The following is a 72089-nucleotide window of genomic DNA, read 5'->3' as shown; positions in this document are numbered from 1 at the left end:
TCAATAAATAACAAAGAAGACCTTTGACCGGCACTTTTCTAATTTTGTTTTCTGAGACTTGGTGAGTTCCCTGGAACACCGGGGACACATATTCATGTATAAAAGACTTACAAAAGTGCATTTTGCATGATAGGTCACCTTTAAATGTGTTATTGATTTTGAAGAATTGTTTGATTGTCACTGAGCGCAAGTTCTTTCAGGAAGACTGGGAAGGCTTCTCAATTATCTAATTTCCCCTCCTCGACTCCTCGGTCCTCTGGTAGTGACCCGGAAATGGATTTCAGCACGTCATGTCGAAGGACATCTCATTTCTCTAAATGCACATTGAGGACCGAGCATCGAGGAGGCTCTCTGGAGGAGCTATAATCGAGAATACACTGATGGGTCCTCCACGGTCCTCCACAGCTTCTCCGCGGATGCATTTCCGGCAACAGTGATGTTTCAAAGAGTCGTGACGCACGGCCGGACTTATCTCAGCCAATGACAGCTCTGCATGCATCCCCTGGATATTATTTTATTAACTGCTTTCATCGCGACGCGATGTTTACAGTGAGAACAGCTGTGAGGTCCTTGCAGAAAGCAGAGCAGTGTGCAGGGCCGTCCCTCCCTACAGGCCAATCATGCAGACTGCGTGGGGCCTCACCTTGCGGAGGGGGCCTCATCTTGCGGAGGGCCGAAAATGCGGCGCAATTAGTGTGGCGTGACACGGTTTCGGCTCCACTAGCGCTTCCCCCCCCCCCCCCGTTGACACTCGCAAAACAGGGGGCCTCATCATATAACTTTGCGTGGGGCCTCATGTTGGCCAGGGACGGCCCTGGCAGTGTGTATAATATATCACTCAGTTATAACGGCCCGTCCACACAGCGGCGTGCGTTGACGCTTGCCGGCGGGCGTGTCTGACACTCGACCAACAACCAATTACATGAATCTCCCGCCTCAGACACACAAGCACGCGGTTTGATTGGCTAGAGCTTGTACTGGCATATGATTCGATTGGCTGACGCCTCCGTCGAGGCGTCAAAAGTTGAACATTGCTCAACTTTGAAGCGAGCAATGCCAGCAACGCTCCACGTCGCTTCCCAAAATGCAGTTCGGCTAAAAGTGACGTCACCCCATTCAAAGTGAATGGGCAGAAGCGTTGGAAGCTTCAACGCACGCCGCTTTGTGGACGGGCCGTAACAGGCCTACATTACTCTCTGTATTTGTATGCTGTAGTTTAGTAGATATCTACAAACAAAGAGTCGATATTTTTCTAAGACCATTTAGTGCTTCACATAATAAATACACAACGGCTGTATCCTGATATATTATGCTTTAGGAGCTGTAGTGTGTGTGTGGTACAGTGTGTAGGTGTGTGTGGTACACTGTGTAGATGTGTGTTGTACAGTGTGTAGGTGTGTGTGGTACAGTGTGTAGGTGTGTGTTGTACAGTGTGTAGGTGTGTGTGGTACAGTGTGTAGGTGTGTGTTGTACAGTGTGTAGGTGCATGTTGTACAGTGTGTAGGTGTGTGTGTTACAGTGTGTAGGTGTGTGTTGTACAGTGTGTAGGTGTGTGTTGTACAGTGTGTAGGTGTGTGTTGTACAGTGTGTAGGTGTGTGTTGTACAGTGTGTATGGCGTGTGTACAAGTGTGTAGGTGTTGTTTGTACAGTGTGATAGGTGGTGATGGTGGTACAGTGTGTAGGTGTGTCGTGTGGTACCGTGTGGTAGGGTGTGGGGTGGTACAGGTGTGTAGGTGTGGGTTGTGTTGTACAAGTGGCGTAGCAAATGCGGCGGACAGACAGGTCTCAGTTTGGTTTGGTGTCCCTCCTGCCTTTACCTTTTAAATACTTGGTTAAATACAACTTTTGGCCCCTCAATTTCAATTCTCCCCATTTCAATCAGCGACCAAGAAGAGAGGGGGGGGAATATAATCCCAGTCTCTGATTGTGTTAACGTATATTATGAGAGATGCTCTCATACTTAGTTTGAATTCTGAAATTGTATATATTTATATAATTATACCTGTGTGATATGTCATTCTGCAATTCGCCAGGCCAGAGGAGAGTCAGCCAATATTCTGGGAGAGAGAGAATTCTCTCACTCCTAGAAAAGAGGGCCTATATATATTGTACCCCAACCTAATTGGTAACACCGCAAGCAGAGTCAGGGCCGGCTTGCCTATTCCAAGTACTTCCTCCTCGTTCCCAAACGGGGAGGTGGAACGGAAATTCGGCCAATAACTTTGATATTAGGGCTCTGAACAAATATCTAAAAAGATATAAGTTCAGAATGCTCACTCACACATCTCTGCTGCGGCTCGTGCGACAAGATGACTGGTTTACATCAGTCGACCTGAAAGATGCGTATTTTCACATCCCAGTATATTACCCACACAGGAAATATCTGAGATTCGCATTTCAGGAGAACTGTTATGAATACAGAGTACTCCCCTTCGGTCTGTCTCTCAGTCCAAGGGTGTTTGTACGATGTACGGAAAGCCGCGATAACCCCGTTAAGACAACAGGGTATTCGCCTGGCGACCTACCTGGACGACTGGCTGCTTCTCGCACAGGCGGAGCAGGAGGCTGTTATGCAGACAAATGTCCTCGTAAAGCACCTGCTCAACCTGGGTTTCATAATAAACACAGAGAAGAGCATGTTGTGGCCCCGCGCAGACTATACTCTTCCTGGGTTTACGCCTGAACTCGGTGCCCTTTTCAGCTCGCTTGTCAGCGGAAAGAGTGAAAGCTTTCAGAGCTTGTCTCGCTCTTTTCCAGCTGCGCAAACATGAGAGTGATGGTTACTGTGAAATGCGTAATGGCACTGCGCCACTGGCTGCACCCGACTTTTCTAGTACGAGGTGTGGCCTATGGGTGCTGTCCTTTCACGGAAAGTGGTCACCACGGACGCATGTCTGACAGGTTGGGGAGGTATTTATGAAGGTCCGGCCTCCCGGTGAGGGGTCTCTGGAGCAGAGACTCCAGCGGGCGCACATAAATTACCTGGAGCTTTTAGCGGTTGTTTTCCACCTAAAACGCTTTCTGCCTTTCCTCAGGGGGACATACGTCCTCTGAGGACAGACAATACGACCACAATATCGTATATTAACCGCCAAGGGGGTTTGCGTTCTTCCAGTTACACACACTGGCGCGCAACTGATCCTATGGAGCGTATAGACGTCTCCTCTCTCTGAGAGCGACGCACGTACCGGGATGTGATGAACCTCGGGGCAGATCTACTGTCCAGAGGTATACCACTTTAATGCAGACTGGACTCTACATCAAGGATTGTGAGCCAGCTGTGGGTGCGTTACAGCAGAGCCGCGGTGGATCTGTTCGCATCGAAGACAACGCTCAGTGTCAGCTGTTCTTTTCGATGCGCGATCTAAATGCCACCGTTAGGCGTGGATGCACTCGCGCACGGATTGGCCCCCGGGCCTTCTGTACGCGTTCCCACCCTGGCTCTGCTACCCCCCCAACTCTGGCCAGAGTGAGAGGAGGCAACGCCACACACTTATCCTGATAGCTCCGCACTGGCCAGCTATGTACTGGCTTAGCGGAGATATAATCAGCTGCTGTGAGGGCAGCCATGGCAGCTCCCACTACGCAGGGACATACTGTCCCAAGCGGGGGGGGCGATATCTTTCACCCCACACCAGAGCGCTTGGCTCTATGGGCCTGGCCCGTGAGTGGTACAATCTGAATATGCAGTGTGAACCATGAAGCTGACCCTGGCAGCTGCCAAGCGAGCCAGTGGCCCATCATGCGCTATCTGTACAGTCTTCATGCACTCAGTTCGCCCCAGGGCAAACAGAGTGTGGTTGAAGCCCAACCCTACTTTTATCTTAAGGCGGTTGGTTCAGGTACCACATTTGACATTGAGGTATCCTCCCCGCGACTGTATTCCTCCGGGGAACAGCGGCCGGATTTGCCGTGTCCAGCCCGTGCTTTACGCACGTACAGGGACAGATCAAGGGTGCTTCGTCATAATGACCAACCCCTTGTGTCCTGGGCTAACCCTTATAAGGGCAAGCCTGTTACTAAGCAACGGCTCTCCCACTGGTTTGTGGAAGCAATTGCTTTAGGGCCCATACGAGTCAGAGTTCGCAGGCACCCTCGGGTCCGCGAGCTCTTTCGACTCAGGGTCTGGCTGCATCCTGGGCTCTGTCCAGGATGTCTCCCATCCAAGACATTGGTGCAGCGGCGAGCTGGTCCTCACCGCTCACTTTTGTCCGCCTCTTAACAGGCTGGACGTTCTGCTCCCAGTGTGACTCAAGCAGTGCTGGGCACCCTGGTTGAGTCAGAGCTCTACCTGTGAAGTTCTGGTTGGTTTGGTGATTTTCGAGATAAGATCTCGTCTGACAATACGGGAGCTACAATTTCCCATAGGGAGACATCGAACGGAGTGTTATGAATGAGAACTATAGGTTACTTACGTAACCCCAGTTCTCAGAGTAACATGAAGTGAGATGTCTCACCAGACGGCCCTCCTTGCTATGGTGAAGCGAGAAGAGGTGCTTATTTTGAATGACGCATGCGTCGTGGCGCAAGCTACTTATAGGGGGTGAATTCCCTGACGCTGACGTCAAGATCACCAGCCAATCAGGATTGGAGTAATGAGATTGATGCTTCTGTTTGCTCCGCGATGAGGCGCATCCCATAGTGAGACATCTCACTTCATGTTACTCTGAGAACTGGGGGTTACGTAAGTAACCTATAGTTTTTGACCACACACGGAGGAAAACACACGGAGAACACACACGGAGAACACACACAAACACGGGATTACAAACAAAGCAAAGGTATTGTGTAAACGGTAATATCGTGTTGGTGAATATGGAAAGAAGCAAGTATATGAAACCCAGTAAAATGAAAATAAATGGACTGTTTTCAAACTGGAAACTTTGTTTCTGACCTTTATTCGGCAGCAAACTTGTGGTGCGTCAATTACACCCACCAAGCGGATCCTCAGAGGCTTAAAAGCGTTGGCTTAGCCTCTACAGTCTCTTTAAAATGACCGCTTAGAGGAGAGGAGTTCTCATTTCTCTAACCGCCTGCTGCTTCCCCATCCTCTCTCCTCGGTTCCTCGCCTCAGTCCTCTGCTCGTATCTCCTGTGGGCAGGACTAAGTCACGAGGATAGGAGTCGAGGAGGGGAGATTAGAGAATTGAGAAGCCTTCTGGGTGTATATTCCGTGTTATGTTACGTGCCGTAGTGGTGGTGTGTGTGTGTGTGTGTGTGTGTGTGTGTGTGTGTGTGTGTGTGTGGTGTGGTGTGTGTGTGTGTGTGTGTGTGCGTGTGTGTGTGTGTGGTGTGTGTCTTTCTCTCTCTCCCTCTCATTGTCTCCATGTGCAGCCTCTCCCTCCAGGTGCAGCTTCTCCTCCAGGGTGCTCCCAATCCCCAATCAGGGCCTCTATAAAGGACCTGAGAAAGGCTGCAGTCGCTCTCTCCTTCTCCTCTGGCTGCATGGGTGGCAGCACGGCGTCGGCGTCGGCGTCGTCTCTGGCTGCTTCTCAGGTCGATTAAATGAAATCCTTGCTTCCCTCACTTGCGTCGTTTCCCCTGCGTTTAGTCCCTCCCAGTAGGGAAGCATGGAGGGACGCAAGGAAAACCACGAGAAGCAGGGAAATGAGTTTTAAAGCAATGGGACGTCCTTTTCCTCCGGAGCGTCACGTGAAGCGACGTCCGTTTGTGATGACGCTGCACAGCTGATCGTCTGACAGCAGCTCTGTCCCCGTTATTTCCACACACACCCCCGCCTCTGTTAGTACACATTTACTGACACAAACATTTGTATCATCTGTTGTAGACCCAAATAAATAAAATAAAATAAGAACTCATTCTCAAAAAAGATAAACGCCATTCTTAAAATGTATAAACGAAAAATAGTTTGATTAATATTGATTAGAGTGCACCATAGAAATAAAATAATTGAGAGAAGAAAAAGAGATATGTTATCTATCAAAACCCAGTTAGATTAACATTCATTGGATTGCACACTTTGTTTGTTTGTGTGGATATGTAGCACATTAACATTTTAATAGCACTTAATGACTGACTGAATGGAAATGACAATAAATGAAAATGTAAAACGAAAAAAGCGATCATGAAAATGTTTCCAAAAAATGAATTAAATGATTTTTGACCACTTTGTTGTTCAGATATATCACATATTTGTAACTAAATGAAACATGAATGAAACAAAACACGGTTATAAACTGAGGAGTGACTCCCGTGAGGTTCATGTATTTTCTTCACTCTGCTCTCATGTCAAGAAGCATCAGATCAGTGCATGCACTGCCTCGTCCAATCAGTGAGCGATACACAGTAAGGGGGCGGGGTGAGTATCTGAGGATTTCATCAGAGGATGGTCTGGTGGTTCCTCGCTTATCGCTCCCTCCATGATCGCTCCTCGCTCCTCGATCCTCGGTCCTCCTGCAGAAATAAGAGCCATAGGACGGTACTCCAAGATGGCGCAGGCAAATCAACTTCCGGTGAGACCGAGGACCGAGGAGCGAGGAGGAAATGAAAATAGTCGACCTGAGAAGCAGCCCCAGTGTGGGAACCTGTTACAATAGTTGTTATATGTTTCCACACGGACTCTGTTGAGGGGAACACACACCGGAGCAGGTATGGCGGATGAAGCCAGGGTGTAAATGTTATGCTACGTTCTATGTAAAGTTTAATAAAGTGGTAAGCAGCTAAAAGTGCTTCAACCGTCCATTCTTGTAATATGAGGGGCAAGAATGAAACATGGTGGCAGCGGAAATTGGAAACTTGGAAGTAAGAGAGCAGTACAAAAGAAGAAAAAGAAAACAAACTTTTGCTGTGCAGCTAACCAGCTAGCCTGTAGCTAATAACAAGCAGTGGGCTGGGGAAGACGCTCGTCGGTCGGCCATGGAAGGTTTGAAACCCCCATCAACATTGTGTTTGGACTCTGGCAATCTTGCAAAGTCATGGAAATCATGGAAAGAGGAGTTTACACTTTACTTGGAGCTTTCTTTGCCAGAGGCAGAAGAAACAATGAAGGTGAAATTGTTCTACTACCTGATTGGAGAGACTGGTAGAGAACTTTGTGAAACTCTGATGAGTGATGTGACTACAGCCAGGAGGACAGTGTAATGAATGTTCATTTTGGTCGGGTCATAAACATATTAGCTTCTAGTCAGAAACCTACATTTTAAGAGCTGTTCCTGTCTGCCTGGTATGAAGTACTTAAATGTTTGCATCAAAAAGGACATTCTAATATTAAAATGTGCATAGTGTTATATTATAATACATTCATATAAGGGCTGTCAACGTTGATCAATCAACTCAATCAAATCAACCTGAGGCTCTCTGGGGACTCCGTCCTGGGATCAGCCTGACCCAGGAAACATGTACAATTATATCAGCTTATAGGAATCAAACACATCCATGATCTATATGTATATATATACATTTGTCTAAAGACTTTCCTCATTGTCTTGAATTAAAGAGCAGTGTGCTTGAATCTAATTTGACAAGAGACTGAGGATGAAACAAGGCCTTATTTAAAATGAATTGAAGTCTATTAATATGCTACAAGCTAGAAGCACTACAGAACCTTCTCTCTGGCTGTCCAGTCTACTCTGATCAGTCGATATTACTATAGAAACAACACACTACAACTCAATACAATAAAATATAAAACCAAATCAACAAATGTACAATATAATACATGTACTCTAAACCCAGCGACATAAAAAACACTTGCAAATAAATCATAAAACGCAATTACAGGCCACAGTTGAGTGAAGTAAAGTGAATTCTGAGAAAGGGATTGTATGTGAATGTATACCTCCAGCAGAATTGTGTCTGGAAGCAGCATTGCACATGTTTCCTGGGTCAGGCTGATCCCAGGACGGAGTCCCCCAGAGAGCCTCAGGTTGATTCTTCATACTGGACTGAACCTGTCACAACAGTTCAGCTGTAAGTGGAGCACCACGGCTGATGTTGGTGTAATCTATGAAACAGTAACCACGCAACACAGTAAAGGGTTTGATTGAAAACACTGAAGCCAAAGGCTTACATGGGTATTACGTACATGTGGTTGATGGAAGATAGTTGAACTGAGACATATGCTGGTTCTCAATCTGCATACTTCTCTACTTAAGTTTTGAGTGTATAACTGTTTCGAAGTATGGCAACATGCAGTGCACTATGAGAAACCAGTGGTGTACTCATACCATTGAAACATCTTGAGTGTAGAACACTAGACACTCAAAGATCAGCGTCTTGGAAATGTTACGGACTAGCCGTATTGTGGCTGCTCCGGTCAAAACAGTACTATACAAATAAAAGTCATACATATGTTTTGTTTTTTCAATATTTCATACAGGTTTCACTAAACTGGTGTCGAAAAGAAGCCACTGTTAATTTTATAGGATTAATTGAGTAATCATGTGATGATTTGCCTCCACAAACGGTAACTTTGCAAGCTAGCCCATTGTGGGACAATTAAAGGAATTCTGATTCTGAAACACTACCCCGTCGAAATTCACACACTGCTTTCACGTTGAGCAAAAACGCAAAATATATGGAGAGCATCTGAATCGTGACATAAAGTTAAGTTAAGACTCTTAATAATGGAACTTCCCAGAACTGATAAACGTAGACAGTAGTATTTGAACAATCACTAACATATTTTTACCATCTAATGTTGATATGGCACTCATGTTACAAAAACAGTCACCTATTCCCGATCCAGCAGACAAATAGTATTCATTCAGACTTCATGTTTCTGGCCGTCTGATAAAAGTCAAATATACATTCTGTTTTTATCTCTGGTTTGGACTCTACCAACGACTGAGAGAAACATATCTGTATCTTTGGCTGCAATGCTCCACTACAGTATGTTCACCAGCTACTCTCTAAATGTGTCTGTGAAAAATTAAAAGATAAAATATACTAGTATAAAGGGAATACTTTTACGTATTAAAAGGGTAGTACTCTTTATGCAGACTTGTCCCTCTTTGAAGGATCATTTTACTATAACATCGTTCAATAATTATGATTAATGTTATATAATGTAATGTAAAATGATAGTTTAATCTACGACACTAACAAATATTTTAGTTGACCACATCATTTTATATATACATTGCTAAATTGTAAAATGCAAAGTAGCTAAAGATGTTGATGAATATAGTGAAGATATAATGCAATATTTTCCACTGAAATTAAATATAGCATAAGTTGAGTATAACTATAAAGTACCATAATATGTAAATACTTGAGTACATTAGTCGAACCTCAAAATTGTCCTGAAGGCCCCAAAAGTAGCATCCTGACTGTGTGGCAGTTGGTTGATTCTTTAAGATTGTAATAACTGAAGAGCATTCCTAAGACAAACCCACTGCAGTAGTGTGTGCCTGCTATGTCTTTGCAGTGTTCATGTTCAGGTCGCTGTGCCTGTGACTAAGCATTAACACTTGACGCCTGGATCCACTCGTTGACCCCATGAACAGCTCTGACCTCACAGAGCAAGAGTGTACGTGCGTCCACAGAGCTGCCAGTCATCAGCACTGTCAGGAGAGTGCACATGCTGACGGGACTCGTCTGTCCACTCCCCGGCACTTCTGACCAAAGCAGCATTTAGCCCTCACTGTATGTAAGTTGGTGTATATAAAATAAAAAATAGTAGCTTTTCCATGGACTTTAACAATGTGTATACTCATAACCTTTTTATTTACGCCTTTGTTGTTACACTAACTCATGCTGCAAGGAATCTGTGTGTGATCCTGGCCGACCAACTGTCCTTCTCTGCTAGCGTTTCTGAGACCACCTGCTCCTCAGACACACTCCCTACCACATCAGGAGGATACATATGGGAAGCCGTTTGAGTATCTATTCCATATTCCTAACCTTAACCCTAACTATTTTCCTCTTACTAGTTAACTAATGAGGCTCAAAATGTATACTAGTTGAACTATTGGGGAGATAGAGCCTTCGCCAGCGCATATTTTATTTCCTTTTAATACCACTGTAAAGTGAACACCTGAAAAAGCGCTTAGAAATTAAATGTATTATTAAATTCTCACGCATCACACTATTTTCTAGTGAAGCTTAAAATGTTCACTATTAATAATAATGAAGGCCAACATGCTCACAAGTACCATTAAATCCTAATGGAGAGGTGGGAAGAAGTGTGATTTGAAGCTTTTTCTTGGCTCTCCCCTTCAATATAAAAACATACCAACCAATCAAAACTCAGGAGTTTCTCATTGTCCCGTCTGCTTTATTTGCATATCGAACACTAGTTAACTAGTCAACCCTACTGATACTGACGGCAACTCAGGCTCTGGTCCAGGCTCCTGTCATCTCCATCTGTTCTTCCCCTCCCTATGTTCTCCTAACCTAACCCTAACCCACTCCTCCCCTCCCTTCACTGGCTGCTAGTAGCTGCCCAAATCTGCTTCGACATACTGGTACTGGACTACAGTGCTGTGAATGGATCAGACCCTTCCTACATCCAGGACATTTGAAAACCATACGTTCCAGCCTGCTCGTTTCTCTCTCCGTCTTCCAATCGGCTCACTATTTCTTCTCTGCGAGGTGGACCCAGGTTACCCCCCTCAACTAGAACACCTGTTTAAAATCCTGGTTCCAAAATGCTGAAACAGGTTCCCCACTGATATCAGGACAAACTCACTTTAGTATGTATCAATTAGAAATGTTTTGGAAGCGAATGCAGCCGTACTTATAATGGTTTGGCTCATTGATAGCTAATGTATTTGCAGGATTCTTGCTTTCTTGAGTTTGTAACTTCATGGTTAAATGCACATGTAAGTCACTTTGGAGAAAAGCATCAGATAGTTTCAAGCTTCAAGGTTCTTTATTAGTCATACGAACATAGCTACTGTGTAGTTATGTCGATGAAAATCTTAGGTCACAGGCTTCTCCAACAGTGAAACACAATAATACAGATAAACAGAAAAATATAGTGCAAGTAAATATTAAAAAGTAAATACAAAAAGAAAGGAATAGTTTAAAAATAGTGAAATAAGAGTCTATATGCAAGCTATTGGATTGATATATTAGATAAATAGATCAATAATTACTAAGTAGCAGATGAATGTTATGTATGTTCTTCCCACAGTTCAGGTGTTTAGCAGTCTTATTGCCTGTGGGATGAAACTGTCCCTGAGTCTGGTGGTTTTAGTCCGGATGCTGCGGTAACGCCTGCCAGACGGCAGCAGACAGAACAGTGTGTGGCTGGGGTGATGGGGGTCTTTTATAATCCTGAGGGATTTCTTCCTGAGCTGCTGGGAATAAAGGTCCTCCATGGATGGCAGCTCCGTCCTGGTGATGTTCTGTGCAGTTTTCACCACCCTCTGTAAAGCCTTACGATTGAGGGCGGTGCAGCTGCCGTACCAGGCCGTGATGCAGCCAGTCAGGATCCTCTCTATGGTGCACCTGTAGAAGGTCAGGATCCTCTCTATGGTGCACCTGTAGAAGGTCAGGATCCTCTCTGTGGTGCACCTGTAGAAGGTCAGGATCCTCTCTGTGGTGCTCCTGTAGAAGGTGAGGATCCTCTCTATGGTGCACCTGTAGAAGGTCAGGATCCTCTCTATGGTGCTCCTGTAGAAGGTGAGGATCCTCTCTATGGTGCACCTGTAGAAGGTCAGGATCCTCTCTATGGTGCTCCTGTAGAAGGTGAGGATCCTCTCTATGGTGCATCTGTAGAAGGTCAGGATACTCTCTATGGTGCATCTGTAGAAGGTCAGGACCCTCTCTATGGGGCACCTGTAGAAGTTGCAGAGTATCCTGGAGTCCATGTTGAACCTTCTCAGCCTGCGGAGGAAGAAGAGCCGCTGTCGAGCTTTCTTGGTGATGGTGGTGGTGTGAAGAGTCCATGTCAGGTCCTCAGTGATGTGGACCCCGAGGAACCTGAAGCTGCTGACTCTCCACCGTAGTCCCATTGATGGCGATGGGGGCGTGTCCCTCTCTCTGCTGCTTCCTGTAATCCACAATCAGCTCCTTGGTTTTGCTGACGTTGAGATAGAGGTTGTTATCCTGGCACCAAGATGTCAGGTTTCCGACCTCCTCTCTGTACGCTGTCTCGTCGCCGTCGGTGATCGGCCGATGACGGTCGTGTCGTCAGCAAACTTCACGATGGTGATGGAGCTGTGTGTGGCCACGCAGTCGTGTGTGAACAGGGATTTAATGTACACAATCAAAAGTGTTTTTACTGGTTCTGAATGGCAGAGCTAACAGCCTACAGTCACAGATAATGGCTTCTTCCCACTGCATCCCTGATCTGTCTCCAACATCTCTTTCTGTCGTCTGCCTTTCTTTGTCATCCCAACACCATGAATTGTACAAATGAAAATAAAAAGGCACACACAATGCAGCTTCCCCAATTCCACCACCAGAAATGAAGTAAAGACACAGTTAGCAAATCAGGCTAGGCAACATTTTGCACGGTTGTTTCAACGTATGATAGTAAATGGTAAATGGACGGTTCTTTATCCAGTCTTTACAACCCCTCAAAGCATGTCACATACATGAAGCCATCATTCACACAGAGCTATGTGCCATATTTATAAGCTAACAATCATACAACACATTCACACACCATTGACCCAACTCGGGTTTAAAAATATGGTAGTGTGATGTACACTGAACACAAATATAAATGCAACACTTTTGTTTTTGCTCCCATTTTTCATGAGATGAACTCCAAGATCTAAAACATTTTCTATATACACAAAATAACCATTTCTCTCAAATATTGTTCACAAATCTGAAAAAATTGTGATAGTGAGCACTTCTCCTTTGCCGAGATAATCCATCCCACCTCACAGGTGTGGCATATCAAGATGCTGATTAGACAGCATGATTATTGCACAGGTGTGCCTTAGGCTGGCCACAATAAAAGGCCACTCTAAAATGTTCAGTTTTATCACACAGCACAATGCCACAGATGTCGCAAGTTTTGAGGGAGCGTGCAATTGGCATGCTGACAGCAGGAATGTCCACCAGAGCTGTTGCCCGTGAATTGAATGTTCATTTCTCTACCATAAGCCGTCTCCAAAGGCGTTTCAGAGAATTTGGCAGTACATCCAACCGGCCTCACAACCGCAGACCACAGTGTAACCACACCAGCCCAGGACCTCCACATCCAGCATGTTCACCTCCAAGATCGTCTGAGACCAGCCACTTCGGATAGCTGCTGCAACAATCGGTTTGCATAACCAAAGAATTTCTGCACAAACTGTCAGAAACCGTCTCAGGGAAGCTCATCTGCATGCTCGTCGTCCTCATCGGGGTCTCGGACCTGACTCCGGTTCGTCGTCGTAACCGACTTGAGTGGGAAAATGCTCACATTCGATGGCGTCTGGCACGTTGGAGAGGTGTTCTCTTCACGGATGAATCCCGGTTTTCACTGTTCAGGGCAGATGGTAGACAGCGTGTGTGGCGTCGTGTGGGTGAGCGGTTTTCTGATGTCAATGTTGTGAATCGAGTGGCCCATGGTGGTGGTGGGGTTATGGTATGGGCAGGTGTATGTTATGGACGACGAACACAGGTGCATTTTATTGATGGCATTGTGAATGCACAGAGATACCGTGACGAGATCCTGAAGGCCCATTGTTGTGCCATTCATCCACGACCATCACCTCATGTTGCAGCATGATAATGCACGGCCCCATGTTGCAAGGATCTGTACACAATTCCTGGAGGCTGAAAACATCCCAGTTCTTGCATGGCCAGCATACTCACCGGACATGCCACCCATTGAGCATGTTTGGGATGCTCTGGATCGGCGTATACGACAGCGTGTTCCAGTTCCTGCCAATATCCAGCAACTTGGCACAGCCATTGAAGAGGAGTGGACCAACATTCCACAGGCCACAATCAACAACCTGATCAACTCTATGTGAAGGAGATGTGTTGCACTGCGTGAGGCAAATGGTGGTCACACCAGATACTGACAGGTTTTCGGACCCCCCCAATAAAGCAAAACTACACGTTTCAGAGTGGCCTTTTATTGTGGCCAGCCTAAGGCACACCTGTGCAATAATCATGCTATCTAATCAGCATCTTGATATGCCACACCTGTGAGGTGGGATGGATTATCTCGGCAAAGGAGAAGTGCTCACTATCACAGATTTTTTCAGATTTGTGAACAATATTTGAGAGAAATGGTTATTTTGGGTATATAGAAAATGTTTTAGATCTTTGAAAAAGTGTTGCATTTATATTTTTGTTCAGTGTAGTATCAACATGTATCGACAACACTGGGCTGGGATCAAACGCACAGCCCTCCGATTGAAAGACGACTACACTCGCCGCCAAAGTCGCCCTACGAATGACTATAAGAAAAGCTAAATTGTCAGTTTGGTCCGTTCAGCTTTTTAATCTTCTAGAGCTTTAGGTCGTCAGATTGGATGTTTCTTGAAGCAACACTTATGAGCATGGACTGTATTTACTGAAATCTAAAATTCTCCAGTCAAAATGTCGCTTATTGTTTCGGTGTCCTTTGACACTCAGGCAGTCATATCATTAGCTATAACTAGCTAGATCTGATCGATATGGACATAAACACGACTGAAGTCTAATCGGACAGGAGAGAGAGATCAGAGATAGAACAAAACGGAGAAAAAGAGCCCAGCCTCTCCCCACCTCTGCTGCTAAATCCACCGCGGAGAATAAACAGAAGGGCAACCATGGAAACCATGCTCGGAAGTCTTCTTCGCTGCTTTTGGTGTGTATTTTGTGGCGGAAGTACAGCGCCACTTACAGGCCCGGCATATGTACTACAGCGTCTCCAGCAGGTCGAGCGGTCTCGTGTGGAAGGACACGTTTCTGGTGCCTATTGCGTGTGGACGGAAGACTTTTTTGATAACGATTTTGGTTTGTTTGCGTTACCGTTCTCGTTTGGCTCCAGCATTATTTACTGAGCACTTGACCTTCTGCAGGTTCATTGTTTGTATCTGGTGTATTTAATAAAGTAAGTATTGCTCTTTCCTTACTCCTGCCCCCTGACATATGCTGGGATCTGATCTCGGAGCATCTTTCTCAATTTATATCCCAGTGTGTTTTTGAACAGTGAGCACTGTTTGTGAAGGTTGCTGCCGTCAGGGACTATTACTGGAGACATTTATGACCTTTCGGGTCACCATGCCTCTGCAGTTCATCTCACGCTGTGTTACTGCTTCTCAAAGTGTGTTCACACAGTGGTGGAAAATAACAGTTGATCTGCATTCCACAGGGTTCCTCTGAGATTACCAAGAACTCTTTGTCAGCACCACAACACCAAATTATGCTTTATTTAAATGTCTTGGTGGACAAAGCACATACAATATGGTATTGGTGCTTTTTTGAGTTAAAGATATGTTAAAAGTAAAACCCCTGTTGATCCATTCAAAGTTATTCAAAAGTACAAAAGTATTTGCATCAAATTACAACTTAAAGTTTCAAAAGTAAAAAGTACTTGTATGCATAATGACCCATTCAGAATCATATAATAACTACTGATTGTGATTATTGATGCATTAATGTGTCAATCATAGTTGGTAAAGGTAGAGCTAATAACTTAATATACTGCTGCTTGATACTCAATTGTGATATAGATAAAGTACCTATAACTATAGCTGTCACATAAATGTAGTGGAGTATGAAGTACAATTTTGTAAATCTAGTTTAAAAATACCATCCCAAACATTTAATATGAGTGTAATTGCCCCCTGTTGCACCTTTTACCACACCCAAAGGTAATGGTGGTGTTCTGACCAGCACATGGTCAGAAATGTAACCACTGGACCTCAGCAGAAACTAAGGAATCTATCCACTGCACCATCAGTCTGTACAAACACCCAGGGAGATCTGGCCCAGTACGGTTACTACCTTTATCAGTTTGGTGGGTGCCACTGGAGGACCGAACGTAAACTGGCTCTTGACACAGCACTAACACATTTGTTTAGAGATGAATATTTGGGGTGAGATTTAGTTCCAGTTCCAGTGTTTGGCCAGTTTTACCCAGGTTTATCTGGCTGAGTAAATCCAAGCCTGAATTGTAAAGCAAAGCCTTTACTGTCTTTAGAAGCTAAACACAACGGCATGCTCCTAAGGCTGTCACTGAATTTATTTCCAGTGGTAACTGAGTAACAAACAAATAAAGTAAATGCATTTCCATTAATGTTTCTCGCTTGAGGTGTTCAAGTATGGCAGGGGATTAGGGCCACATGTAAAAATGTACTGAGTTTTGACCAAAAAGTATTATATATATCTTTGAGGATGAATTCTGAATTGTTTTTGTGACTTTTACCTTTATTTTTTGCCCTCAAAATTCTGAATTCTGAATGTTATCTCAGAATAGAAAAACGTACTTTTAGTCAGAACTGAATATTTGCCCTAATTCTCTCCTGAATCAAAGGATATGTCAGTATCTGGATTTAATTTTATGTTGTGGTCTTGATCAATAATTTGGCCAAGCTTCTCTCTTTCTCTTTCTGTTTGATGAACGGAAATACATTTTCCACATTATACCACCTAACACAACATGCTATTTTCGCACGCTCTTTTTTTCGCGCGATTGCCAGTCACCGCGTGCACTAATGAATTCCTCATTAGCAGGAAGTGGACCGCCTCAGTATGTCTTCTTGCGCGCGCGGAGCCACATCAGGAGTCTGAGCTCCGGGTTAGTGTCAGCAGCTGTGGGGACTGCTGGAGGAGCTCTTTCTTTCTGGGGTTACTACTCTCTTTTTTCTACCAAAGCCTTCTTCATCTCTACTGTCACTTCTCAGTTCTCCTGGCAACATAAAGGGCACCTGTCGCGACTCAGGTAGGCATACCCGCTCGAATGACATATAAGTAGGCGAATTATAAAAAAAAACCCTGGTTGTTGAGGCAGAGGGAGTTCTGTTTTAAAAGAGCTGAACAGAGTGTGAGGAGCTGAGCCGGTGTAGTGTCTGTTCATGGAGACACATCTCGGTGTGTTCCGTTCAACAGCTGGATGGTGGTTTGTGGAACAGCGCGCGCTCTGAGCGGTTTCCCCTCTTTTCTGCAGGTTTCCGCGATGAGAGGACGATGGAGCCCATATTTCACGTCCGTGCTGGTGTCTTTGACCATTCTGTGGCAGACACGGTAAGTTTTATGTCAGTGAAATGTGTTTTTATGAATTACCAGGAAACTACAAGCTCTCGGCAGATTGGCGCGTGCGCGGGTCTGATGTTTCCAACAATAGGTTTATCGGGATTTTTTGTTAAGTAGAAGCGTGCTCAACTTCTAGTAATGGACTATTACCGATTTTAATGAACCGCATTGAACATAGGGATTTAGAATAATGAGTATTTGCTGCTCCGAGCGCACAGTTCATCCTTTCATGCAGAAAGCACCACAACCAGACTCCGTTCACAATTCTGTCAATTTAAGAATAATCTGCACATCGGAAAAAAACTCACTCGTTCTCCAAGCTGCTGCAGTTTCATAGGATGTGTTATGTCGTGCTGGTGAATTCGGCGCATCGATATTAAACCTAACATATTTTTATAGGAATCAATATCAACCTCAAGAGTTTTCACTAATCTTACAAATATCCTACGCATATTAATACAATAATTGGAACTCTATCAATCTGTTTAATTTTGATAGTAAAATGTAAACGTATAATGTAAAATGAATATAGGCTACCAGTCTGTAATCAATGGTGAAATAAATACAGTTTGATATTTACAAGTTGATTTATATATTTTGTAACTAATCATGTACATCTGTGAAGTAACCTTTAACCAAAGCTGTCAGATACATGTAGTGGAGTACAAGTATAAAGTAACATAAAATAAACAATACAATAAACTACAAGTAGGCCTACCTCAATATTGTAATTAAGTACAATACTTGAGTACATGTACTTACTGTCGTAAAATGACATTCCACCACTGCCCCTGCTATTGTGATAACGAACATTTACATTTTCCAAACAGAACATTTGCCAATTTTGTCAGAAATGCTCTTTCTCTGATCGTCATTACCTTTATAAAACTGTTGATCAAACAATACTTTACTACGGTAGACTTTACTAATGAATATAGTACTAATTATATCTTTATAAAATATGTAAAAAGCTGCAAGTAAACTCCATTTGTCCACACTCATTATGGCAGATAAAAAAGATTAGTCTCATTTTACATATGGAGTTATTCTTCCATAACTGCAGTGTAGTCATATTGTACATACTGATAAATACAGTAGGCCTACATGCAGCTATAAAGCAACGGAAAATGTAGTTGTTATAGAGAAGGTAACAATCTTACCAACACTGAATGGGTACAGATTATGACAACATGAGGAGAAGAAAGCAAAAATAATTCCTGTGTAAAAGGGTACGTTTATCGCTGTGTCTTAATCTACGGACTTCTATACACTTTTTTTTTGTGCATTAGTGCCAATGCAAAGTATTGCAAAATGCACTATAATTATCCGGATGGTGCACGTAGGCCTACATTAAAAAAAAGCTTCTACACCCAACAATCCCTAATTTGGGAAAGTAAAGAAAGTAAACTGACTGGCCATGATTGCAGTTGCTTTGATGTACACAGCATTTTACAAATAGATATAGGCCTACATGTGGTTTTTTCACTATTTCATAACATACCACCATTCCTGGTGTGGAAATAAGTGTTACAACTGTTAAATGTATAGGGTTATTGGGCAGTATGTATTCATCTTCTACCCTGTAAATACCCTGACCGATCGTGGTAATCTAGCAAGTCGCGAGCAAAATTAAAATGCAATTTAAAGGTAGGGTATGTACATTTGAGAAACCGGCTCGAGATCGCTAGAATTTGAAAATACACGACCGGAGAAAATCTGCCACTTCCTTACAGAGCCCCTCCTCCAACACACGAACGCGCACATGACCAATGAGGGCACGAGATAAGTTTGTGCACAGATGGAAGGCTGACAGGCAGGTAGGCCATCCAGTTATTTTAGCCGGGCCGGCTCAGATGATTGGATGTGCTTTTTACAGCGCTATGGCTTCCACAGATGACTTTTTTTAATGGATTTTTTGTCAAAGCATTTCAGATATTCATTGCTATCGGGATGTTAAGAGCATTCCATGGAATATAACAACAAGTGTATCTCGAGCCGGTTTCTCAAACTTACCTACCCCACCTTTAATACAACAAACTTGAGTCCAGATCCACATAATAATCTCTTTCAATAAAAGAACCTCAGAAGATCAGCTCACTTCAACTGATAGCATTAATGCTTGATCTTCTATACTGTTTATGACCTATGTGTGGCTCTGTCTCACATATGTACCTAGATATATGAGGCACCTGCTAATTAATTATACTTTAAGTCTAAATTCTCTTTAAATTCCCCCTGCACTCCGAATTGGAGCTCTGTCCCTTTAAAACTGTTATTTAAAAAAAAATGTTATACTTGTTTGTTATTTGAATTATTATTCGATTTTAATCCTTCCTATCCTAAATATATCCTTTACTATATCGCTACTATACCGGTCAAATCGCTTGTCTCACATAAAGGGATGCTCTCCCAGTGATTCTCAAACTTTTTTCAATAATGTACCCCCTTTGAAAAAAAAATTCAGCCATGTACCCCCCCGATCAGCGCAAAAACAATTTGTTAGGGAAGAAATGCCTATATAAAGAGGTACAGTACAGCGCTGCACCATCAGAGTCTGATTTATTAAAACAACAACCTTGTAACTGAGAAACACTTAAATGCTACATTTCAAATGTTCACTAAATCCATGGCCAACCAATTTTAACATCATGCAATAACACTAAGACGACATTAGTTGCATTGAACTGATCTTTTTAATAAGTTGTACTTACAATTTAGTGAAACATGGGCTTGTGCTTCACTGAGGATCTTTGTCATTCTGACAGGGAGGCAAACTGCAGTTATTACACTTCACGTTTTGAAATATGTGTAACTCTGTTAATATAAAACCCACACTGCTCAAACTTCCTTACTTTTCCTAAAATTGGTATTCTTATTTTTTTACATTAACATAAAAATAAATCTCACGTACCCCCTGCAGTACTCCAACGTACCCCTAGGGGTCCGCGTACCCCCATTTGAGAACCACTGCTCTATCCAATAAATGAAGGTAACAAATATGCAGCATAGCCTAAATCGTCCAAAAGCATCTAGTAACCGCACCCTCGCTGTTTCGTCTACGCGCATGTCTTCTAACGCTGCTGCGATGATGATGACGCATCGGGAGATCGGATGGAATAGATTTTCAGATTTGATCAAATTGCTGACAGACTGCAGCAGTGCAGGTTCAAGGATTAAATTGTAGGTGGAGATTACATAATTGTGTTATCTTTCACAGTTCTTAGTCGTACTTAAGTAAAGTTTATTTATGTAGCTGACGTAGATTTCAATAATCATGCAACCGTCTTATTTTGCCTTGTTTAGGTCCGGAGTAGATTCCAATTCAACACGTAACGTCAACATCACAACGTTCACCAAGATCCTGGACAGTCTGCTGGATGGATACGACAACAGACTGAGACCCGGCCTGGGAGGTGAGAGAAGGAGGAGCTTTCACATAGGAGGAGATAGGAGGTATTCATGACTTGAGACTTGACTTGAGACAGATGACTTGAAAGGACTTGACTTTTTCAAATGAAATATTTGTTTTTGTATCGTACGGAGCCCCTAAAGGGCAATGAAAAAAAAAAAAGATACTGTATCTCGTTCGCACGAGAAAGTTACCGGAGTGCCAAGTAGGAAGTGGAGCGCACAGGAGACAGCCGTTTCATTGCAGACTGTAATGTTTATGTTTGGAAATGGCAGTGCATACATTAAATTTGAGATATATTTCGAATTCGGACCCTCATTCACTTCATGAAATCGCTACAGCACACACACACCACACACCACACACACACACACACACACACACCACACACACACACACACACACACCACACACACACCACACACCACACACACAACACACACACACACACACACACACACACCACACACACACACACACACTACACACACACACACACACACACACCACACACACACACACACAACTGCCCCATTAATCCCCCTATCACTCGTTTTATGAAGGAGATGTCCGGTCACTAAGCCGCATGATGTTTGTGTGTTTGTGCTCTGCTCAGCTCCGCTCTGTGTGTGTGTTCGGTGTGTTTGTGTGTGTCCGACAACGGCATTTGATTTCAAATGACCATGAACAGTAATTTACACACATCTGGCCAACTTCATATGCATATGTGGGTGTTCCCAAATGATTAATGTGTTTAATCTTAATGTCGCACACATATCATGCACCCTGGTACATACACTATTCCGTTGTATTGGCTTTGATGCAATATTTCTTTGTGCACAGACACAGTTAGGAACACAATGAGACAGTGTCATATGGAGCCCCTTAGACAGACCATGGAGGAATGCTGTGACCCTGCTGAAGGGCAGCCAGGGCAGGAGGCTTAACGGCCCGTCTACACTACAGGCATCAAAAAGTCTTGAAGCTGGGCGTGTCTGAAGCTTGGCGATTTTTTGCGACCAACAACCAATCACATGAATCTCCCGCCCCCGACATACAAAGCAATAGCAATGTTAAAACGAAGTAAACTGGATATAAAATCCCCAAACAGGCGAAAACCTACCAGTTTCACCCACTGTCTCTGCCACCTCCCTCCATGCCTGGTTCCTCCGGTTTGTATCCCGGTAAATAGTTCTGGTCGTAAAGAACCAGGTGATTTGCTACCGTAATTTCTCGTTTGGAATATGAAGAAATGAACTGCGGTCTGGCTCTCCCAGCTTGCACGCGGTTTGATTGGCTAGCGCTTGTACTGGCGGGAATTGCAAAAACGGGATTTGATTGGCTGACGCCAGCTTCGAGCCTCAAAAGTTGAACATTGTTCAACTTTTGATGCCGATAGACGCTCGCGATGCTTGCAACGCCTTGCCATGCTACCCACAATGCAGTTCGGCGAAGTTTGAAAATATCCTACGTCACCCCATTCAAATGAATGGGCGAAGCGTTGAAAGCATTTTTTGACGCCTGTAGTGTAGACGGGCCGTAACATGTTGATGTAACATGTGTGTTGTACTCCTGTTATCACTTTAGAGCCCTTTTAGAACTTATAGGGTTATCATTTCAGCGCCCCACTCTCCATTGCTGTTTATGTTGAAAATAAAACTAACATTTTCATAACCACAATATTTTAACTGATTTAAATGCGGAAACTGGGCTATTCATCAGAATGTTCTATGACTTGACTTGTGACTTTCTTGACCTGAGTAATGACTTGACTTGCTTGACTCTGACCACAGTGACTTGGGACTTGCTTGAGACTTGTAGGTTAAGACTTGAGACTTGCTCATGACTTGCACATGTAGGACTTACTCCCACCTCTGGCTGTTAGCATTACAGTCCTGCTAGGCTAAATAACTGAGCTAACAGCTAACATTACCAGTAGGCCTACAGAGAAAGGTTTTATAGATACACATTATAATGCTTCAAGCTCCAATCAGTAAAAAAACTTGCGTGTTGGTAAATTGTAGCGTTATCCTGATGTGGTTAAACATAATTCCATTATGTGTTTTTTCTAATGTAGTTTTGGCGAGAAACTTGAGTAAATAAAGTTATTTGAAGGAGATGTTTTACACAGCATTACAAAATAGATATTGGAGAGGGAATTATGATATATTTAACTTCCTAACAAACAGTAATAAGGGAATGTATAATAAAGTCATTGGGATTTTATGTTTTTCTTTAGTTGTCTAGTAAAGTAACACATTTTGTATCGAGAATAGTTTTGTTTCACTGGTATTAGTATTATCTACTAAACTTCATGGTGTTTTTTTGGTATGAATGATAGATTCAGGTAATTCTATCATGAATCAACGGTTAAGTTAGCTAACATGCTAACTTAACCATTACAGCCACAGCTCATAGAAAACAACTGCTGTGCTGCAAAAACCTAAAAGAAATAGCAAGTAGTAAATGTGGTGGTGGAGGCATTGTGTCACATTTTGTGAATCAAGTAATACTGTATACTGCTGGTTGGGAAGCTTTTGCGGGCCAGATGTGGCCTTTGTGCCTCCAGTTGACAATCATTGCTGTGCATAGAGCCGAGATGTAGTTCCTCTGGCTGAGACTCCACTTGCTTGTTCTGTCTGAAGCGCAGCAAAGCAAGGTGAGTCTGTGGTTTCTTTGTGAAAAGTGAACATTTTACATAATTCTAAATTGAGTTGGCTACAATCTCGCAAGTATTTCTGCCTGCCTCTGCAATCAATCAGCTGTAATACGGATGTTGTTTCTGTAGTTCTTGGTTAAATCGCAGGAGTTGACTGCAAGAGTAAAATATAGGCGCAGCTGTCTGTCTGAAGGAGAGAGATGTGGTGCAGTCAGGTGTGACAGCAACTGCAATCATAGCAGAGGAGAAACAAGCAGTAAAGTTGTCACGTGGAATAAAATGCATTGTTAAGCTTGTGTATGAAAAACACTGCAGCTTTCCTAGACCAACCCAAGGCTGTGGGTGTGTTCATAACAGTCATTTTGTATTGACTTGGTTCCAAAGTATCAGTTCTCATGGCATCCTTACAGATTACATTACCGATTATTCTGAACCAACAAATGATTTTAAATGGCACCATTTTATGGTTAAATCAGTGGTTCCCAAAGTGGGGGGGCGCAGAGGCATGACAGGGGGGGCGCGAGAGACCAGGAGGAAAAATGGTTATTAAAAAAAAATAAAAAGTGTTAAAAAAAAAAAATCATAATTTCAAAAATTATTGATTCGAAAATAATATGATACAGTACTATTACATCTGGGTCTCTGTGTTTCATTAAAGCTCGGCTCTGTGTGTGTGTGTGTGTGTGTGTGTGTGTGTGTGTGTGTGTGTGTGTGTGTGTGTGTGTGGTGTGTGTGTGTGTGTGTGGTGTGTGTGTGTGTGTGTGTGTGTGTGTGTGTGTGTGTGTGTGTGTGTGTGTGTGTGTGTGTGTGTGTGTGTGTGTGTGTGTGTTGAAGGAGCCATTTTGTGTGCGTGAGCGAGCGAGAGAAAGAGAGCGCACCGGTACCGGAGATCGTTGTTGTTAGCTTCTGGTGCTAGCGAGCTACGCTAACAGATATAAGGAGTTTTTTCAACAACAAGGAGGAGGAGAGTCCTCTCCTGTCAGACCGAGAGACTCAGTGAGCTAAAGGACTCTCAGTGTTATCTCAGTGGGTCTCAAACGTTTTGGTCACCATTAATGTAAACAATTATTTCCGAGGCACACGTTTATATGATCATTATAGTTATACAAAAACAAGAGAATAAATGAAAAACAGGTATGAAATACTATATGACAGTAAAACAAGAATAAAGTTTAAAAGGGTGATTTGTAAAATATCCATAAAGAAAAAGTAAATCTGTTTACAGTTCTGATTCATATGGGTGTTGAGAGATGTATCCATAGATCTCTTCATTTTGCTCCAAGTCCACCAGATTGATGCTTTTAACTTCAATATTTAAAAATGAATCTTCCCGGGGGAGCATGCCCCCGGACCCCCCTATGTGAGGTCCACACACCACCTATAAAAATAGCACTTTACCCCTGCTTACACCTATATGCCTCGAGCCTTCATTGTAACTGTCTCCCTGTGTATTTGCGTGGGGAGTGTTGCAGTAGAACATTCCACTGTAGCGCCCGGTACATTAATGGGAAACCCTAAATGTTTGAGCACCCTCTATGAAACGTCAAGCTACCCCACAGCACCCCAAAATAAATCTCTGGCTCCGCCACTGAGCCTGACTATTTGTGTTGGGGGGCCCCGACTTTTTTTTTTCTCCAAAGGGGGGGCCTGACAGAAAAAGTTTGGGAACCACTGGGTTACATGTATAAAAGTATAGCATTCTTCAGTTATTTGTATGTAGATTAACCATGTCCTACGAGATGATATATTTTTTTACAAAAGTGCTTGTAAAATGTGACATGGCTTTGATTCACAATTAAAAAGTAGCCTACCTCATGGAAAATACCAATTTATATTGTGTACAGCCAGCCACTACAGATATATTATATTTTGTCTAAACAGTAATGTGTTCTACCTTTTAGTAAAGAAAAAGCATGCTTTTTGCAGATTACTTTCACTGAAGGGAGGATTTCTTTAAACTGAAAAATCAATAACGCTAACATATACTATTGCTTTTGATTTGTTATAGTTTCAGCTATTTATTTCTTCCTTTTGAACCTGCTTGATTATTATAATTGTTTCAATTGAGTAATAATATGAATACAAGACAGGCGAGAAAACACACAAACAGAAAAAAAAGATTGTACAATCTAAACATATTTTATATAATACTATTTAATATAGTTTTGGTTATGAATTTGTTTCTTTAGAACCAGCCTGATTATTCATCATATGCTATACGTTATCTATGTCAGTACAGTATAGTACTGTTAGGGAAACCCCCCTTGGTTCAGGGTGGTGTGTACAGTGGCCTTTATAAGAAAAACTGAAGCTTCTATCATCCTTGTTCGTCCTTGTGGAGTATTGTAAATGTACCTACCATTCACTGTTTTCTCTCTATCAGTCATACAAAACGTGCTTCTATTTTAATCAGTGTATGGGTAAAAAATAAATTACATGTTGGTGTAGAATGTATCCCGCATAGAGCTTTTGCCTTTAGTATCTGCATGTGTTTGATATATGTGGTATGGGCTGTGTTCAATCTACAGCTCAGATGACATTAAGAGTCATGCAACTGAAATGAAATGAAATATGTTTTTTCTCGTGGAGTTCATTTTTTTTTTTGTGCGATGTAGTGTAAATGATGTCAGTGTCACCAACAACACCCAAGGCAGTGCAGGACTGTCATGTTTATGCATCATTCTAGATGCCTGCATACTGTATACATCTTGAATCACTCAAAGCGTAATCTATGTTTGGTGGCTTCACATTCTGTCCAAACAAGATCAAATAGAGGGATCACATGGTTAACCTCTTTCTGTCTGCATGTTCTCACAACACTGATGTATGATTTATGGATGAACATAAGTGCACGTTTTCTATGCAATGAGTCTTTCAAGTTGTGTTCCTGTTTCCTTCTGTCACCATAGTTTAAAAAAAAGTGTTCAGGATTGTCAATAGACTGTATTTGACAGTAGGGTGAGGGTCTGACCTCAAAAGTTGGGTTTTTGTAGGTGTACGCAACAATGGAAATACGTCATAGTCAGGGGTGCACATAACTTTTTTGCCCTGGTTCTCAAAGGAGCACCTGGAGATGTTGCTTGGTGCTCATCCTTAAAATGAAATAAACCGTAACTTTTGAGGGGGTCTTAACTTTATTTGCCAGACACACGGCACTGAACACACGTGCAGAGGTGAACACAGAACACACATGCAGAGGTGAACACAGAACACACATGCAGAGGTGAACACAAGACAACATTAGCACGACCAGTAATCCTACAAGCTGTCATCACTACCCTCCTGACTGTTCTCCTCACTGTCTTCCTCTCTGTCAGACATGGTAGCTGATGATGAAGGCTGTTACGTTCCCTCTTGGCTAGGGGTATAGAAGGGAAACGACACGACGAGATTGGATTTGGTATTTGTTACCGGTGGTTTTATTCGTAACAGCACCTGAGCAAAACGTTGTACACAAACAGCTTGGCCCAACAACGGGTCAAGCTGTCACTATTTCACAAAACGGGTCTCCAAAAGAGAGTTGCCCAGTACTATACAAAGGAAAGAAAATACCTCACTTCTAAAGTGGAAACAAACAATAACAAAACGGGACTGTGGACAAACATAGCTGGTGCTGGTCTACAGGTGCTAATCACCTGGATCTACGCAACACACACACACAAACCATACACTAAACACAGAATACCACAACACACTGCTAACCAGTGTGCTCGCATAGAACCCTACAGAATACACTGCTAAGCAGTCTACAGAAGCACAGAATACACACTGCTAGTCAGTCTACAGAATCACAGAACGAAGGCTTTGTCACAATGAGAGGGTTGAGGCATCTGTCACACAATACAGAGCCTCCAGACTGATGTTCGTGCCCAGCCTTTATCCTCCTCCCCCGGATGACGTGGCAGCCGCGGGCAGGGCTTGAGTGACGTTTGTCCAATCCCCGCGAATGTTGCGAGGTCGAGCCGGCCACTGACAGCATAGGAAGGCACAGCTCATTTGCATACACACACAGTTAAAGGCACAAGGTAGCAGCGGCTGTAACAAAGGCCTACTACTTTCTCTCTGGTTGAGTCTGCGATTAGCTGCTTGCATCAACAAGTCAACAGCTGGTTTTGGGTCGAAAGTCTCTGTTGTCATCTTAGACAAGTGGATGTAATCAAATAAGCATGTGAACATAACCAATAACCTACCATAGCCAATAAGAAATGAATGTAACTTATTTTATTTGTGTTGTTCATTCATATCTTATTTTACCTTAACATTTATCTATGCATTTTTTTTATCTCTCCAGTTTTAAAGGATGGTTACTGTCCTATAGTATACATTGGAATTATTTCAAACCTGTTTATCCCAATAATTATGAAGGAGTGCCTTGGAAATATGTGTTTACATAAATTGTGACCAAACCGTTTGAACTTAGACTAAAGTGAACTATCTATTCTAAACACTCAGAGTCCTTACCTCACTGAGCTGTACTTATCAGCCTCTCAGTCTGACTGGAGAGGACTCTCCCTCCACATTATTGTAGAAACATCTTCTTCTTATATCCGTTACAGCAGCTAGCACCAGATTCTAATAACAACAGCGCCGGTACCGGTGCACCCTCTCTCTCTCACTCGCACTTTGGCTGTGAGCTGCGGGCGCCAGATAAGCCAACATCCACCATTTTCATCACTTACAGCGCCCATTGTGCAGGGCAAATGAAACGTGTAACCGGGGTGAAAAGGGTGTTACATTTACTTAATTATGAATATTGTTACATCAAGGCCGAAAATTAGGATGAGCCCCAACTGTCAACATTTTTTTTTATGCGCACCAGCGCACCAGTTATGTACAGCCCTGGTCATAGTACTGGACACTACCACAGGTATGAAGAAGGAATCAAACATGCTTTTTTGGGCGAAAAAAATATTATTTTGTATACATTGTAAATAGACTGCATTTAAACAGTGTTTTAGATATAAAAGTCGGAATCAACCCATATTAATAAAGATGCATAAGAAAAACTCAGTCTACTTATTTGTCCTATCTCATTAAGGTTGTGCTTTTCTACATTTAATTTGGCTGTTTGTCTTTGCAGATAGAGTAACGGAAGTGAAGACTGACATCTATGTAACCAGTTTTGGTCCAGTTTCTGACACCGATATGGTAAGTCTCACATCTATCCTCTGAATGCATTTTATCCGAATCCAAGACAACATATACAAAAGCTTTGTCCCAATTAAGCAGCCATAGCCTTCAAAGTCTAGTTTTGTAGACCAATTACTTCACAGCTTCCAAGAACGAGGCTGTCCCATTTCTACAAATGCGGACAATTGAAACAAGGCATTTTAACTACCCTCATTTACTGTTGCCACCCAACTAATGTTACAACACTTTTGGCTAAAAGAACAGACTAATCCTTTTTAATTTACCTGGCCATGGTCTTTACTTAGCCTGCAATGTCAATCGCAAACAGTAAAGCATCTTCAATAAATGGTTAAAGAAAGAAACAAAAATGAAAGTTTGAGGCTCAATTTCAGCTTAGTTAGCTTGTTAGTAGCACTGTTCTGTAGCAGTGTTCTGTAGCAGTGTTCTGTAGCAGTGTTCCGTAGCACTGTTCTGTAGCAGTGTTCTGTAGCAGTGTTCCGTAGCACTGTTCCGTAGCAGTGTTCCGTAGCAGTGTTCCGTAGCAGTGTTCCGTAGCACTGTTCCGTAGCAGTGTTCTGTAGCAGTGTTCCGTAGCACTGTTCCGTAGCAGTGTTCCGTAGCAGTGTTCCGTAGCAGTGTTCCGTAGCACAGTTCCGTAGCACTGTTCCGTAGCAGTGTTCCGTAGCACTGTTCCGTAGCACTGTTCCGTAGCAGTGTTCCGTAGCACTGTTCCGTAGCAGTGTTCCGTAGCACTGTTCCGTAGCACTGTTCTGTAGCACTGTTCTTCTGTAGCACTGTTCTGTAGCACTGTTCTGTAGCACTGTTCCGTAGAACTGTTCCATAGCACTGTTCCGAAGCAAAGTTCTGTGGTGCTGTTTCTGATGGCTGGAAACCTGGAAAGTAGAGCCACGGAACACTGCTACGGAACAGCAATAGTGAACAGCGCTACGGAACAGTGCTATGGAAGAGCGCCACAGAACAGGGCTAGGGAGCAGCGCTATGGAACAGCTCTACGGAACAGAGTGAGTGAACAGTGCTAGGAAACAATACTATAGAACAGAGATATGGAACAGCGCCATGGAAGAGTGCTAGGGAACAGCGCTACCGAACAGTGCTACGGTCAGTGCAGTCAGTAACAACGTGTTACATAAACAGGAAATCCACCGTAGACTAGACCGTACCAATTGTGAGACCGCTTGTTTCTGCTTACTTGACCACGGTGCCTGGGTCCTCTGAAGACTGTGGTCGCTGAGATGCAGCTAAAGTGTGAAATGGAAATGGCTTCAGCTCCTTGAAAGCCTTGACCCCAACACTCCAAGCTGTCAAAATAAATGTCCATCCAAAACACAGCACTTTTGAATCTGCTTCTAGCTAAATTGCTTTGTATGAAACATGGAACTTGACACACTGGCTAAATGTCATTTGTGGCAGGCTCTGAGGCTCTGACAACTAAAACCAATAATTTAGAAATGCCTCTGACAAAGTAAATTCATCAGGAAGAACAAGCTTGTTTCAAAAGACAATAACATTCCTAGGAAGACATTTTTAGAAATATTATTTTAGAAATGATTCATATAAATAGCATACTGTGCTAAATTGGGTGTTGAACTGATAGAGAATCGCTCCAGTTAACCAAGTGTAAGTGAGACATATTGCAACATTTAAAAGGGGTCATGTGATTTATACTTTCTATTCTGATACATGTACTCTTTGTTGGGTTTGACCAGACTGACATTATCCTTTAAGAAATCTCAGGGTTGCCTCGCTGGGCCAGTTAAGACAAAATCACAAAGATCCAGCAGATAATATCTTGCAGACAGAGGCCTGTCAGCTCTGCTTGCCCTGTTGCCATTGGAAACCCAGGCACTCCAACCGTGAGAGTGATGACATGGCAAGGGTCAGCCTGTGTTATTAAAAATGAGATCTGATCATCCACTGCCATGCCACTCTGATATAGGGCAGTGTGATTTATTTACATATTAATGATCATTATCATATATTGGCCGTCCGTTATTGATTCTAGTGCAGCATTTTAATAGGATGGCAGTGGCACATAGTTTAGTCCTGCCTGTTGTGTTAAGATTGTAATGATGTTCAAAATTCATCTCATTAAAGCCCCTGTCACACTGTCCCGAAATGTACACCCGATGGACACACGAATATTGAATTGTGAATTTCGCACGAAGATGGCACCGAACCACACACAAAGGCAACATTTACATTACATTTAAGACATACAACTGCAACGAAAGTAACACAAACAATTATGTTAAAGTACTATGATACTGTGCTGATATTTTCAGACTTTGTTCTTTACTTTCTCCGTCTTTATATGTAGAAGATATTACGTTTTCTCCGTCATGTTGTTGTTTCCATAGCAACAACAACTTCCTGTCAATTCGCCTTCAAAATAATATATTATATCCTTTTCAGTTTCACAGAACACAAATTGGGTTATTTACATAATATGTTTACATGATTTTGTTGTGCAATAAAACAACCCGATGGACATACGATAAAGGAAATGTTCAAATTCGGCTCTGATCGTAGCAACATCGGGCCATTCGTGAGGGCATCTTAAGCCTTCGTATGACCGCCGGTGGAGTTTCTCAGGCTCCGGCAGCAACTTTGTGAGCGGTGGCAAAATCTTTGGCATGCCAAAAAATAGCCGAAGGACCTTGCGAAGGTTCATTTTCGTGTTGAATTCGTGTGTCAATTTTGCCCTTCGTAAGGCCATCGTTAGGGCATCTTGTTATCATCGGTGCCATCGGGCATTCGCCCCGATTAGAGTGAGGGCGAATGCACCGATGATAACACGAAGATGACGACTTGACAAGATGCCCTCACGAGTGCCTTACGAAGTTGCCGCTCACGAAGTTGCTGCCGGAGCCTGAGAAACTCCACCGGCGGTCATACGATGGCTTAAGATGCCCTCACGAATGGCCCGATGTTGCTACGATTACAGCCGAATTTGAACATTTCCTTTATCGTGTGTCCATCGGGTGTCAATTTCGGGACAGTGTGACAGGGGCTTTAACCACAACATGGTTGAACGCCGTCTACTGTTTTGTGGATTGGAATAGATTGACCGAGATGGCACCGCTAATGTTTTTGTGGGAGATCCGTAGCTGTTTCTTGTCAATCAAAGACTTTTACAGCTTTTATCAGCTAAAGTCAGCCTGGTACCATAACCAAAACAGCTGAAAGCCAAAGTTTGGCTCAGAAAAGCGGCCATTTATTGGATTTGTTGCCTCTCAAATTGAACATGTTGTTATGGAAACTACATGTCCATTCACAGCAGCAAGAGAGCGCTGTTGAGGTAACTAACAGGTATTAAATAAATGTAGTGGAGTAAAGGTACACACAATTTCCTCTGAATTGTAGTGGAGTAGAAGTACAATGTAGCAAAACTTGAAATACTTAAGTAAAGTACAAGTACCTCAAAATTGTACTTAAGGGATGGGTGGCGCAGTGGTCTGTGCATCTGATCATCAGATCAAGGGGAGTGCTGGGGAACTCCAGTTCGAAACCCGCTCCTGCCGCCACTGCGTCAGGTCGTTGTGTCCTTGGGCAAGACACTTCACCCGGATTTGCTCCTGTGGGTAATGTCCACAGTACATGTATGATATCAATGTGTACTTGTAAAAGCGCCTCGATGACTTTGAGGCGTGAAGATGGACGGTGTGGCGCAGTACGCTGTGCAATGATCATCAGATCAAGGGGTGAAACCCGCCGCTGTCTGTAAAGCCGTTGTGTCCTTGGGCAAGACACTTCACCTAAACTTGCTCCTGTGGGTATTGTCCACAGTGACCATTGCATGTATAAAAAATATGTGTAATGTGTATTTGTAAAGCGCTTTGAGCATCTGGAAAAGCGCTATAATAAATGTAAGGAATTATTATTATTATAGTACTTGAGTAAATCTACTTAGTTACTTACTGCAGGTATGTTATGTGTGCTAGCACTGTAGATGAAATTTAAAAAATGTAATTCGGTTTCCAATTTGTTTAGTTTCTTTAGTCAAAAGAACCGATACAAGTACTATTAAAGTACCAGATCGCCTAGCAGTATCGGTAAGAAGAGTAGTACCGTTACAATCTTAACGATACCCATAGGAGTTGCTGATGTAGCAGGTAGAAGAGTTCAGGAGTTCAGAGAAACAATTTCCCCACGAGGGATTAATAAAAGTCCATCTTATCTTATCTTATTGTATAGTCACTCAATGGAAAGACAAGTATCCCTCTCCGAACAATAGCAAATAAATTCCAACTCCTTGGGGTAATAGCCGATTGGAATACCTACACTTGACACTTAAGGCATCTTGATTCTCCTTGGACTAAACATGTTATGTACCCACAAGGTTCCTAAGCAGTTTAATGGTCCTGATGATGCACCCAAGCTGGATCTTGAATGGGTCAGCACGTGGAAAAACTTGCATACTTGAGAATGGCTGATCCAGTCATTCTACTCCTTGGGACAGCCGTATCAAGGAGAACTTCAGGCAACTCTGTGCAATCTGCATAAAAATGTCTTTAGCTTAGTTTTATATGCTAAAACCAAAGTATTGTCAAACAGAGGAATGCCTTGATTAAACAGTTCTGAGAAGGACAATCACTTGCACTTTCAATTTCAGACTTGGCTTTCCTAAAGATAACGGAAAAGGGATTTGACAAGAATATTACCCAAAGTTGGGAAGCTAACAGTGAGCTTATCAACGTTTCATGTCATTACGTCATTACTTGAGAGAAAATCTATCATGAGAAGCCTCTGTAAATAATTGATGCAAAACATCCTGACCAACAAGTCAGTGGCGTGAGAGTGATGACCGTTCACACCCTCCAGCAGGGCACAGGGTCAAATGTTTCTTGGAGATGGAAATCCTGCGTTCGTTACATAGAGGCTGTGTTCATTTATCTTGGTTAATGGCTAAAACGTGTATCGAAATATAAAGCTAAAAACTGGGCAAACAGTATCACATCACATCATACTACATCAGCTGGTCATTACCATCAAGCACCTCATCACCTTTTAAAGAGGCCCTATTCTGTTTTTAGGGGTTTTCCTCTCCTGTAGTGCATTATATAGGTTCTTGTGCATGAAAATGCTCTGCAAAGGCTAAAATCATAAAAGTTCCCTCCAGAGCAGTGTTTCTCAAACTTTTTCATACCAAGGACCACTTAACCAATAAAAAAACACTCGCGGACCACCTAACTCCACAAATATCAAAAAACACATTGTTTTTCTAGAACAGATTACAAATCGCCTGAAAATGGTACAAACAAGTGGCAACATGTGTGATGAAGGTGTTGCGCTGGGCTATATCATGCAATCAAAAGTGAAACTTAACCTCGGGGGTCATTTGGCTCGGCTCTCTTAAAGCGCCGGCTGTTTCGGCTCCTAAACGGCTCTTCATGTTACCACAGTTTATCGCGGAGCCTCAGTATCGCCGCTGCGAGGCTCCGGCGCTCGCAGTTCACGCGCGTGCTCCACTAAACCCCCCCCCGCTCATTGCTTCCAAATCGTGCACGTTCCGTGTTGTCCGGTAGCAGGCACCTTCGATGTCGGGGAAACGATCTTCAATACTCCGAAAATAATCCCACCAGACTCCTTTGCCCCTCCAACAGAGGGATGTCCTTGTCCTTTTTCCTTTTCGTAATTTCAACGATAAAAACTCTCGATCTTCTCTCGAATTATTAATATAGTTGGACGCCCTCGGCTCGAGTTCAGGGCGTCCCGAGCTGAATAAGGGCGTCAAATGACGGCAAGACGCCCCCCTAGCGGAAACGCTGGCTCACGGACCACCAGTGGTCCGCAGACCACACTTTGAGAAGCACTGCTCCAGAGGGAGTTTTTGCTCGCCCCCCTCACTATGTAACACTTGTGCTTTTATTGGCTAGCCCACCAACCCATTGTGCTTGATTAGTAAGGAGCGGGACATTTCTGACACATCCCTAAGCGGTGTACCAATCACAGCAGAGCGGGCTCTGGTTTCAGACAGAGGGTGAAAAGAGGTTGAGAAAAATAAAAAGCTTTTTGAACATTAAAGCATGGAGACATGTCACAGTAGAGACACAAAATACTGCAGAATACGTCCTCTTTAACATAATAACACAGAACGACAACAGCAAACTACATTTTAGATAGCCTGTGTGTCTCATAGCTTTACAGTCACCATGTACTGTATATGTTCCTTCCTCTGACAGAGTACATAGGGGTAGCTATGGTTGCTACATGATTAGACTTCAAAGTAGTGCAGCACCCAATTTAACTTAAGAGTGAAATAGACAGGATGGTAGAATCAATGGTGTTACCTGTGGAGCTGTGAACATAAAGGAGTTACTGCTCTGCTTCCTGCTGCTTTTGTACTGTTCATACGTTGTTGTGTGAAGTGCATTGATTCCACAAAGGAAATGAGGGTCAACCTAGGGGCTCCGGAACTGATGATTGGATGATAAGTCAGCTGTGGCCTTGGTTAAAGGTCAATTTTAGATCCATTTTTTTTAACAGAACAGAGAATGGGGATTTTGTCCACCATCTTTTACACCGTAGTGATGCTATAAATGGATTGTCTCACTGCCAGAATGGACAGAGGTTGGAGAATGTACAAATGCAATACTGTTTTCTGATAGTTGGGATTTTCTCATGTCTTTAATACAGACTTCTAGTGTGTTGACAAGGAAACAAACTGCTCCAACTCTCAAGCTCACACGCACAATGCCTTAAAAGCTTTTCTCAGTTTTCCAGCACAATCCCAGCCATCATCCCCTTCCCCACCCCCACCTGCCTCTTCTCAAATATTTAAGTGGCACAGAAGCGAGGGGGGCAGATGGATGGAAGTGGTCGTGATCGAGACAGCACCTTCAAAAGAAAGAAAAAAGAGAGATGGTCTCATGTTTAATTCATAACATGTCTCCATCAAACTTGCAGCGGATAATTTCACCCCACCACTGTGTCTATCTTCCCTCTGCCTTTGATAGCTGGGCTCTGATACACACTCATATCCCCTCCGTGGTAACACACAGCGCACACACACGCACCTTTTCCCTTTCCCTGATAGATTGAACAGCCCCCTGCTGTGCCCTCCGCCTCGTTGTTTGTGAGGTTTCTCATTGCTGATTATAATTTCCTGTCTGTCCGTCGCACTCAAATACTGTGAAAGCAGAAATACAGCGACACTCTTCAGAAACATAACACACCTGCTTATTTCTGTATAACGTTTTCCCCATTGTGATTGACAGATGTCGACATTCTAAAGCCGTCTATTTTACAAGCCATTGGTGTTTGAGACAAACTGTTCTATTAAAGTGTAACTGAAATGTATACTACTACAGCATGCACATTTTCTCTGTAATTTACTTGTCCATTGTTTCCAGGAGAAGTGATCAGAAATCAGAATGCTGGTGTATTTTTCATATTTTTGTTTTATTTAATTATATATATATAATCCAGTATCAAGCAGCCACCATGAGAGTCAGTGTGTCTCTGAAATTCTTCCGGGTGAAGTTTTGCCCACATATATTGTCCATACATCAGGGATGCTGCAAGCAAGCCCTGTTTTTCCACAGTGGGTTTCCAAAATGTAAAGCCCATAATTCGACATATTTATGTATCTGTGCAAGTCATTGAAACTTTCTGAAACACATTGCTGAACAAATGTCACAATCAAAGCCTTTGTCAACAAATAAAGGGATTAGGGCCACATACATTCAAATAGGGTTCTGCAGCCTAGATCTTTTAGAAAAATATGACCACTTATTTTCTTAGGCTAGCAAAAAGCGGTGTCTTCTGCATGACTTTACGAAGAAGTTTTGTGGGTTTTTCTGTCCAGAGACTGTAGATTGGATTTGTCAATTTAAGCGTCCAGAAACGATTAATTTGATACATCCTCGTAGGGCTGCTCGATTATGGCAAACATCTTAATCTCGATTATTTGGGTCAATAATTGATATCACGATTATTAAAAACGATTATCCATTTACTTTGGAAACATCCATTTATTGAAAAAAAAAAGTGAACAGTATGTTTTTAACAGTTGATTACCCTGAACTTTAAGTATAATTCAACTCAAAAACCAATAAAAAAATTATATAAAAAAAACTATAATTATAAAAAAATTATCGTTTTATTTCGATTACGTTGTTTTCGTAATCGTTGCAAGCCAAAATCGTAATTGCGATTAAAATACGATTAATTAAGCAGCCCTACATCCTCGTATATTTAGGTATTTTGAATTGTCAATTCAATCCTTAGGCAGAGTGTAATAAAAAGTTTAGTATTAGGCATTATTTCCTAGTTTAAAGAGGCCCTATTATGCTTTTTGGTTTCCCTTTCCTGTAGTCTGTTATATAGGTTTTTGTACACTAAGTAATAATTCACACACAGCTAGAGGTTGCATGTCTGCTATACATAAACATAATTTAAATGTTCATTAGAACAAGCATGTTTTCTCTGTAGGAAAGACTCTCATGAGTCTGTGACTCTGTGATTATTGGTCTGCCCAGATTAACCCATGGTTCTACAAAAAGACATACAAAACCTGTTTTTATAAAAACAGTTTAAAATCCACATGTATATTAGCTCATAATATAATTGAAATTATTAATTAATATTTGACTGAACCATGTCATTTCTTTCTGTGCAGTCAGTAGGTAGTGATTCTGTCTAACTGGCTAACTCATTGGGTGTGACGGTATTTCAACATATAATGTGAAGTAATGTGAGAGACAGAGTGAGGATGTTTCCACACTGTTAGAAGCTTTCAGAGTATTGATTTAAATCATGGCTGACACTTTGCCTCGGGTACTCAGGAAGCAGCTGGCTCTCACACACAGGTCAGGCAGTTTGTCCGCGACACACAGGGACAACAGGACAAAACACAATGTACCCCAAACATGTATGATTTCTCAGATTTGAATCTCACAAAGGAATTAATAGACATGGGATTACTTATTGGAACTAAGATGATCCTGCAACATTTTAGATAACAGTTCATTTAGATGGCGGTATATACCCATACAGAACGTTTTGGGACAATTTATTTAACTGGAAACTGGTTCAAGAATGAACTTTGAACAGCAAGGAAGGACAGTGTTTCTGAAATAATATGTTCTGTTGCAAGTCTTAACGGAGAGGAAGTAAGAAAGGGAGGCAAGGAGAAAGATCAGAGTGAAAATGAAGAGGGCTAATCTGAAATAATAAAATGGAAATTAGAAGTCCTGTGGGCTACGGACAGATGAAGTGGCTGTATATATTTCAGAACTTTCCTTGTCTGAAAGTCAATGTTTGGCTAAATGAGACTACTAAACGTCATCATAACGAACATTAGCCACCTTTAGCTTAGCCGCAGTGACGCCCAGCTATGCGACTTGATGTACTTCATTTAAAGTTTTTCACTCATTACAGATAACTCCATAGTAACATACAGGAATGCAGACCAATACTAGTGACCATGTTGCACCTCTGAGTTTTGGTTAGCATTGGTTCCAGTGCCAGAGTCATGGCGGTACATCTGTGGCCCAGTGGCATCTCTTGCTAACTGCTTGAAGCTAACCAAACAGGACATCATTGATGAGCTACTGCTGTGCAGCCTCTTCTCACCCTGCTCTGTCTCTCTTTCTCTCCCTCAGGAGTACACCATTGATGTTTTCTTCCGCCAGAGTTGGAAGGATGAGCGATTAAAGTTCCACGGACCAATGAACATTCTGCCTCTAAACAACCTGATGGCCAGTAAGATCTGGACGCCTGACACGTTCTTCCACAACGGCAAGAAATCTGTCGCCCACAACATGACCATGCCCAACAAGCTGCTGAGGATCATGGAGGACGGAACCTTGCTCTACACTATGAGGTAGGCGGCTCTAACAAAGTAATGGCTAAATAGAACACAAAGATGAAGTCGTTGAACATCCGATAACACAATCCAGACAAGCAAAGATACATTTTCTATGGCTATAAGCATTTGTTGTTGTTTAAGGGGAAAAACTTAGATCACTAAGTCTTTAAGTATATCCGCAAATATCATTTAAACCAGTCAACCAGCCAGGCTTGGGGAGTAAAGTATTACATGTAATGGGATTACTTAATCAGGATACAAAAAAGAAAGTAACTATGTTTATTTATAGTTACAAAAACAAGATGTAATTAAATTACTTTTAGACTTCCTTAGCAGGATTATGATGTTAGTAAAAATCTAAAAAGAGCATATAGTGTTTGTTGTAAAGGATCAGATGTTATCTCTTCTCTTAGAGCTGTTCTGTAGGATAACACTTTCAGTGTGGATCTATACGCCTACTGCCTGAATCTGCTTTATGGTTTTCACTTTCTTTGCTTCAGCAGGTGAACCTGTATGTTCATAAAATAGTGTGTGTGAGCTTAACTGTGTGTGTTAAACTAAAACAGAGCATTTCCTGTCAGCTCAGATTTTATTATTTATTTATTTTAATTGATTTAGTATCTGCTCATGTGTTTCATTTCACAGCATTTGACATTAAGATAACCCAAAAGTAACAAACACATATTTGTACAGGTAACTACTAATTATAATGGAAACATTTTTAAACTAACCCTCTCAGTTAATGTGAACTATGAAAAACATAAATCATGAACAGTGTTGGACCAATGTATGTTTTCTTTCCTGATGAAACATGGATGGACATATAGAGATATTAGGTCATTAAATGTCCTCCTAGTAATAGACCCAATTGCATGGCAATCGATCCAATAGCTGTAGTGATTTGTTTGTCTTCCAGTGACCGGCATCGCCATAGATAAAGATATGGATAGTAGTTGGTTTTGGCAATATACACATGCGGACACTTTGTTCTGTGCCTTATAAACCAGAGTGCATCATCTACACTCTATTTAATAAATCACAACTATGATATAACTAATAAAACTGTTGAGATACTATTATTCTAGATTACATTTGACTCCCTGGTGGGACTTTATGGTCATAGTGTTCAGGCCACAGCAACAACACAATAACTCATACTGACAGTTGACAAAAAGGATTGGGTAATAAAGAGGACTTCAAAACCAAGCAGAGGTGTCTTTACCAGCACCTTCAAATAGAATACAAAACAAAATCCATAGTGCGCAGCAAGCTTGCTACCTCACATTTTATGGGAAGAATTTGTCAAGACCTCTCAGCTGTATCTTTTGACGCCCTATACTTTAGTTAGGAAGAGAATCAAGTGTTGTAGGGAAGACATTGTCTCTTTATGCCTCTGTGCAGCAATAAACCAAGCAGATCAAAACTGTTATTTCTGTATCCATATTTGTGTGTGTGCGTTTAGGTTAACGGTTCAAGCCGAGTGCCCCATGCACCTTGAGGACTTCCCAATGGACTCCCACTCCTGTCCTCTGAAGTTTGGCAGCTGTAAGTGTGTGCACATCATCCACACTGTGCATCCTTAACCTTTGCATCATTTAAAAGGAGCAGTATGCAGGGTATGGCCAGATATTGTTAATAATACATCCACAGTCTATGCAGTTTTGGATGTTTATTGCAGATGCCCAGAATCCACACCATCTCCTTATCCTCATTGCAACAAATAACATGTCCCCAATCGAGAGGCAGTGGTAACTCATTCACACTGTGTTCAAACATCAAGATTTGACACCAAGAAGCATATCGCTTCATTTGCTGCCTTTGTCTTTATAGCAGTAATGATTACATTTTCTACACTGTAAAAAAAGATCGTAATTTTACAGGAAATAACTGTAAATTTGTATAGTAATTATCATGTTTTTTTAAATAACTTGCAAAATCCTGTAAAATGACAGATATTAACTATAAATTAACAACCCAAAACATTATTTGAAGTATTTTGACAATAACAACAAATAACGTTTATTTCCTTTTTTTTTACTGTAAATTTACTATATAATATTTACAGTATTTTTGCACTTTCAGAAAATACATGCAGATGTACGTAAAATAAAATGTTTTTATCTGTAATTAAATATGTAACTCGTAATATAAAAGTGTATTACTATTATAAGACTTTAAGATGTTCTTTGTAATTTTAAGGTAAACATAAAACTGTAAGAAAAGCGTAAAATAAAAAAACCGTAAAATGTAAGTAAAACATTTTTACATCAATCATTTTCTCAATATTCGATTGAATCCAACAAAAACACAAAATATCCAATGTTGAAACAAAAGTAAATAAATATGTTTTCATGAAATTCCTAACTTACTATATTGTAAACATCTACAGTTGACAATATCATTAAAAAAAAAAAATCATAGAAAGTTGAGAAATCTCTGCAGGGAGGACCAAGGTTTAAAACACACACTGTTATTTACTCAACAATAAGTCACAGTTATCCTTGTTTTATTTATGTGTTCTGTTGCTGTGTTTTTTTTCCATTGGTCAATTTACAGTAATAAACCTTAGTTTTACAGTATAATGTATGGTTTTCGGATTCTGGCCGACAGCCAGAGCTACGGCACTTGAAATAGAATTCAGCCAAAACACGGCAGACAAGTCAGGCATGTTTGGAATGAGTCCACAACACTCCTGATTGGTTAATATAAACATCATCGAAGAAACCTGCCAATGAGAACTGTCCGCGCCTGTCGTTCACATTTGAAACATCCAAGTCAGTTTGAGCGGGTCTCCTCCTGCTGGAGCTACAGCTGTCTGTGTGTCTGCTGCAGGAGTTTATGGATTAATATCGGGATCGTTTTACATCTACACGTTAAATATGAGCATCGGGACGTCAACAAAGAACAGAAGACTTGAGATCTGGTGAGTCCTGCAACTGTAATGGAGTTAAACATGTATTTAGATAATCCTTACTTAGTTTGTGAATGTTTTATTTTTTATTTAAGGTTACGTTTCTTCTTCTAGTTAGCTGAGTTTCTTCCGGTTAAGTTGGTATGCATAATTAATAGGTTGTTAAATGTTAAGAAGCCCTGAGATGCTGTTTCTTGCAAGATGTTGCGCCCGGGAAACCCGGCTTAACATGCGGCTGCTAACGTTAGCTTAAAGCTTATTGCAGTGCCGCCCCCCCCACCCTCTCGTCTCCAACACGGGAGAATTACACATAAACATGCAGTGGGGTATCACAGTGTTGTCGCCAAGTTTAATGTAAAGTTTCACAGCTTTCTTACAGCGGAATCTAGTTTCAGTAGCCAACAGCTAGCATAGCATAAACAGCTAACCGCTAACGTTCGGCTAATTTGCTAGTTAGCTCTGCTCTATATATTACACGCTAACATGACTAGCTAATGTCACACTGTGAACTAAAATACTTTTTGTATTACTACATCATACATGCTTGGTCCAAATCACTGCTAAAATTAATTATTTTTGAAAATGTATAGTAAAGAAACACTCAGCCATGCATGAAATAACATGGCAAAAGAATACGGGTAATGTTTGACCCATGTTGTGCCTTAGAAGTGTAGTGATACAAACATGATTTTTATTCAAAAAGTAAGAAAGGGACAAATAAAAATTAGAATTGGTGTTGATCCAAAACATGTTAATTGAGGAATACCTGGGATCCTGAATGGTTAAAGTAATTTATTGCAAAGATATTTACAATTAAAACTAATTCGGGTCACTTTTGACACATGTTGGTTGTATGTTGTGTAACAAAGGGTTAACGTGACAGCTGTGATGTTCACTCTTTTGACAGAGCACCATTGGACAGTGAGGACTATGGAAGAGAAGATGTGATGGCTTTGTGTGGAAAGCTGCTAACGCCAGCCTGTGTCCCTCTCATCAGTCTCTCCAGGCAGCACCCAGCTATTCTTCCATCTTGCAGATGGAAAGACAGATAGAAAGATGGAATATGTGAGTAATAACTAACTTGTGTCTAACATAATATTGAATGTGGTTTAGTAAAGTATTTAAAAATACCCCACATTGTACATGTACAGGACAATCAGACCTTGTTCAACAGAGATAATCAGACAATTGTTTTGTCTTTGAGGTACAGCCCAGCAGAGAGTCTTGAGTTTGAAGAAAACACTAACATTTTATTTAGTGTTGTTTAATCAATCAATATTTACTGGTCTTGAATTTCCTCACTGGATTACAAAATGCTCGAATCTTATTGTACAGGAACATTATGCAGATTTCATCACCTGAAGATAAAAATATAGATTCAGCGATATGTACCATTTTAAGGAAATAGACTGTTAGCGGTATTTACCAAAGCTCCGCAGCTGTAGCTAGGCACTGCTAATGAAAACTCAAGTGCTCAATTTGTTGGTTTTTCTTTTTTATTAAGAATTGACCAAGCATATCTTCCTCTTCGAAATCCCAGTTGTACTTCGCTAACACGCAGTGCCTGGGAGGGTGCGTTTGATTGTTCCCACAATAGTGCGTGCGTGCGCTTGTGCTTCAAAGGTCCATCATACAAGATGTAGGGGATCTATTGGCAGCTGCTGATAATAACATCCATCATTATGGTTTACTAATAGTTATCACTTCACTTCCTCCTCCAGCATCTGGACACAGCAGGAACCTACGCCAGGATCCTGTTTGTGGACTTCAGCTCTGCCTTCAACACAACACTCTGGCTGGAGGCTGTGCTCCATCAGGACCAACACCTCTCTCCCTCAGGACCAGAACCTCTCTCCATCAGGACCAACACCTCTCTCCATCAGGACCAACACCTCTCTCCATCAGGACCAGAACCTCTCTCCATCAGGACCAGAACCTCTCTCCATCAGGACCAAAACCTCTCTCCATCAGGACCAAAACCTCTCTCCATCAGGACCAACACCTCTCTCCATCAGGACCAACACCTCTCTCCATCAGGACCAACACCTCTCTCCATCAGGACCAACACCTCTCTCCATCAGGACCAGAACCTCTCTCCATCAGGACCAGAACCTCTCTCCATCAGGACCAAAACCTCTCTCCATCAGGACCAAAACCTCTCTCCATCAGGACCAACACCTCTCTCCATCAGGACCAAAACCTCTCTCCATCAGGACCAAAACCTCTCGCCACCTCAACAAGGCCCCCCCCCCCCCACCCCACTGACACTTTATCTCAGCCACAACGCAGACTCTATGCATTACATAATGGAGATCACAGGATGGTAAATAATGCAATGTTTAAATATTGCTTACTGCACATATTTTATATTCTATAATTTATTGCATTCTATTTCGATGTAAGTTACTGCTTTATTTTATTTCTATCTTACTATATTTTTATTACAGTGTTCTTAATATAGTTCGCTATCTGTGTACTTTTTAATTTTTTTTATTTGTATGTCGTGGTGCACGACACCTAGTCAAATTCCTCGTACGTGTGAACCTACCTGGCAATAAACCCGTTTCTGATTCTGATCGGTTTGTCCTCTAGGTTGCACTGCCACGTCTACAGTAGCGCAGAATGGACAGAGGAAACATGATTGGGCCTCAAGTTTTTTGCAGCCAATATTCATTTATCCTACAGGGGCGGCTAGTGGAGTACTTCGTGACCACAAAGTGTGAACGTTGTGATCAGCTGTTTTAGAGCAGTTCTCCAGTGAAGGGGGGGGAGTCTCCCTCCGCAGCCGGTTGGCGTAGTTTTGGCACAATTCCGTTGTACAGACCGACGTTAACAGCAACCCTGTCTGTGCACACGGAGACCGACTCTGTCGTCCGGTGATCTAACCGCCTTCTGGAAAAGCTTCACAAGTACGTCGGTAAGCAAATGCGCTTTGTGACACAAGTGACGGTACGCATTTCAGATTACGCACATAATCTGCGTACCAGTTATGTGCACCCCTGTACTACAGCAAAAGTATTCTCCGTCGGGACTTCCTGCAACAACACCACGCCGTTATCAAAGATGTTCTATTGAGAAGACGATCACTACGTGACAAAAGTTTTCAAAACCGTGGCTACTGAAATCAATCTTACTAACTGCTGTCTGTGCAATTTACTCCGCGTGTTGGCAGACTTTATTTTGCTTACTTTAACATCATTTTTCATGGTGGGGCTAAGCCATTTCTTGGTATGGGTGTAGCCTACCCCAGCCATACCCTGGCGCTGCCACTGGTGGCACGTATGGGGCGGGCCATTCTGCACATGCGTTAAATATGTTAAATATTTTAACGCAATTAATTCAAAAAATTGATTACCGCCGTTAACGCGATAATTTTGACAGCACTCATTTTAAGTTTTCAGAGTAATTGTTTCCTACAGAACATTTTGTGATGTCATTTTGTTGAACCTGTTTGATTGGAAAATGTTAGAAAAAAGCTGTAAGATAACAGTATTCTAACTTTAGGTTCTGTATTTATTTTAGTGTTTGATCATACAAATCTAATAAAAAAAATGTAAACTGTTTTTCTCATCAGAACTTTATTTAAGGTATTTTAATGTAACATTTTAAGACAATGGATTTTGAAAAGAGAGGAAAGTTTCCTCTAAAATCTTTAAGGACAATTTCTGTATACTAATTGCTTTTGCACTTTATTTCAGTTAATGTATTTTTACTTTAATTGAATGTTTTTTGTTTGGCAGCCGCTGCTGCCAGTCATTTGACCGTTTTTTTACGGGTTTTTTGCCCGTATAAGTTTTAGTGCTGTACTTTTATTAAATGTTATTGACTGTTATAAGAGAGGATAAATCTGTAAAATTACAGTGTTTTCCTGTAAAATCTTTAAGGACAATTCCCGTAAATTAATGGCTTATTCACTTTATTTCAGTTAAAGTATTTTACTTTAATTTAAGGGTTTTTGTTTGGCAGCCGCTGCTGCCAGTACTTTGACCGTTTTTTTACGAGTTTTTTTTTTTACAGTGTACGCTACAATACAGTGGAAATCCAAGCATTTCAATGTTTGCTTCAAAATTACAAGCGTCCCTAAGCCATTCTAGAAATCTACAATAAACATCACATTTTTAATATCACACTTTGGTTTAAACCAGGGGTGTCAAACTCAAGGCCCGGGGGCCAAATCCGGCCCGTTACTTCATTTTATGCGGCCCCACAAGAGCTTGCAAAGAATATAATGTTTATTATACGGTTCCATGCCGCTTTACAGAAGCACGTTGCCCATAAACTACATGTCCCACAATGCATCTCAAATTAGACTTTTTTTCTCAGAATCTGCCTTTTTTTCAAAATGTCATTTCTTTTCACTTTTTTCCCAGAATGTGGCTTTTCTTTTTAAATCATTTTGTGACATGCGCACTGAAGAGACTTGCAATTATTTGCCCTAGACTTCTGCTTTCAGACGTAGTTAGTTATGAAGTTATTACCCTATGTGATAATAATCTAATGCAGAGGCAATAATGTAATATAATACATTATTTTACATATATTAAAAATGTATATATGTATTTTTATATAGTCTTATATATAAAACTGGCACTTTGAGTGCAACCATGATGCTAATGTGGCCCGAGATGAAATTGAGTTTGACCCCCCTGGTTTAAACAGTTTATTTTGATTATATAGCTGCACAGGAGAAAAACTGTGACGAACAAGAAAAATTCACTTCTTGTATTCTTTGACAATGTGTAAAAATACAACTTCTGAACCAACCACCCAATACTATACTGTTCATGAAGTGATAAGACTGAATAATAGGTGGGACTCGCTGTATAATAATACCTCTCTTGAAGTCAGGATGGGTGAGCTGCTTTATTTGATCTGTAAACATTACCAGCTACTATGAAATTGTCTCCTATTATGCAAAATCCACTTTTTCATTGTCTTTTATACATAAACAAGTGTCCCCTCTGTGTTAAGAGATTCTGAACGTTTCAGGAAAAAACCTGTCTGAAAATGAGCTGATCAGATTTTGGCCACTTTATACTCCGTTGTAAAATTGTGTATACATGACACAAAGGGAGTTGGAGGACTGGTGTGTTCAATGTCTCCTTGCTCTGTGCAGATGCCTACACTAAGACAGAGGTGACTTACATCTGGACTCATAATGCCTCCCAGTCAGTGGACGTGGCGGCTGATAGATCCAGACTCAACCAGTACGACTTGGTGGGCCAGACGGTGGGCAATCAGACCATTAAATCCAGCACTGGTGAGCAGCATGCACTAACTTCAGTCTGACAAACAGAAGTACCATACCAGTGCCTGGACACATTACAAGGTCTGCCCAAATTTCTCATTTGCCGATATCCATGTGGTCGTCTAAGTGGCTGCTTCAGACTGTACATGCATACCTTAGGCGGCGACATCACATTTCCCAACACCTATGAATAGTTCCAGTGTAGTATAGACAGTCTAATGCGGACCCAATGCTCTGCTGTCTACTTCTTTGGCTGCTTTTGAATATAATTGTATTTTATTGTTAAAAATGTTTCTGAAATTGTGATTAATAAAGTACATCTTATCTTAAATTAAATTAATCCACCTCACATTGCCAAACACGCTATAGTGTACTAGTGACTGTTAACAAAAACTCACCTTTTTAGATTAGCTTTTAATGTGTGATTAATGTTGTGTCCTAGTGTTAAATATTGTTGTGTGACCTTTCTTTTTGTAATCTTTGTAAAGCACCTTAGAGCACTTGTAAAAGCGCTTGGTAAGTACAATGTATTATCATTTTAATATGAGTGATGGAGCTTAGGCCGGAAACACTGCCCTAGAGCCATCTCCAGGTGCTCTCACTGATGTTCAGGTGTAGATGCATACATGCCGAACTGGAACTGGCAAAAGCTATCGAGGGAACTTGATACATTGAAGATCAAATAGGAACACGAATGCTATGGGAATAGAGCATAGGGAACACAACATTTTATTAAAGCTAGGGGAAGAAAAAACAGCATCAAGAGCGACAAGCAGACAATGAAGTGAAGGTGGTACTCTGTCTCGGTTGAGAATATCTTTCTCTATGTGTTTTATGGCATTAAGTACTCTCACTTCACTACTCTTGGAAGTTGTTGTTATCCTCAGCCTGAAGGAAGTCGAGGAGTGGAAAGGGAATACAGAGCAGCAGCAGCAGCTCAGCTCACAGCATCACAGGGACAGAAAACAGTGACTTAAACACACCGAGAGATACACTTAAGGAAACACAGGGAGTGATCAAAGCCCACTTTAAAAACACACACACAATTGGGGTTTTCTCAGATGTTTATTAAAATACAGTACCTAATTGTAACAATACTCTGTCCTGCAATCCGAATTTGAACTGAAAGTACAAAACTATTCATAAAAAAATACATCAAAAGCATCAAATTATACTAAAAGTAAAAGTACTACATGTAGTGGAATTAAAAGTACAACACTAAAATGAAGTAAAAAGTAGCATCAAATAAAAGAAATTCAAGATTATAATTTTTTTAAATATTGAATGTACTTTCTTATATTCCTACACTGCACACAACACATACAGTAGTGTCTCATTTGCAAACTTCTGTACAAACATTAGCTGTTTTGAGCCGTGTGCTATTTGAGACAGCGCTACACTGCCAAGATTCATGAATTTCTACTGTAGTATTCACAGTGTACTAATTTAAAAGTTTCCAAATAAACACAGTAAAATAAATGTGTATGTAACATGAATATAATACCATGCATACCTTATTTATGCCACCTTTTATCAGTCTACTCATAATACCCAGGTGTGTCTGATGTGTGTGAGCATCCCCACTCAGCTGACCCTCTCTCCTCAGGTGAGTACACGGTGATGACGGCTCAATTCCACCTGAAGAGGAAGATCGGATACTTTGTGATCCAGACGTATCTGCCCTGCATCATGACCGTCATCCTGTCTCAGGTCTCCTTCTGGCTCAACAGAGAGTCCGTGCCTGCCAGGACGGTCTTTGGTGAGTGGTTCATATTCACATGGCATAGAAAGAAAATAAATGTTAAACATGGCTGTAGGATACAGTAAATGTATCATTATACTCTTTCAGAAGTCATTCCATCTTGAACCCGACAGTAAATAACACAAAACTCTTAATATGAAAGATCAATAACATAGGGAAGCCAATGATGAAATGTAATGCATGTTATTACACTAGCAGCACAATGTATGGTGCCAAAACAAACATACTTTTTGTAATAATCAGGAAGATTACAAAAATATGTTACCAAGTATTCCAGCAGGAATATGCAGGCATGTATTTGATGAGTATTGGAGCAACTCAGAGAGCGATGAGTGACTTAATGGATTCACAAACAAAACATTTATATAATACCCTTTTTAAAGATCTGAAATGATTGCGAGCATGGCTCCTTCTGATAAGTGAGCTCTGAAGGAGTTACAAGAGAGCAACTATAAACACATGCAGGTCCTAAAACACCCTCTGGACCAGGTACCTGCTATTAAACACTATTAGAACAGACAGTCACACTGAAGGGGGTTTTGTGAAAGAGTGACAAATAACCCCAGGTCAGATTGTATCTCTTTCCATAAACCTTGCTGTGTTAAAACATTTCACCCTTTTCCGCAAAACTTACCATTGTTTGACTTTTGGGGTGAACTTTGGTGAACCACTTTTCAAATGTGTTTATTATTTAAAAAAAATCCCCCCAAATTACACCCATGCCCTATATACATTTAGTTAAACAAAATAAATGCAGTTTAATTGAATTGTGAGTGCAGGGGGAATTTGTAACTTATTTAGTTTTATCTTAAGAGCCAAAGGGCTGTGCTAAGCAAACAGTTCAGACCCTGGGATGAAATACCCGCAGTACCTCAATTTGTTGTGTTACTTTGACAGCAACCCTTTGCTTCATGCCGTCGGGTCTCTTTACTCATTTCCTGTATATCTTCAGCTGTATTATTAAAGAAAAATTAGGTGGCTAATTTAGCTTAGCATCAGTACTCTGCCCAGTGTGTTCTGGGCATGCCAAACACACGGTTGCTATGAATACAGAGAAGGTATCAGTAAATGTAGAGGAGCATGTTGAAGCCTGGGGGAAAAAGGCCGATCACATTCACATCCACACACCGGCAAATGTTTCCCCAACACAAACCAACTCCTCTCCTGAACTGCAGCTCTTCTCTGCCAGGTCTCCCTCCTGATTGGTTACTGTGAGCTTGTGCTGACTCGTTTATCAGGCCGACGCAGGCAGAACCTCAGAACAGGGTCAGGCTGCAGTGAGGCCTCAACAGGCTCATCAGGCCGAGGAGAGTGGACCCACAGCTGCGCTCTGACTTCCTGTTTGGGCAGCTGTCTGCGGCTGACATAATGCTCTGTTTGCAGTTATCCACGCAGCATAATGCACGCAAATAAAGCCAGTCCTAATCTATTGTGACAAACAGGGCAGCAGGAAAGGTTGTGTGGAAGGCATTTTGTGACTTAAGGTAATTTTGCAAGGTCCTAGCATCAGAGATATCAAATCACAAATGAGTTCACCTGCATTGATCAGTGTCTTATTTATTTTCTGTATGCGTTCCATACATGCCAATTACTTTTTGGATACACAACCTTCAAAGGTCATCATTTTAAGGTTTCATACATACAGAGTTTTGCCCCTCAGAATCTACAAATTGCTGGTGTTATGACCAACTATCGCAAAAACAAACTGACAGCTAACTTGGACGCAAGATTAAAGAAACAAAGCAATGTAGAAGGCTTGGGCCTGTCCCAGAGTCCTGCATCGGGTCGGGTACCCGACGGGTGACCCGCAAAAAAGGTGATTCGCGGGTGGTATTTTTTTCAAACGGTTTTTTCCGGGTTCGGTTCTGGGTAAAACAAAGATGATGCGGGTCGGGTCGCGGGTATTGCATAATAAATATATTAAAATAATAATAATTTAGTTTAATGTTTAAATCCTCAGACCTCTCCCCCGCGGGACCGGGCATAATCATAACCTCTGCAGCGCATCAATCTGCTGCTGAGCGCGCCACATTAGAAATGGCTGAGGTGAAGCTCTCTAGCGGAGAATACAGCATTTACAATAACACTTCCTCAAGAGCGAAATCCAACGTCTGGGAGGCTTCTGGTTCCTAGATGGAGAAAATAACCAACATCCCACGCTTTTTGAGACAAATATGCAACTGCGTGTGTTAATAATTGCACATTTTCACTGCTCATATACACTGTATGGTTCGGGTCGGGTTGCGGATCTTGTGCTGTCGGGTCGGGTTGCGGAACTAATTGGCAATATGTGCGGGTAGCGGGGCGGGTTCGGTATTGCACGTCGCGGGTGCGGGGCGGGAGCAACACACTCTCACTCCATAATCGTCCAGGAGCGACGTTTGGTCAGTGTCCGTGGCGTCCAGTTGTGATGCTCCTAGGCTCCTTCAGCGTCATAAAGGGCCGCAAATAGCTTTCAACTGATTGCAATGCATCTGCGGCGGGATTTCACGCTCATGGAAGCACGGCATTCGTTTGTGTCGGCTGCCCTTAAAGGCAATGTGAGCGTCCATTCCCATTGGATAACGGAGAATTGTACACCCGGAAGTAAGTATTCCCCTTACTGTCGATTGATTTTACAGTGATATCTGCACTACTCATCGACTAAAAAACACCAGATTATCCTTGTTAATTACACAACATTGATTGGTTTAAATTGTGTGCAATGCTTTTGTATTTTTCCCCTTCGATTCGGAGAAACAAATATGTTTTCGGAGTAAAGGATGGCAGAAGACACTACACTACCCAGAATCCCCAGCTATCGTTTAGGACTACACCATGTGCTCTGTTTGACAAACCCCGTGATTAGTTCTCAAGCTCTGTGATTGGTTGACCTCCAACTGCATTCAATATGAAAAAAACGTTCTCCATTATCCAATGGGAATGGTGGCTCACATTGCCTTTAAGGGCAGCCGACACAAACAAATGCCGTGCTTCCATGAGCGTCAAATCCCGCCGCAGATGGGAATACATTGCAATCAGTTGAAAGCTATTTGCGTCCCTTTATGAAGCTGAAGGAGCCTAGGAGCGTCACAACTGCACGCCACGTGACCCTGACCAAACGTCGCTCCTGGACGATTATGGAGTGAGAGTGTGTTGGCGGGAGCGGGTCTTGAAAATCAGACCCGTGCAGGACTCTGAGGTGGGAAGTAACAGTACTGTACTTAAGTAGATTTTTCAGGTATCTGTACTTTACTTAAGTACTTATTTACTTTTACTCCCTACATTTTAAAACAAATATCTGTACATTCTACTTCTTACATTTTCAAAACAGGCTCGTTACTTTCGTTTTAATGCATGTGAGGTGAATTATCAATTATTTTAATTTTGCATCATTGTGGGCCTTCCCCGACATCAAGACTGATTTAAAACTAAATGAATGTGACAATAACACGTAGAGAAGATGAGCCGTGATGTGCAGATCATGCACGACAGACGAAAACGTAAAAGACGTGTGTTGTAACAGCTTGGCAGAGACGTTAAGGGAGAAAGGTCTAACAGCATAATGTCCATGAGTAACGCTAGTACAGTGAAGATAACATGGACGGAGGCAATTCATCAGACCACCAGCAAGACATCCCACATCCATGGCCTTACTTGAGGGAGATGTTTGAAGTTGTGGGCGCAAAATGATTCGTGGCGAATGCACTATAATCATTTGTTTAAGCCTATATTAAGGCAAAGTAACCCATCTACAATGTTTGCGACAGCAAATACAGGTACTTTGTTTTTGTTGTTCACGCTGAATACATTCAGAATGGCAGTAATACAAGTTTTACACAAGTATCTGTACTTCTACTTAAAGGTGAGGTAGGTAATTCACTTCAGAAACACTTTGTTATATTCCATGGAATGCTCTTAACATCCCGATAGCAATGAATATATAAAATGCTTTGACAATAAATACATTAAAAATGTCATCTGTGGAAGCCGTAGTACTGTAAAAAGTACGACCAATCATTTTAGTCGGCCCGGCTAAAGTAACTGGATGGCCTACCTTCCTGTCAGCCTTCCATCTGTGCACACACTTATCTCGTGCCCTCATTGGTCATGTGCGCGTTCGTGTGTGTTGGAGGAGGGGCTCTGTGAGGAAGTCTGAAGGAAGAGGCAGATTTGTTCCGGTTGTGTGCTTTCAAATTCTAGCGCACTCAAGCTGGTTTCTCCATTCTTACCTACCCTACCTTTAATAAGAGAGTTTGTACTTTTGCCACCTCTGCCTGTCTCCACATAGGGACTTTTTCTGAGCGCCAGCGTCTTTTTTCAATTGGTTCCAAAGAGTAGTGAGCGCATGATGCACATGAAAATATTTCAACTCTTCTGAAAATGGCTGGTGATGTCACTGCAGAATTTTAAGGAGATGATTGTTTTTGGGCAATGGCTGTCAGACAGAAACATAGACGCTCGATGTTGCTGCCGAGCGTCTTTTATCTCTGTATGAGGGTCCTCCGCTTCTTCTCGCTGTACGGATACCAGACTGAGCAGTGAAGCTCAATCATTCAAAGTGTGAGAGCAAGAATCTTCTGGTTGGAGCTAATGTTGAAAATACAACAAAGTAGCCAATAAAAGTCAAGAGGGCAAAGTTATTCTGTCTTACAAAAGAGGTGTCAGGTTGACAAGACATTGTTTTCATACAAGCATACGGTATAAAAAGCATTGGTAACGTCTTTTGATGAAACGCTGAGAAGAGGCTGTGCCCAGCACCCTTCCAGCACATTTCTGCCAGAAAATACCCAATGTGGACACATGGCCCTAGTCTACACCATCTGGAAAAGACATCTGCAGTAAACAGTGAGGTGTTCAATGTTAGCCGGAGCTCCACCCAGACCAGGAACGCAACAAAACAAACCTTCAGCACATTCTAACGCCAAAGGGAGCTTTCATATGAACAATACATCTAAAATGTGCCTTTTGCTAAATATATTTTTTTATGCTGAATACTTAATTGTCCTCTATGCTTTGCCCTCTCTTCCCAGGTGTAACTACAGTCCTCACAATGACCACCCTGAGTATCAGTGCCCGTAACTCACTGCCGAAGGTGGCCTATGCTACAGCCATGGACTGGTTCATCGCCGTCTGCTATGCCTTCGTCTTCTCTGCACTCATTGAATTTGCTACCGTCAACTACTTCACCAAGCGGGGGTGGGCCTGGGACGGGAAGACCATCGTCAACGAGAAGGTAGAGCTGTCCCGTTTCTCTTCTGGGTCCATCAGTAAGGCCATTAGCAGTCTTCATTGCTTCATCATCATCATCATTTGGTTATGTTGGCTCAAAAACTACCTTCACATGATCAGCGGTAAAAATGGATCGGGCTGACATTCTCAAAGTTCAAAAAATGGCCAACGACCCTTCAACACACCTGTACCTCTCACCTCTACTACAATATCTCCACTGGTTCATTCTGTACAACATATATTTCCATATTCCATCACTCTGCTGCAGTTTTTCCCAGTTCTCTCCCCAGTTTATTGAAATGCATTAAACTCAGGAGAAAACTAAGGTTTTCGGAGGTTCCCCACCCCCAATCTCTGGAGGTGCTTTCACGCCGTCTTAAATTGACAGGCAGACAGAGGGCCAGTTTCAGTGTCAATTCAGCTGCCATTACTAGAGGGGCAAGAAACTGGCAGCAGCTACTTTTAGGGCTGTCACTGAAAGAAAAGTACAAACAGTATGTGGTTGTAGTGCTGGATGTGTATCAAGCAATCAGATGTCAATCTCTTTCAAAGGCTTCTTGTTTGCAGGTACACTTTTCTTTGTTAAAACAGCTATTCGATTCAGCCAAGGTACTGTACAGTAGCATATATACTGTACATTTACAATTCTATTTGAACCTGTACAACTTGCCATACAATACAAGTTGATCATCAATTCCTGGTGCTTTATGGCAGTGGTTCACGGGTCCGTAGAGTTTTTTTTAAATTAATTTTGTAATACATTTTCATAAACCTTGGGTCCTGACTAGTTCTGTGTTATAGTTGCAGTTCCTTCCGGGATGGTGTTGATTGTAACACCTCTGTGGATCACATTCACACTGTGGCATATGGATAGCAATTAGCTAACATTAGCTGCAAAGTGGCAGTAAGAAAGAATGCATGGTTAGGCAGGGATAAACGCACAGCTACCGGTGCCTGCGCTGTGAAACCGGGTTTAGGAGAGCCCAGTGAAGAAAAACTAAAGACCAAACACCATGGGACTTATATAATGGCTACCAGCTCAAGGGGTACACCAGACAAAGGTCCCTCCCATGCTTGGTTAGGGTTCCCTGTGCATCTGTGTATCTTGACCACGAGTTCCTTTCTGTTGTCTTTTACACCTTCATTGTCCCCAAAAGGAATACCACCTTTTTGCAATTAAGTCTTTTGACAGCCATTGATGGTATTCAGGGAATACTTTGACTTCGTTGGTGTTGATTACACATTCCTAACACAATTGTATGAACAGCATGTAATGACACAGTCTGTCAGCTCATGGGTGTGTCTGCATGAGTCAAAAACATATCCCAGTATGTAGTCCTAAAACAGCACCTTAGTTGGGAATCAGTGGCTCTCTTCCAGACTCAAATAGTTTTCTCGTTGTCTTTACTTGGGCTTTACGTGAATTGTAACCTCATTCAGCGTATTGTTAGGTGGCCTTGAGTTTGATAAGTAATCAAGTAGTTATACTTTGGTTATGAAGAAGAAGATGAAGAAGACGATTCAACTTATTGTCATTACGTAGTACAGGTACTATGTAACAAAACGGTTTCTCTGCATTTGACCCATCCTAGTGTTAGGAGCAGTGGGCTGCCATTATGTACGGCGCCCGCATTATTTTGTTATATATTAAGCTTCTGTCAATTAAAAGCCACACTTTCTGTATAGAGGTGTCACATTTCCTTATTGGATCCTTAACACGATAGAAACAACAGTTAAAATGAACAGCAGAAGTTACTTCCCTTTTTTTGTCCCATTTGTTTTGCCTCATTGTCATTTAAATGGGTAATAACACAGTTACACTGCCTATGTATAGTATAATTGATAAATGGGCATTTCCCTACAAAATAAAATTATACAGGAAACAGTATTTTTGCTTAGGAGAGAAAATGGGGAGGTTTTTCTAGTTAGTGAAAATACACATTATGCTGGCTGTATCATGCTTGCCATTATTGCGAATTATTGCGAATTGTTTAAGTTGGAATATTTTCTTTAAATGTCTAACCCTGTGGCCTTTTTTCACACAGAAAAAGGAAGCAGCAGTGATGAAGAAGAACAACGCCTATGCTGTAGCTGTGGCTAACTACGCTCCCAACATCACAAAAGACTCTACGCTGCCCACCATCTCAAAGTGCGGTCTGACCGGTAACAACAAGACCGCAGCGGAAACAAAGCCTGAGCACAACAAGAAGACCTTCAACAGCGTCAGCAAGATCGACCGCATCTCCCGCATCACGTTCCCCGTTCTGTTCTCAAGCTTTAACCTGGTCTACTGGGCCACCTACCTGAACAGAGATCCAGTCATTAAAGACATGGACCATGCCAAATGAAACGTACAGGACTCACTACAAACACACCAATTCAGGACTTATACATCTGTTGGTATTCATTTTATCAGCCAGTAGCTGTGTACAATACATGCATTGAGAAATCCGCTCTCTCTTGCCGTACTGATTTTTGGATTGAAGCAGGTAAACATCATAACTGGGTTACAATAATCCTGAGAGATCATACAGGAGTAAGCCAGGCATCTTTACAAGGTTAAAGTCAAGATACTTTTAGTTCCAGATGCCCAAACAGAGAGGAACGGAAACTTATACTTCCTCTTGGATCTAAAAAAAGATATACATTGCATAAAAAAAAGGAAATATCCTCCTAATTATCGTTTCCAAATGTGATATTTCTGAAAGGATCTGGTAAAATTAGAAAACAATACTCCAAAAACTAGGAAAAAAAACAATGTTTAAAGCTGCAGTAATCAAAAACGTTATATCGCCAAAAGATCAAACTCATAGTGATTGAACCATAGAGATTTGTCACCAACTGTCTTTGAAACAAACATTTCCCAAATTGGGATCAATAAAGCACTATCTTGTCTTATCTTATCTTACTCAGCAGCAAAGTTTGTTTGTGAAAAGGCTCTGATAAAGCCACTGCAATGTTCACTGCTCAGCAGCACACAGCAGGCACAGTGAGAGAATAGCTTGACAACATTGTTAGCATTAAGTAGCTTATTCTGCCCTCGCAAGAATACTTTTCGGATAGCAGGCTTGGCAGATAGCTTAACACGGAAATAAACACCCAGGAGATAGCAGCTCAGTTTTGGATGTTTACTGATTAAGTTCAATTTTCATTTTCATTTCCATTTTTGTAAAACTGAAATACAAACAAACCCAAAGTCATGAGACGTTGTCACATTAAACACTAAATAAACAAAGAAACTAGACTAAAACAAACATTCCAAACAACAGAGTACCTGTTAGCATAAATGCTACAAACATTTCCACTGCTGTTCACAAGTTTAGCATCATTCATTGTTCTTCATGTTTGCATATAATCAATTTAAATGTGCAACTAAGTATACACGGACAATATATGGAATGGTACTTACAGACATAAAGACCCTAGGATTTGAGCAAGGATTTTGTTGGCAGGAAACAACCCATGTGCTCCATTAGGCAGACAGAAACAGGAAATTACGGCAAGCATTTATGGACACCCAGTGCAAAACCCAAAACCCTTTGCAGGCCCTCTTAAAGGGGCAGCACATAGCTGAAGGTACAGTATGACTAACTGGGGAACATACTTAGCATTTAGCAGCTAAAGACACAGTTAGAGACTAGTTGGGGAACATAGTTAGCATTTGGCAGCTAAAGACACAGTTAGAGACTAGTTGGGGAACATACTTAGCATTTAGCAGCTAAAGACACAGTTAGAGAGTAACTGGAGAACATACTTAGCATTTATCAGAGCAAGACACAGTTAGAGACTAGTTGGGGAACATAGTTAGCATTTGGCAGCTAAAGACACAGTTAGAGACTAACTGGAGAACATACTTAGCATGTAGCAGAGCAAGACACAGTTAGAGAGTAACTGGAGAACATACTTAGCATTTATCAGAGCAAGACACAGTTAGAGACTAGTTGGGGAACATAGTTAGCATTTGGCAGCTAAAGACACAGTTAGAGAGTAACTGGAGAACATACTTAGCATTTATCAGAGCAAGACACAGTTAGAGACTAGTTGGGGAACATAGTTAGCATTTGGCAGCTAAAGACACAGTTAGAGACTAGTTGGGGAACATAGTTAGCATTTGGCAGCTAAAGACACAGTTAGAGACTAGTTGGGGAACATAGTTAGCATTTGGCAGCTAAAGACACAGTTAGAGACTAGCTGGGGAACATACTTAGGCTAGCATTTGGCAGCTAAAGACAAAATTAGAGACGTAGCAGCTAAAGAAACAGATTTTTTAGGAATTGGAGACTAAACCAGTTAACCAAAAAAATAATATTGGATCAACATTCATCATTACATTTATGCCTACTAGATGTGTAAATAGGACATATTTTGCTAACATATTTGTCAGGTCCCAAAATGTATATGGTTGTAGTCTGAACTCACACTATTGGCTCCTCACAACAGAGCCGGCCAGCTAACCAATCAGAGCAAACTTGGCTCTGGTTTCAGACAGAGGGTCAAAAAAGGTGCAGCACAGGCAGTATGAGAAAAATAAAGAGCTTTTTGAACATTAAAGCATGGAGACATGTCAGAGCAGAGACACTAAATACTAATAAGAACCTGGAAATAAGTCCAATAGGGCCCCTTTAACACAGTCCATGAAACGGTTCATAATCACCAATAAGAGTTATTATCTAAGGATCCTTTCCTCTTAATTGTGTGTTGCAGTACTGATGGATAATAGAGGCCATAATTACAAGAACATGTCTCTTGAGTTTATTTCACCAATCAATTACTTTTGAACAGTTTTTTCATTATGAAACTTTTATAATCATGACAGTGGGGCGTTTAGCAGCACAGAACATCAACCAACCCCTCCACTGATTTCTGATCGCTTCTTAGTCTCTATGTTGAAATGTACCTTTCATATCTCTCCTATTAACATGTTTACCACATCAAACAATTTGCTGGGAACTTATTCCACACCACAGCTTCACCACAGTCACACCCAGGGCTGCACGGTGCTTCACTGCTCACTCTGTACTCTTTGTACAGCTCTCTAGACTGTGTCACACTGTGGAAGATGATTATGATTAAATAGAAATGTGTGAGAATGCGTGTAGAAATATAAAGTGTCTGTGTATTTAAATGTAGATTTATGGTAATCTTTTAATATACAATGTAGCAGAAAAACTGGACCAACACATTTAAAAGTCTCAACCTTGGAAAAATAAACTGTGTCAATTACTGTATTCTTTACATTTTGTCGTTTTGTATGTGTAAAAGTTTTCGATATATGTATATGTACATACATTCTGTGCTTTGTTTAACCCACTTTTAAAATCTATATATTTTAGATGAGAATTGTTCTAGAGATTATGTTTTCCAACTTGACCTCGTGTTTCTTTAAAATGTTGGAGTGTAAAAGCTCTTCCTGATTCCTCTGACCATGAATACAGGATTGTGAAATTCACTGAGAACAAATCTGTGTCGTTCTGTTTTTACCTGGGCGAAACCAAAATGTAGTATGAGTCCTAAAAACTGGAAATTAGATTTAGGCACTTCCTGTTACCTCATCTCAAAGTCACCTTTTTTTAACGTGCGTTTTATTTTTAAAATTTGTGACGTTTTCTTCCATGACTGTTACGACCCACCCTCTACTCAGTGGTAGTGGCTCGAGGGGAGACCCGCAACATAAAAGAAAACACACCAAACATTTAGCACTTAACGACGACCATTTATTTGTGGGTTACAGCCATAATACACATAGGCCAACCGGCAAAAGAACGAGGACTGATAGAAACAAACAAAAACAGAGGGGGGCCTTGGGCCAGCCACACCACGGGCCGTAGGACCCAGACGTCCCTACCCAAAAGTCTAACAAGTCACTACGGGAAAAACAAAGCCGCGAAAAAACTATGCTATCAGATCCTCCAGAACACACAAGTTCACCATGATAACACACATAACCTACAGATCCGAAACACCAGCTAGATTGTTCCCGAACAGTAGGCTTGTTTGAGACGTGTTGCGGCTCGCCTCGAAAGTAGACTAGAATAGCCGATCGCAGCCGGGGGAGGTCTCAAAAAACTCGCCTGAAGTCGGACAGCTCGGAGTCGGCTTCTTCTTCTTCTCTCGGTTTTTTGGCGGATTGCAAACAACTTTAATGTGCATACCGCCACATCTGGAGTCGGCTTGACTCGGTTTGCATTTATAAAGAATGCACAAATGTGTTTAATCGTTAATGTCAGATATGTACAAAGTAAATACATTTGTTCCTGCTCAAGATTAGATTCAACTTTATTGTTATTGCACATATTACAGGTACTGAGACAACGAAATGCAGTTTAGCTTCTAACCAGGTGCAACAAGCAGTAAAGTGAAAAGTAATGTATACAATCTACAGAATAAAATATAGAATGAATTGAATGATGAATAAACAGTGAGGGGTATGAATACACTAGATATACACCGCAGCCTGTGAGCAGTATGAACAGTGTGTATGAATATGCTAAGATATATAAAGTATGAAACGGTAAGCAGTGCAAGTATAGTATCAAATATATAGATATTAATGTCATGATGATAAATATTGTGGAACAATGATGAAAAATGGGAATGGATGTGACGACGTAAAACGGACACAAAACAACAACAAACTTTAGCCGAGCCAATGGGAGAGCTTCATCAGCAGAGCAAGTCGTTTCCCATCAAGCATTTCGCTTCCGCAGCCCGTGGAGAGGAACTGCGCCGCCTCGCCGTGTCTCGCTCTCAAGGCTGCGGGCGTCTTTGTCCCGCGAGATTTCAACGTCTCATGTAGGCGAGCCTCCAGAGCAAGTCGGACAAAATGACTAACCATCATGCAACGCACGAGCAAGACGTTGATCGAAATTGCGCAGGTCTGCGCAGGTCTCGCTGGTCTCAAACAAGCCTAGTGTCTTCCAGCATCAGGATTGGGGAGAGAGCTCTTCTCCTCCAGCTTCTCCTTCTAAGTCCCCAGCTGAATGGAATTAGGACACCTGCGGGAGGCGGAGCCAGGGGCGGACCAGATGTGGTCTGCGCAGCAGAGAGACAGAGAAGACAACAGAAAAGGGAGCACATAACAATGACCAGTGGTGCACATAACTGGTACACAGGTACGCATGCGCGGCAAAAATCTGAAATGCGTACCGTCACTTGTCACTAAGCGCCTTTGCGTACCGACGTACTTGTGAAGCCTTTCCAGAGTCGGTCTCTGTGTGCACAGATGGGGCTGCTGTTAACATCGGTCTGTACAACGGAATTGTGCCAAAACTAGGTCAACCGGCTGCGGAGGGAGACCAGGGGCGGCGCCAGGGGGTGCTGAAGCACCCCCTAAGCACCCCCAAAAATGTGTTTTTTTTCTTTTCGAAAATAATAATAATAATTTTTATTAAATTAAATTATAAATATTATTGATTACATCAATGCAAATGTGAAACAAATACAATTATGACCAAAAACATAAAGCCAACACAGGTGATATGATTAGGCAATGGCCAGCACCGATTCGATTTTTGACCTACCCATAGGCTAAATGACTTTGTGACACTTGAGTGACTTCCTGTTAGCTAGAGCGCCAACTTATTTGCTAACAGCAAAGTAAAAAATTGATCGTTTTTTAGTCCTTAAACGTCCACGTGTGGACACTCAATCAAAACCACCTGAAAGCGAGAGGGATTCTGCACATAATAGCATAGCCTCTTGAGTACAAGTAGCTTACTTCTGGGTCTCTGTGTTTCATTCAAGCTCTGCTCTGTGTGTGTGTGGCACGAGCCATTTTGTGTGCGCGAGCGAGCGAGAGAGCTCACGCACCGGTGGGTAGGCCTATCTACTGGAGATCGTTGTGGTTAGCATCTGGTGCTAGCTAGCCAAGCTAACGGATATAAGGAGCTTTTTCAACAACAAGGTGGAGGGAGAACTCTCTCCTGTCAGACTGAGAGTCTCAGATAACCTCAGCTCAGGTGAAGTAAAGGACTCTCAGTGTTTAGATAGTTATCTTTAGTCTAATTATCTCAGTGGGTCTCAAACGGTTTGTTTTAAAAGGGGAGTTGTAAAATATCTATAAAGAAATAGAAAATCTGTTTACAGTTCTGTTTCATCTGGGTGTTGAGAGATGTATCCATAGATCTCTTCAATATTTAAAAAAAACCTTCCCGGGGAAGCATGCCCCCGGACCCCATTAGAGGAGGTGAGGTCCCTCCTAGAGGACGTGAGGTCAACTCCCCACTTGTAAAAATAGCACTTTAGCCCTGCTTACACCTATATGCCGTGAGCTGATTATCGAGCCTTCATTGTAACAGTCGCGGGTGCACTGTGTGTGTGTGTGGGGAGTGTTGCAGTAGAAAATGCAACTGGAGCGCTGGTAATGTTTGAGCACCCTCTATGAAACGTCAAGCTACCCCACAGCACCCCCTAGAGTTAATCTCTGGCGCCGCCACTGAGGGAGACTCCCCTGTGTACATTCTGTGCCCCGCGCACACACTGGAGAACCGCGCAAAATCAGCTGATCACAACGTTCACGACACGCTCTCCCAAAGTGTATGCTGAACAAAATGCGTTTGAAACAGATCTTATTTTCTGCAATATTTCAAAATTCAAGAGAAAAATTCCATAGACTTTTAATTTAATTCCGGGTTGTTCTTAGAAATGCCCTTACTGCATCACTCTATTGTCAACAATAACACGTGTATACACTCAGGATGGTCTTCATTCACTTTATAACTGCTGGTATACTCTAGAGAGGACCCCCTGGAGTGGTGTTTGACATCATTTGTGAAAGACAGGTCATAGAACATGAGTCAGTGGAGGGAAGGATCGAGGAGGGCATTCACAACCAATACCGTTTTCTGTGCCATCATGTTTCAGACAACACATAATCAGACTATGTGATCAATTGAAAGAAAGAACTCTGTGTCCATGCTTTCAAATTCCAATTGTACATTTTTGTTACAAGTGTTAGGAGTGGAAGCAGAGGACATGTAGGACAGAATTTACAATCTTAGTCTCAACACTTTCCCAGTGGTAAAAGCTAACAGTCATGGCAGCTAGCTAGCTGACGGCAGCTACTGTTGGCAGCAGTTAGCAGTTAGCCTTATGAGCAACAAGTCAAACGTTCTGTCCATCAGGAAAGGTAAACAGCTGGATGACCAGAGAAAATGTTTCCGTAAAATGTGTTCCACTTTCTTAAGTAGTTCCTCCAGTGCATCACCGCTCGCCAGCGTTACATAGTGAAGGAACAGACGTTCAGGGTGAGAGTGTAACTGACAGATAAATCATGCTCCCTGATACAAGTCAGAGTAGCATCCAACTCTTTTTGAAGCTGATATTTTAGAGGTAGACAATGATATTCTTTCTTTGACATGATCAGAATGGTGGTTTATTTTCTGTGGGATAGGTTTTACGGGTGAAATCTAATCTCATAATTTACATATCTTTCACATATCTTCATATTTTCTCTCTTACCCTGTCATTTAAAATGAGTCCTCTCCATTTTATTAGCATAGATGGATGGATTTAAACATGTATACATTAATATGTCTTGTATCAACCCAGTCTCACGGCATTTCGTGTTATAGTCCAACCCAGTCTCACAGCATTTCGTGTTATGAGCATCATTGCGATACACACCATGATACAAACCCACTGAACTGATTACCCAAGATCCTCAGCTATGGTTTAAGCTTGGTGATTGGATGTTTTAGCCGCAATGCTCGTTGGGATATGGTGTTAATGCGATATGAAATCCGAAAAAAACTTCGATTTAGGATGGCCGAAGACACTACACTTCCCATAATCCTCAGCTATCGTTTGGGACTACAGTCCCTTTGCTTGACAAACCCTGTGATTAATCTTCAAGCTCTGGGATTGGATGTTGGAGTGGCAGTGCACCAAGGTTACGCCGAGCGTCAAACAGCACTTTGAAATGGAACGAAACCACGGCAGACTATCCAAAACTGGACTCGAACGGGACCAGCCCCCCCAGAACTACACATGCTGGCTATTGTGTTTCGCAAAATGTTCTATGGGACGTCTCTACTGAACGTTTTCGTTTTTCCAACAATTAGAAGTTGCCAGTATTAAACACATTGGTGTTATCAAATGTAAAACATATAATTAATAAATGGGTGAAAATCGCTTGTGTGCATAATGGGCAGCATTAATATACCCACATGACAGCTCATTGTTACTTTGTAATTCTACTCCACTACAATTCAGAGGTTAACCTGGTATTTTTACTCCACTACATTTATTTGAGTTACTTTGCAGATTCTGATTAATGATGTGAAATATAAACAACCCTTAAAGCAGACTTTAGTTACACTTGAGTAAAATTCAGGGAAGGTGATTGTCAAGTGCCAACAATCAGAGAGATATTTGATAATTGGTGCTTGAGAAGACTAAACATTTATCTGCAGATCTCTATAACGTATTACTCGTTATTCTCTACTAATAGTTCATTAAAAACTGTATATAATTGCTACTTTGAACATCCCTTTCAAGATTTCAAGGTTTTAAAAGGTGTATTGACATATCATACACAACTATGGTGTAGTTATGCAATGAATGAAAAACTTGGGTCACAGGTTCCTCAACAGTGCATTCCAAGACATCTATCAATATGTGTGTACCTCCACCATTAAACTGTCATATTCTGCACATTTCTTATACTATCTATCTACATAAGTATAATTAATGTGTGTAATATCAGTTAAAATAAGTGCTTCAACATAGTTAATATTACAGGAAAGCAATATATTAGATGTTAAGTACTTTGTCAGGCTTAATATTTATCTGTAGATAGATACACCCAAAGCTTTTTTCTTATTTAAAAGAAGACCTTAACCTAAATATTTAAAAAAAAGGCAATAACGTGCTTTAACCACTAGGCGGTGCACACAAGGTACACACAGCATAGAATGCCATAATAACTGTTTATTATTAGTGTAGGACACTTATGTATGTATAACATCTGAAGATGTGTAGTTTACTAGTTTTATTCATATTTTCACATAATTTTACAGGATATTGCTATATTATTTCTCATGTTTTACTTCTACACATTAATATCTGATTTGTAAAACATCACAGACAGAAAGGTATATCCGCCATTTAACGGTAAGCTATTGAAATTGTGATTCCATAGATGTGTCTCCCATCACCCAAATCCCCTGACTATTCTCTCAACTCAGTGTTTACATTCTTTAATTCAAAGAAAATCAGTAATATGTTTAAAAACTACAAGTCCTTTTCTATCAGCTGTGCACCGTTATGGTGTAAATATAACCTATCTACCAATTGGATCAAATATAAAAGTCAGCCGAATTAGTGTTGATACTGCAAGGAGACGTATTGTGTGAAGAGAAATTGAAGATGCTGTTTAATTGCTGATATATTTATGATCCACGTCACATATTCAGTTTTGGTGGCAGTTCTTCCTGTTTGTTCAGAAGTCTTCTCATCAGGGCTCTATAAATAGAGAACTACGGCAGATGTGTAATATTTAATGCAGCCGAACCGTGTATTAGAATGCCGTTATGTTATGACTTTCAAAGAAAAAAGCAAGTACATTCGGATTAAAGTATTATTTTATTTAAAAATGTTTTCGGATTTCACATTGCATAAACACCATTTCCCAACGTGCATTGCAGCTAAACCATCGAATCACAGAGCTGAGGATCTTGCCTACGTCTGTTTCCGGTATTTTTTATGACGAATGTATTTTTGTTAAACACACATTCCTTCACATTTACATTTTAATTTACATTAAAGTATTTCGTGAGGCCTTCTAAAATGTTTTTAAATATAACTACGGTTCTAGTTGAAGAGTTTGTAAATTAACATGAACCGAAGCTGTTGCCTGGCAACGCAATCGCACAACGTCACGTCCGTTAATTCCACATCCACACACATGGATTAACATCGATTTAATACATTAATGTAGCCTTTGTTTCTGCTAAAAGAGGTGTCGACCAGCTGGGGCAACAAGAAAATCGGCGAAATCGAGTGTGACTATTAAAAATTAAATCATTATTATATTAATATTGACAATAACAACCGACCGTCGGGGTAGCATTTGCTTGGCATTTCCGGGTATATCTCCACTGGTTGGGCCATGTTAACAATACCGTGTAACTGTCTGTCACGTTTGAAGGGACGACATCGGGACATCTTCACGTCTCCCAGCATGGTAAATTGTCACATGTTCACGTCTTGCTGTGATACCGGGTTGGTAATATGGCTTGATGAAAGATAATCAAATAATGATATCCAAGATGGCTGATAACATGGATTAGTTCAGATCAGGGCCCATGATTTTTGAAAGCAGTTTGGTTTGACCTGCTGGTAGTCTTCCAAACATATACATCAGTGACCGCCAACTGGCGGCCCGCGGGCCACATCCGGCCCGCCAGACATTCTCATCCGGCCCGCACGACGGGGGTGACTGTGGCGTTGGCGGAGCAGTAACCACTGTGTGCAGTATCGGAGTCCAACAGAGAGGCAGCAGCTGCGGGACAGTAGACTGCGTACTGCAAAATCTTCCCTGCCTTGAAGAAGAAGTGATCCTTCGTTGTGAAGAGTTGTGTTTTGTGCGCTCCGCACCACAGCAGTAGCCCCGCTGCGACAGAGTCCAACAGAGAGGCAGGAGCTGCGGGACACTGCTGGTGATGACATTGTTGTCAGCTGCTGATACTGCGGCTGCTGCTGCTGCTGCAGCTTGTGGCGCCTGCTTCGATGAAAATAACTTTCTAATATCCATAACTTTATAGGCTATTAGCTTAAAACTCGTCAGGCACTAGGAAGGATCACTTCTTCTTCAGGGCAGGGAAGGCTACGCAGTACGCAGGCTAATGTCCCGCAGCGGCTGCCTCTCTGGTGGACTCCGGTACTGCACATTACTCCCGAGACATTTAAAAAACATTTTTTAAGTGAAACATCCCAGACCCACTGGCAGAGGAGGTGGCACTGGTCTCCTGCTCTCTCCCAAATGGAGCTTTTCCCTCTTCAAGCTACCTAACTTCACTCCTTCCACCTTTGAATTCCATGCCGTCACAGTAACCCATCCTATACAATTAACCATTGTTGTTCTCTACCGTCCACCAGGCGCCTTGGGGGACTTCTTGGAGGAATTAGATAATCTCCTCTCACACATCCCTGAAACTGGCCCTCCCGCTGTACTTCTCGGAGACTTCAACCTCCAGACAGGGAAGATAGACGAACTAACATCTCTGTTAACCGTCTTTGCTTTCTCACTGTCTCCGTCCCCACCAACTCATAAAGCTGGCAATGTCCTTGATCTTATATTCTCAAGGAACTGCACTACTTCTAACCTCTCTGTAAACCCGCTCCACACATCCGATCACTTCTTCATTTCATTCTCTCTACCCCTTTCCAAACATAACAAACTAATCTCTTCTCATCCTGCACCTGTCCGCCGTAACCTTCGTTCCCTCTCCCCCTCTACCTTTGCCTCATCGGTGCTCTCAGCCCTCCCTTCCTCGGACTCGTTCCAACTACTACCTCCAAACTCTACTGCAGAAACTCTCCTCTCTACTCTCTCATCCTCTCTGGACTCTCTCTGTCCTCTCACATCTCGGCAGGCTCGTCAGTCCCCTCCTGCTCCCTGGCTAAATGATGCACTGCGTGCTAATAGAACCGTCCTTCGGGCAGCAGAGCGGAAATGGTGGAAATCCAAACACCGTGACGACCTCCTAACCTATCAGGCTCTCCTCTCCTCTTTCTCTGCTTCGATCTCTCAGGCAAAAAGCACTTTCTTTCAAGATAAGATCCAATCTTCCTATTCCAATCCCAAAAAACTATTTTCCCTCCTGGACCCCCCCAAAGCCCCTTCCCCTTCCTCACTTCTGTCAAGCGACTTTGTTAACCACTTTGAAAAAAAGGTTGATGATATTCGCTCTTCTTTTTCTGACTCACCTCTACTCACCGCTGGGTCACCAGACCCTCCTTTCACCCACACACTGACCTCCTTTTCCCCTCTCTCTCCAAGTGAGGTTCTTACCCTCATTACCTCTGCCCGCCCTACCACCTGTCCTCTGGACCCTATCCCTTCAAACCTCCTTCAGACTATCGCTCCTGATATTCTACCGTTTCTCACCCATTTCATCAACACTTCTCTAACTTCTGGTCACTTTCCAAACAGTCTCAAGGAGGCAAGAGTAAACCCTCTCCTAAAGAAACCCACTCTCAACCCGTCTGATGTTATAAACTACAGGCCTGTCTCTCTCCTCCCGTTCCTGTCTAAATCACTTGAACGCGCTGTCTTTAAACAACTCTCCTGCTATCTCCATCAGAACAACCTTCTGGATCCGCACCAGTCTGGTTTCAAGGCAGGTCACTCCACAGAAACTGCCCTCCTTGCTGTCACTGAGGAACTGCACACTGCTAAAGCAGCCTCCCTCTCCTCTGTCATCATCCTTTTGGACCTGTCTGCTGCATTCAACACGGTGAATCATCAGATCCTCCTTTGCACTCTTCAAGAACTTGGAGTTTCAGGTTCTGCACTTTCCCTCCTCACCTCATACCTCAAAGACCGCACCTACAGAGTTACTTGGAGAGGGTCCGAGTCCAACCCTTGTCAATTAACTACAGGGGTCCCTCAGGGCTCTGTTCTTGGTCCCCTCCTCTTCTCCTTGTACACAAACTCGCTCGGATCAGTCATTAGCCCGCATGGTTTTTCATACCACTGCTACGCTGACGACACCCAATTAATTCTGTCCTTTCCCTGCTCAGAGACCCAGGTCGTCGCACGCATCTCTGCTTGTCTAGCTGACATCTCTCAGTGGATGTCTGATCATCACCTCAAGCTCAACCTTGACAAGACTGAACTGCTTTTCCTTCCGGGAAAAGATTGTCCCACTCTTGACCTAACAATCAACATTGGCACCTCTGTTGTTTCCCCGACTCAGACTGCAAGGAATCTGGGTGTGACCCTAGATAACAACCTGTCCTTCACTGCAAACATCACTGCTACAACCCGCTGCTGCAGATACACGCTTTACAACATCAGGAGGATACGTCCCCAGCTGACCCAGAAAGCGACGCAGGTTCTGGTCCAGGCTCTCGTCATCTCACGCCTAGACTACTGCAACTCCCTCCTGGCTGGTCTACCTGCATGTGCCATCCGACCTCTGCAGCACATCCAGAATGCAGCGGCTCGTTTGGTCTTCAACCTTCCTAAATTCTCCCACACCACGCCGCTCCTCCACTGCCTTCACTGGCTTCCGATAACTGCTAGAATCCACTTCAAGACAATGGTACTTGCGTACCATGCTGCGAATGGATCTGGCCCTTCCTACATCCAGGACATGGTTAAACCTTACACCCCAGCACGTGCACTCCGCTCTGCATCAACCAAACGGCTCGCTGCACCCTCGCTGCGAAGGGGACCCAAGTTTCCATCAGCAAAAACACGTGGGTTTGCTATCCTGGCTCCAAAATGGTGGAATGAGCTCCCCATTGACATCAGGACAGCAGATAGCTTACACCTTCCGGCGCAGACTGAAAACTCATCTCTTTCGACTCCACTTCGAGCGATAGAACTATTAACAAAGCACTTATATACTAATAAAGGGCTGGCTTATCTAAAGCCAGTTGAGTAGCACTTGAAATGTTTTTGCTCTATGAAGCCTGATGTACTTATATGATTCTGTTTTCTTCAAGTTTGTATTTTGTTGGTCGAACGCACTTATTGTAAGTTGCTTTGGATAAAAGCGTCAGCTAAATGCAATGTAATGTAATTTCTGTAATCGAGAGAGATGCAGCGTGTCTGTGAGGCCCCGCCCCCGCACGCAGATGAGAGAGAGAGATCTCTTTTAAAATATATTGAAAGTTAGAAACGGAGATGGTTAGATAAAATGTGCAAGATAACGTTTATGTAGCATTTATTTATTGTCGAAATGATGACATTTCATAACGGGATCAAATCAAAGTGAATGGCCTGCTGCTGCTGAATGCATGGGGCAAGTGACTGGAAACAGTTATTACATCATTTCAGATAATAAATAATAATGATAATTCATTCTATTTAGGGGCGCCTTTCAAAGCACCCAAGGACACCTTACAATTCATAACATACTCCAAGGAAAGGTTTTAAGGCAGTACAAAGAATGCAGTCCGGGTGATGTTTTTATAGGGGGTGCAGATGAGAGGGAGCTGTCCAGAATGACACCAAGATGTTGTGTTTGAGTTCTTGATAAGCCATTACAACAATAAAACAAGTGTCTCCTGTTCACCAAAACATACCCATCTGTTATGGAAAAATAAAGTATTCTAAAAGTAATCTGAATATGTTTTTTAAGACACGTAACTGTAACTGTATTCTGATTACTTTCAGAGCATGTATTCTGTATTCAGTAACTGATTACATTTACAAAGTAACCCTGCCTAGAAGTGATCCTTCGTTAGCGTGAAGAGTCTGCTAAGCTTTATGCGGGGTGTGTGTGTGTGTGTGTCCGGTCAACAACTTCAAAATGTTGGGCTATATAAAATCGCTGGCCCGCGATAGTGTCTATTGGATACATGTTGGCCCTTGGACAAATGTAGTTCGTGATCCCTGATATACATGTTGTTTTTGCACATTACATGGCTGCCTAGCTTGGAGCTGTCAAGATATGATTACTCTCTGGACTAAAGTGATGACTGCTTACACGTTGCTACTACTTGGACAAAAATCATACACTGTGGAATTAACCGTAAGGTTACTCAGTACAAAGGTGCCCATCTATCCTTCAACACCTGCACACACACACACACACACACACACACACACACACACACACACACACACACACACACACACACACACACACACACACACACACACACACACACACACACACACACACACACACACACACACACACACACACACACACACACACACACACACACACACACACACACACACACACACACACACACATCCAAATCCTAACAGTGCTTAGATCCACATTGCTGTTAAATGGTGTTGCTGAAGCGGCTGTAATCAGACTCAGCACGTATCAGCACATTTACCCTCCTGTCTGCACTTATCCTCCGCCTTTGATCTGCAGCAGCATCACCTTATCCTCACTGCTGGCTCACCTTTCAGAGGATTTCATCTGCCCATTAAACACTACGAGCTCTGCAATCATTGGCTATGGACACAAATAAAGACTGACTCGAAATACAGGGGGTCATTTCATTTATAAATAATCCCAAACTCTAGCTTTTCCATCAATAGGCGGTAAAATCTACATGAAAGTGACATTCGGAACAAATGTGTACATCGTAATAGGAAAAGGCACTGGAGAGTGCTTTTCCAGCACATATACAGGTCTACATTCACACCCATTCATACAGAGGAAAAGGCTGCCATAAGTTGCACCTGCTCAGAGACTAACATTCACACCCACTCACATACCATAAGCAATTTGGAGCGAGTTAAGTATTTTGCCCAAGGACATCTTGACATGTTGACCTAAGGGGCTGGGGATCAAACCACCGACCTCCCAATAAGAGGACTACCTGACTCCTTAGCCAACGTGCAGTTAATACAGAATCTTGTACTATGCAAAACCTTGTCATGTAAATACAGTATTGCTGCAGCTTTTCAGTATGACTCATATCACACACACACAAACACAGACTCACACACACGCACACAGTGACTCTACGGTCCTTTAGGAGAGTCTTATCTGAGGGTCTGACTGCAGCCAGAGGCCGGAGCTGTCCACACTCATCTCAGTATTCACCCCCCCCCAACACACACACACCTCCACCCACACACCCTCACATTCACCCCAAGCTTCTGAATTCAGGGCTGCAGCTGACAACCTCAGAACCTTCTTCTTATGTTTACATTTAATTGTATATTTTATTGCACATTAGAATTTAACTTAATATGTTGATACAAATATCTCTATTTGATCTTATATTGCATATTCTTAATTGCTACGTATATCTTTTTTTAATTTCAAAACCCAACTTTCCCCCGGGATAAAATAAAGTGATTGTTATTTGATGATGACTACAGTCTGAAGACAGGAGAGGTGTTGGCAGACTCCTATAGGTTTCACTGAAATCACAATTGTTACATGGCAATTATGGCGCGTTTCCACTGCAGCGGGTAGCCCCGTTTAAGCGTCCTTAACCGTCCTCAAGCGGCCAGGCCGGTTTTTGGTGGCCTTTCCATATAGCCTAGTACCGGCCAGCGGGTACTTTTTCCCTCTTTTTCCGGCCTCATAAAATCGTGGTTCCCTCAGACCAGGGCCAGGGCTGAACTAGTGACGTCAACACTCTCGACTGCTGATTGGTCAGAGAGAATCGTCACAAGATTGCGCGCGAGTTCATCCCTAGCGTCGCATATATATCTAGAAGCAAGCTTGCAGCATTTTTATAAACAGCATTTTGTAAACGGATGAGCTACAAAAATGGCTACGTCTAATAAGAAAAGCACACCGTGGTCGACCGAGGAGGTGACGACGTTCCTAACATCTCATTGGGGATGATCAAATCCAGCGGGAGCTCGACGGAACAACTCGAAATGTGAACAAAAACAAAGCCGATCGCCCCGCCTACACTGCGTTGCTACCCCAGGTCCTAAACTGTAATGGAAATGCGCCACGGCCTGGGCCGGCCAGCGAGGCAGCCCGAGGCCAGAGCGAGGACGCTTAGGGACGCTTAAACGGGGCTACCCCGCTGCAGTGGAAACGCGCCATTAGAGAGCATTGAAGGATTTTAAGTCTAATTGAAAAACCTTAACACAGAAATACAGCTGGAAATGTTTTTTTTGCTGAACCTACCTTGCAGTTGTTAAACCAAATGTCATCCCACCC

General features: G+C 42.1%; 1 protein-coding gene and 2 long non-coding RNA genes across 4 annotated transcripts; 2 read left to right on the top strand and 1 right to left on the bottom strand.

The window, feature by feature from the left end:
* The first annotated feature begins 16647 nt into the window (after positions 1–16647).
* On the top strand, positions 16648–58708 carry gabra2a (gamma-aminobutyric acid type A receptor subunit alpha2a). Of its 2 annotated transcripts, XM_034233123.1 has the most exons (10): positions 16648–16786; positions 17012–17088; positions 20401–20510; positions 28246–28313; positions 37922–38142; positions 39590–39672; positions 46155–46298; positions 47893–48045; positions 53061–53263; positions 55305–58708. In XM_034233123.1, the coding sequence occupies exons 2-10, from the start codon at positions 17021–17023 to the stop codon at positions 55605–55607; spliced, it is 1353 nt and encodes a 450-aa protein (XP_034089014.1). In that variant the 5' UTR covers positions 16648–16786; positions 17012–17020; the 3' UTR covers positions 55608–58708. The 2 variants fall into 2 exon arrangements, with proteins under 2 accessions (XP_034089014.1, XP_034089012.1); XM_034233121.1 differs by lacking the exon at positions 16648–16786 and having other exon boundaries at positions 16872–17088.
* LOC117557325 lies at positions 40583–42968 on the top strand. Its single transcript, XR_004570692.1, has 3 exons — positions 40583–41050; positions 41946–42103; positions 42760–42968. It is a non-coding gene; the product is annotated as an uncharacterized LOC117557325 (long non-coding RNA).
* Positions 47333–56741, bottom strand: LOC117557324. The gene is made up of 3 exons (XR_004570691.1): positions 56669–56741; positions 48920–49000; positions 47333–48040 (listed from the first exon to the last, which is right to left on the bottom strand). It is a non-coding gene; the product is annotated as an uncharacterized LOC117557324 (long non-coding RNA).
* Positions 58709–72089: the final 13381 nt, after the last annotated feature.

Source organism: Gymnodraco acuticeps, unplaced genomic scaffold (genome assembly GCF_902827175.1).
Source record: "Gymnodraco acuticeps unplaced genomic scaffold, fGymAcu1.1, whole genome shotgun sequence".
NCBI lineage: Eukaryota > Metazoa > Chordata > Actinopteri > Perciformes > Bathydraconidae > Gymnodraco > Gymnodraco acuticeps.
The sequence above is the reverse complement of the archived record's forward strand: the minus strand, read 5'-3'. Positions and strand labels throughout refer to the sequence as shown.

Excerpts from the sequence above, each read along its gene's own strand:
- gabra2a (XM_034233121.1), top strand. The coding sequence starts at position 16,958 with ATGGTGGTTTGTGGAACAGCGCGCGCTCTGAGCGGTTTCCCCTCTTTT. Across the intron at positions 39,673-46,154 it reads TCCTCTGAAGTTTGGCAGCT|ATGCCTACACTAAGACAGAG; the intron begins GTAAGTGTGTGC and ends TGCTCTGTGCAG. Across the intron at positions 48,046-53,060 it reads GCCTGCCAGGACGGTCTTTG|GTGTAACTACAGTCCTCACA; the intron begins GTGAGTGGTTCA and ends CTCTCTTCCCAG.